General features: G+C 37.0%; 1 pseudogene; it reads right to left on the bottom strand.

The window, feature by feature from the left end:
* Positions 1-38005: 38005 nt before the first annotated feature.
* LOC123937907 lies at positions 38006-38966 on the bottom strand (annotated as a pseudogene).
* Positions 38967-72089: the final 33123 nt, after the last annotated feature.

Here is a 72089-nt window from a genome sequence, read left to right as displayed (position 1 = left end):
TCTGAACTTTTCCTTGTGATTGAATTCCAGTTTCAAAGCATTGTGTTCAGAGAATATGCAGGGAATAATGTGAGTCTTTTGGAATCGGTTGAGTCCTGCTTTGTGACCCAGTATGTGGTCTATTCTCGAGAAGGTTCCATGTGCACTTGAGAAGAATAAGTATTCTGTTGTTTTAGGGTGGAATGTTCTGTATATGTCTATGAGGTCCATCTGGTCCAATGTTTCATTCAATACTCTTATTTCTTTATTAATTTTCTGCTTCCATGATCTGTCTATTTCTGAGAGAGGCTTATTAAGATCTCCTACTTTTATTGTATTCATATCAATATGATTCTTTATCTTGATTAATAGTTTTCTTATGTAATTGGGTGCTCCCATATTGGGGACATAGATATTCACAATTGTTAGATCATCTTGGCGGATAGTCCCTTTAAGAATTATGTAGTGTCCTTCTGTATCTCTGACTGCAGTCTTTAGTTTAAAATCTAATTCATCTGATATGAGAATCACTACCCCGGCTTTCTTTTGAGGCCCATTGGCATGAAAGATGTTTCTCCATCCCTTCACTTTCAGTCTGGGTGTATCCTTAGGTTCAAAATGGGTCTCTTGTAGACAACATATGGATGGGTCCTGTCGTTTTATCCAATCTGCAACCCTGTGTCGTTTTATGGGTGCATTTAGGCCATTCACATTGAGAGTGATTATTGAGAGATAGGTTTTTATTGACATCGTGTTGCCTTTGAAGTCTTTCTGTCTATAGATTGTTTCTGTATTTCTTTTTTTCTTTTTTTTTTTAAAGATTTATTTATTTGACAGAGAGAAATCACAAGAGAGGCAGGCAGAGAGAGAGGAAGGGAAGCAGGCTCTCCGCTGAGCAGAGAGCCCGATGCGGGACTCGATCCCAGGACCCCGAGACCATGACCTGAGCCGAAGGCTGCGGCTTAATCCACTGAGCCACCCAGGCGCCCCTGTTTCTGTATTTCTGTTCAATAATATTCTTAGGACTTTTCCTCTCTTATAGGACCCCCCTTAATATTTCCTGCTGTGTCGGCTTGGTGGTTGCATAGTCTTTTAAGCCTTACCGGTCTTGGAAACTCTTTATCTCTCCATCCATTTTAAATGTCAGTCTTCCTGGATAGAGTATTCTTGGTTGCATGTTCTTCTCATTTAGTACTCTGAATATATTTTGCCAGCCCTTCCTGGCTTTCCAGGTCTCTGTGGACAGGTCTCACGTTATTCTAATGGGTTTTCCTCTGTATGTAAGGAGCCTCTTTGTCCTAGCTGCTTTTAAGAGGGTCTCTCTTGAAACATAATTCCTCATTCTAACTATAAGGTGTCGTGAGGACTTTCGACAATCTAAAATCTTGGGAGGAAATCTTTCTGCCTCTAGTACATGAACATTGTTTCCATTCGTGAGATTGGGAAAATTTTCATAGACATGTTCTTCCACTATATCTTCGAGACTTCTTTGCTTTTCCTCCCCTTCAGGGATTCCAATAATTCTGACGTTGGAACGTATCATGGCATCGTTTATTTCCCTGATTCTGTTTTCGTGGCTTCTGAGCTGTTTGTTCCAGGCTTCCTCCTGATCCTTTCTCTCTATCTGTTTGTCCTCCAGATCACTAATTCTATCTTCTGTCTCAGTTACCCTAGCTTTTAGAGAATTTAGATTGGATTGGAACTCATTGAGAGCATTTTGAACATCATCGCTGGTGGCTTTCAGTTCTGCCCTAACATTGTGAACATCATCCCTGGTGGCTTTCAGTTCTGCCCTAATCAATTCTGTTTGGTCATCCATGGCTTTCTCCAACCTAGCTATTGCCTGGATAATTGTTAGTCTGAATTCCTTTTCTGACATATTGTCTATGTCGATAAGCATTAGCTCTGTTGCAGAAGGCCCATCCTTTGTATTTTTCTTCTGTTGGGTATTCCTCCTCCTAGTCATTTTGGTAAGAGATGACTGAACAGATGCAGCTGGACTTATCGATTATGGTGCAGTCAATGTGCACCCTGGAACACTTCTGTGCAATCAGGATTCCCCACCCAAATGAGAGAAAAAAAAAAGAAAAAGAAATAGAGAAGAAGAAAGAAAAAAGGGGAAAGAAAAAAGGAAAAAAAAAGAGAGAGAGAGATAGGAAAAAAAGGGAAGATAATAGAGAAGGCTCAGCCCAAATGGGTCACAAGGTAAGATTTGTGAAGTATACAAACAAAAACAGACAAATGAAAAGAGTGATAAAGGTATATGACAAGAGAAAAAAAATATGTATATATAAGCAAAAAAAAAAAAAAAAAGGGAAGAACCTCATCAGAAAGAACCCCAAGTATAAGATTTATATAGTATCAGGACAAACACAAATTCACAGAAACAGTGACAGAAGGAAAAATTGGGAGAGTGGTTATAGATTCTCAGTGTGGGTGAGGAAGTTTATTTTGATTCTTCCTGAAGGTATCTTGATGTTTTTGTTAAGGGACTCAACCTTCCTAAGTTACAGGGGGATTAGAAACTGGTTGGCCTATAGGGGTAGCATTGATTGGGGAAAGGGGATTACCTTGAAGTTTAACTCTATATGTATACTAGAAAATAAAAATTAAAAAAGAATAAACTAGACTAAACTAAGTTAAAATTAAAAAAGAATTAAAAAAATAGAAAAGCAAAAGAAAAACACGGGTGTATGTATCAAAAAGTTCAGGTTAGAAGATTATTAAAGAATTTGATGTACTGGACATCTCAGTGTGGTGGTAAATAGGTAAAAAAAATTACCTGTATGTATAAAAAAAAGAACCAGAATATTGGTAAAGAGTTAAAAATAAAAGTTTTATTTATGAAGTAGTGGTGGTTGTTCTCTTGTAGTCTTTTTTTTTTTTTTTCTTCCTTCCTGGTTGGTATTCTGGGGGAGGGGCCTGCCACGTGGGTTTTCAGACAATGATGTTCCCTGAGTTAGGTCCTCCTGCTCCCCTCAAGGGGGTGAGCTCTTTTTTTTTCAGGAAACTGTTTTTTTTAGCCTTTTGTTCTCTGGGGGTTTTTATGTTCTTTCATCTGCTTTCTCTCACCTTGACAGCTTTTGGTGGTTTTTGGAGGTTTAGAGGAGAGCAAACTGCACCCAAACTCCCTCTCAGAGAGAAGCCTCAGAATGTTTTGCAAAAGCTGCTGGCAGAGCCGTTTCTGAGTCACTGTCCCTGGGGATGCAGGAGCTCCTCCTTGTCCCCCAAACCAGGGCAGCGGTGGCTGTCTGGGCAGCTCCAGACCGCCAGAGAGGTTCTGAGCAGAGATTACACACTGAGATTTTCCCGCTGTCCCGGGCTGGGAATGTCAGATTTTTCCAGATGCCAGAGCTCCAGGCTAGCGCCTATGAGCACCTATCCCAAGGGAGGGTGTGGGACGTGAGTGTTACAGGATTGCCATCTGGCCAGGCTCCTATCCCCTCACGGGAGCCAGATCCCACTCGTTCTCGGGCGCGCTGGCGGGTCAGGTGCACTGGCGGCCTAGGGATGGAGACCTGATTTCTCTGCCGCACTCTCTCTGGCTCCGTGCCAGGGGAGGCTGCCCTGGGTTCAGGGACTTAGGTCCCTGACCCTAACCGTCCAGGTTCCCACTATTACCCCCCACGATCATTTGCTCTTTGTTTTTTTTGAGTGCTTTCAACCAGACTCCAAGTTAATGCTGGTCCCCAGACGCAGAGCACTCTCGTGTTGGGGTATTACTTTCCAATGGGTCACCTCTGGTGGCTCCCTCCCTCTTTGGTTTATCTTCAGATATCAGTCCGACGTTCCCAGTCTGCTTTACCTGCCACTGGCATCTTCTGCTCCTGTAGAGATCCAGACATGTATAATTCTGATCTTAGGCTGATTTCATGGGTGGTCGGAGTTCTTTGGTAGGTAATCAGCTCACTTTAGGGTATAGGTTGAAATGGTGCCTCCTCCTACTTCCCTGCCATCTTGACTCCCCCTGACTATGTTTTTCCAGACTCCTTTAAATAGACATATACAAAATAATATATGAGTTAGGTATGACCAACCAAATATATGCAGGTAATATGAAGTTAGTTTAACACTTGAAAAGAAGAGAAATAGAATGCAAATTACCTAATAAATGAAATAAATGTTTAAAATTATATAAAAATCACAAAGAAGTATCACAAGATTTGAAAAATTTATGAGTCTTTAATGTTCTAACAACAACAACCACAAATCAGAAGCAGTCTTAGCAAACTACAACAGAAAAGGAATCCATGGAGTTCCTGTATGGTTCAGTTGGTTAAGGGTCTGCTTTAGCTCAGGTCATGATCTTAAGTTCCTGGGACTGAGTCCCATGTCATGCTCCCTGCTCTGTGAGGTTTTTGCTTCTCCTTCTCTGCTCACTTCTAGCTCCTTCTCTCTTGTTCTCACTCATCTCTCAAATAAATAAGTAAATAAATAAATATATATATTTTTTATAAATAGACTCATGATCCTAATAAAGAGCTTCTGTTTTAAACAGAAACAAACAAACATAAAGCAACAAACATGTACCCAACATCATAATTAATAATGGAAAACAGAGGGGCCCCTGAGTGCCCCAGTTGGTTAGTCAGCTGGCTTGGGCTCAGATCATGTTCCCAGGGTCCTGTGATGGAGCACTGCATTGAGCGCCCTGCTCAGCGGAGACCCTGCTTCTCACTTCCCCTCTGCCTGCTGCTCTGTCTACTTGTGCTCTCTCTACTCTGTGTCATGTAAGAAAATAAAATCTTTTAAAAAATAATGGAAAACAGAATCCCTTTTTTAGGGTTAAGTGTAAAACAATAATGTATAATCTTAGCTGGTAATTAGATGTACTAAAGGTTGGAAAAATAAAGACACTTAAATATAAGCACATTGATTTGAGAGAAAGAATAAAACTCCCTTCGTAAGTGATATTAGCATAAACATAAAACCATAAAAAATGTAAAACTACAAGAACTAACAAATGAATTTATTTGGGACACATATTATAAGAGCATGATATGAAAAATAATTGAATTGCTACATTCAAACAAAACATAGATTGTAATTTTGAAGGCATTATTTTAATAACAAAGAAAGCATTAAATGTACAGGGAAAATTAACTAAATATATGGCAGACTTGTACACTTAAAATTATAAATTACTGTTGGGACACCTGGGTTAAAGCCTCTGCTTTCAGCTCAGGTTATAATTCCAGGTTCCTGGGATTGAGCCCCACATCAGGCTCTCTGCTCCGCAGGGAGCCTACTTCCCCCCATCTCTCTGCCTGCCTCTCTGCCTACTTGTGATCTCTCTCTCTGTCAAATAAATAAATAAATAAACAAATCTTTAAAAAAATATAAATTAGTGTTAACAGAAATTAAGGAAGGCCAAAATAATGGTAAGATACACCATGTTTATGCTTGAGATGACTCAAAACTTCAGAAATTTTGTGTACATAATTTTATAAGCTACTTCTGAAAGTTTCCAAGTCTATAGGTTTAGATTAGGCAAAACTATATTTGAAAAATAAAACAATTGGAAGATTTTACTACCTGATTTTTCAAACTATCTATAAATCTATAATAGTTAAGACTGTGTAAGTTGCATAAGTTAAACAGAACATATATTTCTGAAATAGACCCACAAATTCATGTCAAATAGTATTAAGAAAAAGACTCAAAATAAATTCAAAAGTTTATGTACTTGAAATGATATAGAAAATCTGTTCAGGAGACAAAAAAAAAAAAACTGAAATGTAAGGTTTCCATGCACAAAATATGCTCGAAAACAGAGTCAATGACCTAAATGTAAATTATAAAACTAGAAATATTCTAGAAGAGAACAACAGAAGAAATCAGCATAATTTTAGGGTACTGTAAACTTGACATAAGGCGCATATCAAAAAGCATAAATTCTGCAAGATAAAAATTATAATATTGACTTCATGAAAATTAAAAGCTTTTTACTCCTTAAGAGACATTATTAAGGAAATGGAAAAGCAAATAGAAATATACACATATGCATACCCAACATACACAATTTATATGGAACTGTAACAATGTAATAATATGAGAAAAATAATTCATTTACAAATATGCACAACAGTGCTCACTGTGGCAGCACATATACAAATATGCACATTACAACACTTAACTTGAATTTCATTAAAGTGATCAATGAACATATAAAAAATGCTATTATTATAAGAAAATTTCAAACCCTACACACCCATTAGTACAGCCAAAATAACCTAGGTGCAACACTGAGAGGTGGTGAAGCTGTGCAGCAGAGTCCTCATCACTACTGTTGGGTATGTTAAATGTAATAACTTTGGAAAATTTGTGTCAATTTCTTATTAAGTTAAAGAGTCACTTATCATATAACCTAGCAATTGTACTCCTTGCTATTTATTCAAATAAAAAGAAACACATCTGTGCCAAGGACTTGCACAGGACAATTTGAAGCAGTTTTATTCTTTTTTAGCAGTTTTATTCTTATTAAACCAAAATAAGAATGAACATAAATAAAAATTAAATACATACATCCAAACATGCATATATACATATCTACAACAAGTAAATGGATGATTAAACTTTGGTATATTTATTCAAAGGAATATAACTTGCACTGAAAAGGAATAAGCTTACAAAACACACAGAAGTATGGGGGCACCTGGATGGCTCAGTCAGTTGATAGTCCAACTCTTGTTTTCAACTCAGGTCATGATCTCTACGGGTTGGGAGATCCATCTCTGAGTCAGACCCTACACTCAGCACAGAGTCTGCTTGAAGAATCTCTCCCTTTCTGCCTTCCTCCCATTTACTCTCTCTCTCTCTCTCTCTCAAATAAATAAATCTTTTAAAAGACCTATAAAAGAAAAACATACAGCAGCATGAATTCACTGTCTAATTTATGATGGTAGATGAAATAATCCCAACACCATATGTATATGCTTCATAACTGCATATATGAAAATCTGGAAAAATCAAAGCTAAGTCACAGTGTCAAAAATGGAGTAGTGATTGCTTGACTCTAAAGGGAGAAATTGAGTGCAGAGGCTTGAGAAAGCTTTCTAGGTGGAAAAGAAGGCTATATTCTTGATTGTGGTTGCATTATATATATTATACATATACATATATATATTATACATATAAATATGCATTATATATATATATACATATACATATATATACATATACATATATATACATATACATATATATGTATATATATGTATATACATTTGCCATAATATATTGAACTCTACCCTTATGATATGTGTATTTTATCATATTTCAATTATAGCACCAAAAGATTATTTAAAAATTATCTCATATTCCCTTTTGGGGAATTATTTTCAGTGAAAGACTTGGTGCATTATTTGGCATCCTTAGATAATTAGCATTGTTCATGTCCATATCAGTACATGCTATCAACATCCCATGTCACTGCAGACAAACTGGCTCTACATATTTTCAAGTATCTTTTGGTCATTTACACTTACACATTTTTAACCACTTCTTTACAGTTTCATTCTTAAATAAATAAATAAATGCTTGATTTACTTGGCATTTATGCCTAAGATGTGAGCTTTTATTGTATATATGGGATAACCAGTGTTCACAAAACAACATAGTGAAAAAAATATATTTTTCTTTGAATAATTTAACAAGCTCAAACTCATACTGTAAATTTCCTTAATATGAGACATATGTGGTTATCATCCAGATTAATTTTATTTAATTTTTAGATTACCATATTCGTATCTTCAGATACCAAAGTTTGTCAGATTTTCATATCCTCTGCACATATTGATTATGATTCTGTACTCAAAGCCTTTGAGAAATGGTTCATCCTTTGAATCTACATAGTGGGTAACATAGTTTTTTACACACTTGGATAATGCTTTCTTAGTTATTCTTATAAAATGATGCAAAGCCAGTGTTTTGTTTTGTCTTACTTGTTTTGTACTCTTTTCTTTTAAAAGAAGATTTTTTATGCTGATCTAGTATGTCCTTGATAGCTAGGGTATAGTCTTTCCTGGTCATGTCTATTGTGGCCGAAATATTGAAGGATACAATTCTACACTCATAAGTCAATGGTGAATAACATAAGTAGCAGCTAATGAATCGACTTATGAAGCTATCCTTCAGTTTCTATAAAGACCTTTCCAATATTTCTCATAGTTGTTTTGTTCTTCCTTTAGACCCAGGAGGTGAGCACTTTGACTTTCTCTAAAAGAGAGTCCTCAGGGAATCTACATGGAATCCCCAAGGTAAAGGCAAATTTCTAAGGTTCAGTACAAATGAAATTCTAGTACTTCTCACAAGGGTGATTTCTAGCCATGTTTTTTTTTTTCCTGAATCTTGTCAACTGGGTATAGGAAAGTTGAGGAGAATATGCATACTCACACACACACACACACACACGCACACGTGCACACACAGGGATTTGGTGTTTATTTATAGAATAGATGGTATAAAACAGCAAATAAAATAGCAGGAAAGAGATTACTTAGCTTGTTACCATTATAAGGAAATTAAATGTAGAGTGTTCAAATATATAACTTTCTGAAAGGAAACATTTAAAGAGCATGTAACTAATAACATCTCTTTCCTGGAAAATAACCAAAGAGAATAAGGTCTGTGAGTACAAATGGGGAATATAATATTCACTGTTACATATTTGCTTAGAGAGTATCAAGGTACTTAATAGTACTTTTATAATTTTGGATATTTCTGTCATCTGGGGGAATATTCTTTCTCAGACTTTTGTTTGGCATTCAGGGTAGGCAGATTTTAGAAATTTAAAAAATAGGTTAATTTAAAAAATATATAAATTAAATTTTAAATTTTAATGAATTTTACAGTATATAATTTTGTAAATATATCAATACTGTAAATATGTAAATATATAAATGCATAGATATATAAAACATAAATATATAAAATAATAAATTTTAAATATATATGTTTGCCTTCATATTTAAATATTATTTTATTTTTATAAAAGTGTTAAATGATTTCAAATTGTTTTTTTACATCCAGTTTTGTCCTGTGGTGATATATAGTTGTGTAATGCTTTTTTTAAGATTTAAAAAATTATATTTATTTGAGGGGTGCCTCTGTGGCTCAGTGGGTTAAAGCCTCTGCCTTCGGTTAAGGTCATGGTCTCAAGGTCTTGGGATCAAGCCCCGCATAAGGCTCTCTGCTCTGCGGGGAGCCTGTTCCCCCCGCCTTTGCCTGCCTCTCTGCCTGCTTGTGATCTCTATCTGTCAAATAAATAAATAAAGTTTTTTTTAAAAAAGTATTTATTTGAGAGAGTGTGTACACAAGATTAGAGGAGAGGGGCAGAGGGAGATGGAGAAGCAGATTCCCCACTGAACAGGGAGCCCACACAGGGCTTGATCCCAGGACTCCAAGGCCGTGATCTAAGCCAAAAGCAAATGCCCAAATAACTGAGCCACACATGCATCCCATTTGTAACCCTATTATTAAAAATAGACATAATTAAGAAGAATGAAACTTGACCATTCTCTTACACCATACACAAAGATAAACTCGAAATGGATAAAAGACCTCAACGTGAGACAGGAATCCATCAGAATACTAGAGGAGAACATAGGCAGTAACCTCTTCGATATCAGCCACAGCAACTTCTTTCAAGATATGTCTCCAAAGGCCAAGGAAACAAAAGCCAAAATGAACTTTTGGGACTTCATCAAGATCAAAAGCTTCTGCACAGCCAAGGAAACAGTCAACAAAACAAAAAGGCAACCCACGGAATGGGAGAAGATATTTGCAAATGACAGTACAGACAAAAGGTTGATATCCAGGATCTATAAAGAACTTCTCAAACTCAACACACACAAAACAGATAATCATATCAAAAAAATGCACAGAAGATATGAACAGACACTTCTCCAATGAGGACATACAAATGGCTATCAGACACATGAAAAAATGTTCATCATCACTAGCCATCAGGGAGTTTCAAATTAAAACCTCATTGAAGATATGGTCCATATACACAATGGAGTATTATGCCTCCATCAGAAAGGACAAATATCCAACTTTTGTAGCAACATGGACGGGACTGGAAGAAATTATGCTGAGCGAAATAAGTCAAGCAGAGTGAGTCAAGTATCATATGGTCTCACTTATTTGTGGAGCATAACAAATAACATGGAGGACATGGGGAGATGGAGAGGAGAGGGAGTTGAGGGAAACTGGAAGGGGAGATGAACCATGAGAGACTATGGACTCTGAAAAACAACCAGAGGGTTATGAAGGGGCGGCGGGGGGTGGGGGGTGGGGTGGGAGGTTGAGGAACCAGGTGGTGGGTAATAGGGAGGGCACGTACTGCATGGAGCACTGGGTGTGATGCCAAAACAATGAACACCATTAATGATGTAAATAAACAAATAAAAATAAATAAATAAATAAATTAATTAATTAATTAATTAAAACCTCATTGAGATATCACCTTACACCAGTTAGAATGGCAAAAATTAGCAGGACAGGAAACAACGTGTGTTGGAGAGGTTGTGGAGAAAGGGGAACCCTCTTACACTGTTGGTGGGAATGCAAGTTGGTGTAGCCACTGTGGAGAACAGTGTGGAGATTTCTCAAGAAATGATAAATAGAGTTTCCCTATGACCCTGCAATTGCACTACTGGGTATTTACCCCAAAGATACAGATGAAGTGAAAAGAAGAGCCATCTGTACCCCAATGTTTATTGCAGCAATGGCCTCGGTCGACAAACTGTGGAAAGAACCAAGATGCCGTTCAACGGATGAATACTCAACTTTTGTAGCAACATGGACGGACTGGAAGAGTTTATGCTGAGTGAAATAAGTCAAGCAGAAAGAGTCTAGTATCATATGGTCTCACTTATTTGTGGAGTATAACAAAGAACATGGAGGACATGAGGAGATGGAGAGGAGAAGGGAGTTGAGGGAAACTGGAAGGGGAGATGAACCATGAGAGACTATGGACTCTGAAAAACAACCTGAGTGTTTTGAAGGGGTGGAGGGTGGGAGGTTGGGGGACCAGGTGGTGAGTATTAGGGAGGGCTCGTACTGCATGGAGTACTGGGTGTGGTGCAAAAACAATGAATACTGTTACACTGAAAATAAATAAATAAATAAATAAATAAATAAATAAATAAATAAATGAAAATTTAAACTGTAAAAAAAGGAAAGAAAGGAAATGGCCTGGTTTAATTCCATATAATATTTTAATCAAATTTTTCATAATTTATATCTTAATATTAACCACAAACCAAAAATTGTTCTTGTTAAATGGAGCAATGTTACACCTTCTTGTAGTTGGGCTATTATAAATGTGTATCTTAGCACTTCAAAATAATTCAATCAATAAATATTATTAAAAACATCTAATGAACAAGGCAGTATTCTTAATTATGCTGTTGATTTAATTTTGAATATAACCTTAAATATAAACTTTATTTGGAAAATAGGTAATTATTTTTTGGATAATAGAAATAATGGAAAACTACCAGAATATTAGATTATTTATGGATAACATAACTAGATTTTAAAATATTAATGGAGGTAAAACATTAATAACTGGAAGAAAAAGAGGGAAACCTTAGAACTGGGCAGTCCAATAATGAGATGTCTAATACAGTCAATTGAGTATCAGCTGTCTTAGATTCTTATAAAATACTCAAGCAAACAATTATTTCTGCATAAATTAATTCAATTCTGGGATAGAGGGAGATAAACAAAAGATTAGACAACTTATCTTTCATTACTAAGTTCACTTTTCTATGTAAATTATGAAGTTTAACCTTTTCAGTTATTCCAGTCCAGCATAGTAACTAAAGGGATAAAAGGAATACTGAATAAATAAATCACAATGAAAATTTAGGGTGAGTGTTCTCCACTGGATGACTTCTTAAAATCTCTCTATTCATTGTGGAGTCAGTGGACTCACAACACCAGAGCAATCTGGAAATTTTTAAAAATTCTGAATCTCACCCTTGGCCTCTTAAATAAGACTATAACCTCTTAAATAAGATTATAAGCTTCGTAATTGAATGGTATGCAGATTAAATCGGAAGAATCACTATTTTAGGTAACTTCAGTTTTAAGCAATATTTTTATTATATTTTTAATTTTAATTGAGGTTAAATTAGCCAACATATAATCTTTTTAATGGCAAAAACAGGTAACGGAATGAAAATAGCAAAATGCAAATGTGAGTCAATGTATAATTATCTCTAATAAGAACATGTCAAATTGGAAGTGAAAAATATTTTTGACTATTAAATGAGAAGAGAATTTCAAAAGTATATCAGTGGTTTAAGCCACTGCCTTCGGCTCGGGTCATGATCTCAGGGTCCTGGGATCGAGTCCCACGTCGGGCTCTCTGCTCAGCAGGGAGCCTGCTTCCCTCTCACTCTCTCTGCCTGCCTCTCTGCCTACTTGCGATCTCTCTCTGTCAAATTAAAAAAAAAGAATATAAAAGAAAAATATTTTATACAAATGACATTTACTAATTTTTTGCTAAATCTTGACAACACATTTACAAATACATGTTTTTATAAGATGATATTATATTGTATATAAAGGTAACTTTTATAAGTACTTGAGAAGTCCATTGATTTAAAAATTGTGAAAATCTTATCTGTTTGCCATAACTTTTCCTGTGATGTAAATTTGCTAAAGTAAATGTTTCTTTTAAATTTCTTTTAAATTTCTACCTATGTGTCTTTTTGAAATATTGTTGTGTGAATTTCTATATAAATATTTTTTGCACTTCACTGATTATTTTCTTGCAAAACAGGCTTGAATTATGAAAGTTTCTATGAAGGGAAAATATTCAGAATTTTCCCATTATCCTTAAAGACGCACACACACACACACACACACACACCCCTCCCATTATGCTCCCTTATTATTTAAGCCAGAGATCCTCACACTTAAGAGATTGTCTTCTCCCTTACTCCATCATCATTTATAACTAGTCCATCACCAGTTCTTATTTTTACAACCAAATGCTTCATTAATATATCAACATATTATGATTTGCATCTATGCCACACCTTTAGCACTACTTTTCATCTATGATACCACATTATTCTTTCCAAATGTCTCAGTCTTACATATAGACTTTCCCCACTACAGGTGGCTGGACAACACAAGAGGGGATATTTTACAATGCCAACTGGAGGGAAAAAAAGACACCATATCAAGAATTTATTATTGTAGATAAATAGTTTAGGGGAGAAAGAGATGTCAGGTGATACAAACAGGGGGTGGGAGCCATACTAACAGAGAAAGGTGAAAGAGAGAGAGGAGCACACAGGGGAACACACAAGGAGAAGGTTTCCACAAAGCCATTAGCTTGGAGAAAGAAAGGGGTGAATTTTCATGAGTCCTTGCAAGCAGCAGAGCTTAAAGCATGGAATTTTATTTTTCGTTTTTAAAAGATTTTATCTATTTTACAAAGAGAGAGAGAGAAGCAGCAGAGAGAAAGGGAGAAGCAGACTCCCTACTGAGCAGGGAGCTTGATGCGGGACTTAATCCCAGAACCCAAGGATCATGACCTGAGCTGAAGGCACATGTTTAACTGACAGCCACCCAGGTGCCCAAGAATAGAGTTTTAAAAGTCAGTAGGCTTAGCTGGGATACATCCTTGAATCAAAGTCCTGCACCCGGTGAGAAGGCAGGCCAACAACCCAGAGCAGACAACCTGGAAAGAGCAAACAGAAGAAAGCCAGGGCCATTGCGGGGGGGGAGGGAGTTATTTGCTCTTTTAGAGTGTGTCCCTGAGAAGCATCAATCACCTCTCCATGATACCCCTCCATGAACATAGGAGCAGCTTCGTGCCATTACCCTCTCCTAGCACTCAGATGAACACAGAGCCAATGGTGGGAAACAGCACAACGCAAACACTGGCTGCCTAACTTGCTTATAACAAGCACCACAATGTTACACTCTGGCAGAACTGCTTCTCTCAGTCAAGATTTCCACAGTTCCAATGTTATGGGCCCCTAACACAGAAGACTGGCATAAACCCCTGCTTATACCACACCTCCAGATCATAGAATTCTGTAGGACCTCATTTCTTTTTCTAAGATTATATTTATTTATTTATTCAACAGAGAGAGCTGTATCACAAGTAGGCAGAGAGTCAGGAAGTGAGATAGAGGGAATCAGGCTCCCTGCCAAGCAGAGAGGCCAATGCAAGATTCCATACCAGGACCCTGATATCATGACCTGAGATGAAGGCACATGTTTAGCCCGGAGGCCCCAGGCACTCCAGGACCTCATTTCTGATGGAATTGGTACCAGGTCTCATTTTATAAACAGACCAGAGTACCCCGATTTAAAACTCATCACATTCAGGTGAGGGACAAATCAGTGTTACAGCAGTTAAGAAAAGCCTCTGCAAACCATTGGCCTGAAAAATAAAGCAGCCAAAAATGCAATGGCAGAACACACACAACACACACTGGAGACACTTCTTGAAGTACCAGGCTCTGGCATTACATGACCTATTTCTCATGAGCTCATTACATTGAGGAGTAGGAAACATAACTGGCTTTTGCAATGCAGAAGAAAGCATAGATATAGATAAAATGCTAGAATATAGAAATTTATCCCAAATTATAGAACAAGGTAAGGGCATATCCAGAGATCTAAACAACATAGATGTAACATGCCTGAAGAGAAAACTTAATGCAACAATCATAAGAATATTCACTGGACTTGAGAAAATGAGAGTAGACATCAGTGGACCCTTAAAACTTGGACAATAGTTTTTAAAAAGAATCAATTAAAAAAGAAGAATGTGATAAACAACATTAGAAATAGTCTTCATGAATGAATGAAGAGCAGCCTGGAAGAATCAGAGAAACAAATTAAAGAACTACAAGACAAAATAATGGAAAATAATGAAGCTGCACAAAGGAGAAACAGGAGATTTATAAAAATGAGAATAGACTATGGAAAGTCAGTGATTCCATCAAACATAATAACATCAATATTATCAGTCCTAGAAGAAAAGAGCAAAAAGGGGGATAGTTAATGTATTTCAAGAAATAAGAGCAGAATTTTTCCTAATCTGGGGAAAAAAAGGACATCAAGATGCAGGAGGCATAGATAACTTCCATCAAAACCAACAAAGAGGCCAAAATCAAAACATATTATTATTATATTTGCAAAATATAATGTTAAAGAAAAAAATCTTGAAAGCAGAAAGACAAAAGTAGTCCTTAACTTTCAAGTGGAGACCAATAAGACTGGCTGGATATTTCTCAAAAGAAAATTGGAAAGCCAGAAGAAATTGCCATGATTTATTAAAAAAAAAAGTGCTTATTAGGAAAATAACTGCATGATGAATTCTCTATCCAGTAAGGCTACAATTCAGAATAGAAGGAGAAATAAAGAGTGGCCCAGACCAAAAAAAATTATCTTACAAAGCTGTGGTCATTGAACAATATGATATTGCCACAAAGACAGATACATAGATCAGTGGAACAGAACAGAAAACCCAGAAATGAACCCACAACAATATGGCAAATTAATCTTAGGTAAAGCTGGAAAGAATATCCAGTGGATAAGACAGTATCTTTAAAAAAAATGGTGTTTTGAAAACAGGACAATAACATGCAAAAGAATAAAACTGGATGACTTTCTTACACTGTACACAAAAGTAAATTCAAAATGGATTCAAGTCCTTAATGTGAGAATTGAAACCATAAAAATCCTAGAAGAGAACATAGTCACTTTGACATCGGCCATAATAACTTTTTTTTTAAATATGTCTCCTGAGACAAGGGAAATAAAAGCAAAAGCAAAAATTAGGACTTTATCAAGATGAAAAGCTTCCACACAGTGAAGGAAATAATCAACAAAACTAAAAGGCAACCTACAGAATGGAAGAAGTTATTTGCAAATGACATATCTGAAAGAGTTAGTATCCAAAATATATAAAGAACTTATAAAAGTCAACATCCCAGGGGTCCCTGGGTGGCTCAGTGGGTTAAAGCCTCTGCCTTTGGCTCAGGTCAATATCCCAGAGTCCTGGGATCGAGCCCCACATCAGACACTCTACTCAACAGGAAGCCTGCCTCCTCCTCTCTTTCTGCCTACCTCTCTGCCTACTTGTGATCTATGTCTGTTAAATATTTTTTTTAATTAAAAAAACCTCAACATCCCAAAAATGAACAAATTTTAAAATGTGCACATAGGTGCCTGTGTGAATCAGTTGGTTAAGCAACTGCCTTTGGCTCAGGTCATGATCCTGCAGTTTGGGGATCAAGGCCCACATCAGGGTCCCAGATCCATGGGGAGTCTGATTCTCCCTATGACCTTCTTCCCTCTCAAACTCTTTCTCACTCTCTCTATAAAATACATAATTTTTTTTAATTGGGCAGAAGAGGGAGGAGGAGTCATGATGGCAGAGAAGTAGCAGGCTGAGACTACATCAGGTAGCAGGAGATCAGCTTGATAGCTTATCTAAACATCGCAAACACCTACAAATCCAACGGGACATCGAAGAGAAGAAGAACAGCAATTCTAGAATTAGAAAATCAACCACTTTCTGAAAGGTAGGACGGGTGGAGAAGTGAATCTAAAATGATGGGAAGATAGACCGTGGGATGAGGGGCTGGCTCCAGGCAAGTGGCGGAGCAACGGAGCACAAAATCAGGCTTTTAAAAGTCTGTTCCACTGAGGGACATCGCTCCAGAGGCTGAAACGGGGTGAAGCCCATGTGGGGTCAGCGTGGCCCCAGGTCCCACAGGGTCACAGAAGGATCCAGGTGTCAGACTGGCGCAGAGCTCACAGGTGTTAGAATGGAGAAGCCAGCTACAGAGACAGAGCCGAGAACTGAACTCTCACCTCGGGGTTACCTTGAACTGGTCGCAAGTTGGGTGAGCTCGGAGCACGGCTGGAGGATGGGGATACGGGAGTGATTGGGTGCTGTCCTCTGGGGGTGCACTGAGGAGTGGGGCCCCAGGCTCTCGGCTCCTCCAGGCCAGACACTAGGAGGCTGCCATTTTCGTTCCCATCCTCCGGAATTCTACGGAAAGCATTCAGGGATCAGAAGCTCCCCAAAGCGAACTTGAGTGGATTATTTAGTCCGGCCCCCAGTAAGGGTGGTGCAATTCCATCTCAAGCAAAGACACTTGAGAGTCACTACAACAGGCCCCTCCCCCAGAAGATCAACAAAATATCCAGCCAGGACGAAGTTCATCTATCAAGGAAAGGAGGTTCATTTCCTAAGACAGCAGCAGAATTCCAGAGGAGGAGAAAGCAAACCATGGAACTCATGGCTTCCTCCCCATGATTCTTGAGGTTAATTCAATTTTTTTTCAATTTTTTTTCTTTCTTTCTTCTTCTGCTAAATTTTTTTAAATTTTACCCTTTTCTTTTTTAAAGTTTTTTGACTAGTTTATCTAAAAGATATATTTTTTCATTCTTTTTTATACTTTTTCTTTGTTTTATTTTTTAAGCTTTTTCTTTTTTTTTCTGAACCCTTTTTTTAACACCTTTCTCCCCCCACACAATTTGGAGTCTCTTCTGATTTGGTTACAGCGCATTTTTCTGGGGTCTTTGCCACCCTTTTAGTATTTTATTTGATCCTTCATATCTTCTTATATGGACAAAATGACAAGGCTGAAAAAATCACCACAAACAAAATAACAAGAGGCAGTAACAAAGGCTAGGGACCTAATCAACACAGACATTGGTAATATGTCAGATCAAGAGTACAGAATGATGATTCTGAACCTTCTAGCCGGGCTCGAAAAAGCCATGAAAGATATTAAAGAAACCCTCTCTGGAGATATAAAAGAACTAAAATCTGACCAAGTTGAAATAAAAAAAGCTATTACTGAGGTGCAATCAAAAATGGAGGCTCTCACTGCTAAGATAAATGAGGCAGAAGAAAGAATTAGTGATATAGAAGACCAAATGACAGGGAATAAAGAAGCTGAGCAAAAGAGGGACAAACAGCTACTGGACCACGAGGGGAGAATTCGAAGATAAGTGACACCATAAGACGAAACAACATTAGAATAATTGGGATTCCAGAAGAAGAAGAAAGGGAAAGCAGAGTAGAAAGTCTATTGGAGATAATTATTGGAGAGAATTTTCCTAATATGGCAAAGGGAACAAGCATCAAAATCCAGGAGGTGCAGTGAACACCCCCTCAAAGTCAACAAGAATAGGTCAACACCCCGTCACCTAATAGTAAAATTTACAAGTCTTAGTGACAAAGTGAAAATCCTGAAAGCAGCCTGGGAAAAGATGTCTGTAACATAAAATGGTCAAAATATTAGATTGGCAGCAGACTTATCCACAGAGACCCGGCAGGTCAGAAAGAGCTGGCATGATATATTCAGGGCACTAAACGAGAAAAACATGCAGCCAAGAATACTCTATCCAGCTAGGCTATCATTGAAAATAGAAGGAGAGATGAAAAGCTTCCAGGACAAACAAAAACTGAGAGAATTTGCAAACACCAAACTAGCACTACTGGAAATATTGAAAGGGGTCCTCTAAGCAAAGAGAGAGCCTAAAAGTAGTAGATCAGAAAGGTACAGAGACAATATACAGGAAGAGTCACCTTACAGGCTATTAATGGCACTAAATTTATATCTCTCAATAGTCACCCTGAATGTTAATGGGCTAAATGCCCCAATCAAAAGACACAGGGTATAAGAATGCATAAAAAAACAAAACCCATCAATATGTTTCCTACAAGAAACTCATTTTAGACGCGAAGACACTTCCAGATGTAAAGTGAGGGGGTGGAAAACAATTTACCATGCTAATGGGCATCAGAAGAAAGCTGGGGTGGCAATCCTTATATCAGATCAATTAGATTTTAAGCCAAAGACTATAATAAGAGATGAGGAAGGACACTATATCATCCTCCAAGGGACTGCCCAGCAAGAAGATCTAACAATTTTAAATATCTATTCCCCTAATATGGGAGCAGCCAACTATATAAACCAATTAATAAAAATCAAAAAATCAAAGAAACACATAGATAATAATACAATAATAGTTGGGGATTTTAACACTCCCCTCACTGAAATGGACAGATCATCCAAGCAAAAGATCAACAAGGAAATAAAGGCCTTAAATGACACTCTGGACCAGATGGACATCACAGATATATTCAGAACATTTCATCCCAAAGCAACAGAATACATATTCTTCTCTAGTGCACATGGAACATTCTCCAGAATAGATCGCATCCTGGGACACAAATCAGGTCTCAACCAGTATCAAAAGATTAGGATCATTCCCTGCATATTTTCAGACCACAATGCTCTGAAGCTAGAACTTAATCACAAGAGGAAAGCTGGAAAGAACCCAAATACATGGAGACTAAACAGCATCCTTCTACAGAATGAATGGGTCAACCAGGAAATGAAAGAAGAATTGAAAAAAATTCATGGAAACAAATGATAATGAATACACAATGGTTCAAATTCTGTGGGACACAGCAAAGGCAGTCCTGAGAGGAAAATATATAGCGGTACAAGCCTTTCTCAAGAAACAAGAAAGGTCTCAAGTACACAACCTAACCCTACACGTAAAGGAGCTGGAGAAATAACAAGAAAGAAACCCTAAACCCAGCAGGAGAAGAGAAATCATAAAGATCAGAGAAGAAATCAATGAAACTAGGAGCTGGTTCTTTGAAAGAATCAATAAGATTGATAAACCCCTGGCCAAACTTATCAAAAAGAAAAGAGAAAGGACCCAAATAAATAAAATCATGAATGGAAGAGGAGAGATCACAACTAACACCAAAGAAATACAGACAATTATAAGAACATACTATGAGTAACTGTACGCCAACAAATTTGACAATCTGTAAGAAATGGATGCATTCCTAGAGACATATAAACTACCACAACTGAACCAGGAAGGAATAGAAAACCTGAGCCGGCCCATTACCAGTAAGGAGATTGAAACAGTCATCAAAAATCTCCAGAAATGGGGCGCCTGGGTGGCTCAGTGGATTAAGCCGCTGCCTTTGGCTCAGGTCATGATCTCAGGGTCCTGGGATCGAGCCCCGCATCGGGCTCTCTGCTCTGCAGGGAGCCTGCTTCCTCCTCTCTCTCTTCCTGCCTCTCTGCCTACTTGTGACCTCTCTCTCTGTCAAATAAATAAATAAAATCTTTAAGAAAAAAAAATCTCCAGAAAAAAAAAAAAAAGCCCAATGCCAGGAGGCTTCCCAGGGGAATTCTACCAAACATTTAAAGAAGAACGAATTCCTATTCTCCTGAAACTGTTCCAAAAAATAGAAATGGAAGGAAAACTTCCAAACTCATTTTATGAGGCCAGCATCACCTTGATCCCAAAACCAGGCAAGGATCCCACCAAAAAAGAAATATACAGACCAATATCCTTGATGAACACAGATTCAAAAATTCTCGCCAAAATACTAGCCAATATGATTCAACAGTACATTAAAAGGATTATTCACCATGATCAAGTGGGATTTATTCCATGGCTGCAGGGTTGGTTCAACATCCGCAAATCAATCCATGTAATAGAACACATTAATAAAAGAAAGAACAAGAACCATATGATACTCTCAATAGATGCTGAAAAAGCATTTGACAAAGTACAGCATCCCTTCCTGATCAAAACTCTCCAAAGTTTTGGGATAGAGGGCACATACCTCAATATGATCAAAGCCATCTATGAAAATCCCACCACAAATATCATTCTCAATGGAGAAAAACTGAAAGCTTTTCTGCTAAGGTCAGGAACACAGTAGGGATGTCCATTATCACCACTGCTATTCAACATAGTACTAGAAGTTCTAGCCTCAGCAATCAGACAACAAAAAGAAATTAAAGGCATCCAAATTGGCAAAGAAGAAGTCAATCTATCACTCTTCGCAGATGATATGATACTATATGTGGAAAACCCAAAAGACTCCACTCCAAAACTGCTAGAACTTGTACAGGAATTCAGTAAAGTGTCAGGATATAAAATCAATGCAGAGAAATCAGTTGCATTTCTGTACACCAACAACAAGACAGAAGAAAGAGAAATTAAGGAGTCAATCCCATTTACAATTGTACCCAAAACTATAAGATTCCTAGCAATAAATCTAACCAAAGAGGCTAAGTATCTATATGCAGAAAACTATAAAGTACTTATGAAAGAAATTGAGGAAGACACAAAGAAATGGAAAAATGTTCCATGCTCATGGATTGGAAGAATAAATATCGTGAAAATGTCTATGCTACCTAAAGCAATCTACACATTTAATGCAATCCCTATCAAAATACCATCCATTAAAAAAAAATGGAACAAATAATCCTCAAATTTATATGGAACCAGAAAAGACCTTGAATAGCCAAAGGAATATTGAAAAAGCATGCCAACGTTGGTGACATCACAATTCCGGACTTCAAGCTCTATTAAAAAGCTGTCATCATCAAGACAGTATGGTATTGGCCCAAAAACAAACACATAGATCAATGGAACAGAATGGATAGCCCAGAAATAGACCCTCAACTCTATGGTCAACTAATCTTCAACAAAGCAGGAAAGAATGTCTAATTGAAAAAAAGACAGCCTTTTCAATAAATGGTGCTGGGGAAATTGGACAGCCACATGCAGAAAAATGAAATTGGACCACTTCCTTACACCACACACGAAAATAGACTCCAAATGGATGAAGGACCTCAATGTGAGAAAGAAATCCATCAAAATCCTTGAGGAGAATGCAGGCAGCAACCTCTTCAACCTCAGCCACAGCAACATCTTCCTAGGAACATCGGCAAAGGCAAGGGAAGCAAGGGCAAAAATGAAGTATTGGGATTTCATCAAAGTCAAAAGATTTTGCACAGCAAAGGAAACAGTTAACAAAACCAAAAGAAAACTGATAGAATGGGAGAAGATATTTGCAAGTGACATATCAGATTAAGGGCTAGTATCCAAAATCTATAAGGAACTTAGCAAACTCAACACCCAAAGAACAAACAATGCAATCAAGAAATGGGAGAGGACATGAACAGACATTTCTGCAAAGAAGACATTCGGATGGCCAACAGACACATGAAAAAGTGCTCCACGTCACTCGGCATCAGGGAAATACAAATCAAAACCACAATGAGATATCACCTCACACCAGTTAGAATGGCTAAAATTAACAAGTCAGGAAATGACAGATGCTGGTGAGGATGCAGAGAAAGGGGAACCCTCCTACACTGTTGGTGGGAATGCAAGCTGGTGGAACCACTCTGGAAAACAGCATGGAGGTTCCTCAAAATGTTGAAAATAGAACTACCCTATGACCCAGCAATTGCACTACTGGGTATTTACCCTAAAGATACAACATAGTGATCCGAAGGGGCACGTGTACCCGAATGTTTATAGCAGCAATGTCTACAATAGCCACACTATGGAAAGAACCTAGATATCCATCAACAAATGAATGGATAAAGAAGTGGTATGTATACACCATGGAATACTATGCAGCCATCAAAAAGAAATGAAATATTGCCATTTGTGACAACGTGGATGGAACTAGAGGGTATCACGCTTAGTGAAATAAGTCAATCGGAGAAAGGCAACTATCACATGATCTCCCTGATATGAGGACATGGAGATGCAACATGGGGGTTTAGGGGGATAGGAGAAGAATAAATGAAACAAGATGGGATTGGGAGGGAAACAAACCATAAATGACTCTTAATCTCACAAAAGAAACTGGGGGTTGCTGGGGGAGGTGGGGTTGGGAGAGGGGGAGGGGTTTATGGACATTGGGGAGGGTATGTGCTATCGTGAGTGCTGTAAAGTGTGTAAACCTGGTGATTCACTGACCTGTACCCCTGGGGTAAAAATGCATTATATGTTTATAAAAAAAAAAAGAATGAATGAGTACCCAACTTTTGTAGCAACATGGACGGAACTGGTAGTGATTATGCTGAGTGAAATAAGTCAAGCAGAGAGAATCAAGTATTATATGGTTTCACTTATTTGTGGAGCATAACAAATGACATAGAGGACATTGGGAGATAGAGAGGAGAAGGAAATTGAGGGATATTGGAAAGGGAGGCAAGCTATAAGAGAGTATGGACTCTGAAAAACAACCTGAGGGTTTGAAGGGGCCGGGGTGGGAGGTGGGAGGAACCAGGTGGTGAGTAATAGGGTGGGCACGTATTGCATGGAACACTGGGTGTTGTGCAAAAACAATGAATATTGTTACGCTGAAAAAATAAATAAATAAATGGGAAAAAATGGGCAGAAGACATGAACAAATATTTTCCCAAAGCAGACATACAGTTGAACAACAGATACATGAAATCAAATATGCTTATTGTCACCACCGACGTGACAAATCGACCAGGTACGCGAGGGTAAGAGGATGGTGAAAAGAAATCAAAGAGACAAAGAGATGGGGCAGGAGGAGCACCAGGGATGATTTCCACCAAATGCTGCTTTATTAGTAAAACAAGAGAGTATATAGAAGTCTTACAGTGAAAGAGTGACTTATCTAAGTGTTGCTGCAGGATTAAAGTTTCACACACCAGCTTCATAATATTTTTCACTATAGACATACCAGTACCAGATGGTGGTTGGTAAACATCATCCACTAAAAACACACTTGAAAGATTATCTCATAGCTTCTAACAGGACAGCAAGAACCACTAGAAGATTAATGAGTGCATCTGGGTTGTTTTTGAAGGTCAAATATCTAGAGGAGTCTCCAAAGGCTGGGGAAGAAAAGGGTAAGGAATTTATCAAAATACAATTGTTACATTCAATTTGATATATTGGGAAACGTCCTCTAGTTCTCTTGTATATATGTGAACGAACAGCGCCAGGTCCTACAACTAAGAGGAAAGGGCGAAGAACACAAGCCTTTACAAAAATGTCCTCTTGGGTAGCCCGTTCCAAGGTATGGTCACCCATAAAAACAGAAACCGGAACCAAGGCAGTCACTAGTTTCCATAATTCAGAATGAACCATTTCTTTTGTAGTAAACAGTCCTCCCGGTATTGTCACGCTGTGAGATTGCAAGTGGGGAGAGCGCAGTCCTCCAGGATGCAGGATGCACTTCTTAGAATGATACGAAGGCTTCTTTGACCAGTCGGTAATGACAAATCCCGGGATTGCAGGAGGCGTAATAAGCCATGGCACTTCTTGCGTGCACTCACTCCATATAGGACCTGGAAGAGAGAAATTAAGATTTTTAGGACAGAAAGAATGGACAGGGGGAAACATTCCTAGTCCAGAAAGTGTAGGTGACTCTTCACCAGTGATTTCAAATAGTCTCCATTCCTCAAGTCTTTTAATGATTGCTCCGGTATGAGGCATCCTTCTGAGGTAAGATACTACATGGGGAAACTGTTTGACCACCATGCAGCCATTCATCAAGATTTGTTTCTGACACGGGGCTTGGAAACAAATGGGGACTTGGGCTGATGTCCCAGTCCAGTTCATATAATGCTCAGCATGATCTATTCCTTCTGAGCTAATGCCCCCAAATTGATCAATTATGTTAGTGTGGACTTGAGGAGTTGGATTGTCCCAAGTAATGGGATGCACCATGGGCGGATTGGATAAGTAAGCCCAATAATGCATTGCCTGTATTCCTTGTGGAGAAATTAATGCAAGTAAAGTGGATAGGAGAGAAAGCAGAACAAGATTAGATGGAGTCTGTGCATAAAATTCAAGAGCCTGCTGGATGAGATTCCTCATCTGCTGTTGTCTGAATGGAGGAGGACATCTTCGCCGCTTCCTCTGACTTCTTTGGTTCAGGGTCAGCTTCTCCAGGCATTGTCATACTGGGGAGGAGTTGACACCACCTCTCTGGTAGCCAGTGCGGCGTGTCCTCATCCTGTGGAAAAATACAGACAAAACCTCTCCCTTTACGGAGTACTGCATCTGGGCCTTTCCATATTCTGGTCAGGCTATCCTTCCAGGGAGCGTATGGGAGTGGAGAAATGTCAGGATGCCAAAATCGCTCAGCAGCTGTCTGGCCTATATCATCAACATTCAAAAAAATTAAAACATATAAAGTTAAATTTAAATGCATATGTGGGGAGTATTTCACTTTTCCCTGTAGTATCTTCCCCTCTTTTAATTTTTTAAGATAGGATTTAAGGGTGCTGTTTGCACGTTCCACAATGGCTTCACCTTGAGAATTATATGGAATTCCTGTGGAATGTGCTATTTGAAAAATAGCACAAAAGGTCTGAAAAGCCTGGGATGTATAAGCATTATCTGTTTTAATTGCCTTCGGTGTGCCTAGGGTGGCAAATGCTGAAAGTAAATGATTTTGAACATCAGTGAAAGAGTCCCCAGAATGTGCTGTAGCACGTATAAACCCAGAAAAGGAATCAATAGAAACATTGAGATATTTAAGTTTTCCAAACGGGGAAAAAATAGTTACATCCATTTGCCATAAATGATTAGGCATTTGGCCTCGAGGATTTACAGTGTAATTTAGCTGAGGATGATGAATAGGGCAAGTAGAACAGTTTTTAACTATTTGCCGATCTTCTTCCCTGGTCAGCTGAAATTGTATGTGCAAGGCGGCTGCATTTTGGTGAAATCGGGCATGACTTTGTGTAGCCTGATCAATTTTAGTTGTCATTGCCAATTGTATATGGGTTAAAGCATCCACAATAGCATTGCCTTCAGCTAAAGGCCCGGGCAGATTAGTATGTGCCCTGATGTGTGAAATGTATATGGGATTAATTCTCTTATTTAATAATTGTTGAATATTTGTGAAGAGGTAAAAAAAAAAGCTCTTCATCATTAGTAAGGATATAAGCTGTAGGCAATATTGGAACAGCGCGTGCCACGTAATGACTGTCAGTATATAAATTACATGGTTCAGGAAATTTTTCTACAGCCAACAGTACTGCCTTTAATTCAGCTCTTGAACTGACTTAGTGGCATAAAATGCCTGAAAAGATTCCTGACCCGAGCAGGAAGATTTATGAATGTCAATATGCCCTCTCTTGTCTGCATTTATGAAAACATTAATAGCAGAAGCGAGAGGCAGTGTTTGAACAGGATTATTCATCATAGTAGGGGTAGTGGAAAGAAACTGTAATAATTTATCTGCTGGCAAGTGATATTTAAGCTGTCCTGGATAATTAGAAAGAGCTATTTGCCAGTCAGGATTAAAATTAAATAACGTTTGCACACGCTCACTTGTTAACATAGGCAGGACCAAAAATGCAGGTTCCTTACTTGTAATAAGAATAATCCTCTGGGGCGCCTGAGTGGCTCAGTGGGTTAAAGCCTCTGCCTTTCACTCAGGTCATGATCCCAGGGTCCTGGGATCGAGCCCCGCATTGGGCTCTCTGCTTGGCAGGGAGCCTGCTTCCTCCTCTCTCTCTCTCTGCCTGCCTCTCTCCCTACTTGTGATCTCTATCTGCCAAATAAATAAACAAATCTTAAAAAAAAAAAGAATGATCCTCTGGCGAACTTTGTTAATCAGTTGTGTTAATAACTCTATTTGCCCAGTGATGACATGTAGTTGGTGCAAAGCTAAGTGAATCCATTACAAAGACCCGTGAACTTGACATATAACTGCTAAAGGTAACTTGGATGGCATTAACAGTATTAGATATATTGGTGTGGTAGGGTCATACTGACAGAGCTGCATCTGTGACAATTTATCATTAACTAAATGTAACGCAGCTTTAGAGTCTTCGGTTAAAGTTTGAGGAGAGGCGGGAGGAGTCAAGATGGCGGAGAAGTAGCAGCCAGAGACTACATCAGGTAGCAGGAGATCAGCTCGATAGCTTATCTAAACATTGCAAACACCTACAAATCCAACAGGAGAGCGAAGAGAAGAAGAACAGCAACTCTAGAAACAGAAAATCAACCACTTTCTGAAAGGTAGGACTGGCGGAGAAGTGAATCTAAAACGACGGGAAGATAGACCGCGGGGGGAGGGTCTGGCTCCCGGCAAGCGGCGGAGCAACAGAGCACAAAATCAGGACTTTTAAAAGTCTGATCCACTGAGGGACATTGCTCCAGAGGCTAAACCAGGGTGAAGCCCATGCGGGGTCAGCGTGGCCCCAGGCCCCACAGGGACACAGAAGGATCGGGGGTGTCAGAGTGTCGGAGAGCTCACAGGTATTAGAACGGAGAAGCTGGCTGCAGAGACAGAGCCGAGGACTGAACTCTCAGCTCGGGGTTACCTTGAACTGGTCGCGGGCTGGGTGAGCTCGGAGCGAGATGGAGGCTGGGGATACGGGAGTGATAGGGTGCTGTCCTCTGGGGGCACACTGAGGAGTGGGGCCCCAGGATCCGGCTCCTCCGGACTGGAGACTAGGAGGCCGCCATTTTCATTCCCGTCCTCCAGAACTCTACGGAAAGCGTTCAGGGAACAGAAGCTCCCAAAAGCGAACCCAAGCCGATTACTTAGTCCGGCCCCCGGTAAGGGCGGTGCAATCCCGCCTCGGGCAAAGACACTTGAGAGTCACTACAACAGGCCCCTCCACCAGAAGATCAACAAAATATCCAGCCAGGACGAAGTTCATCTATCAAGGAGAAAGCAGGTTCAATTCCTAAGACAGCAGAGCAATTCCAGAGGAGGAGAAAGCAAAGCACGGAACTCATGGCTTTCTCCCCATGATTCTTTAGTCTTGCGGCTTATTCCATTTTTTTTTTTCCTTTTTCAATTTTTTTTCTTTTTTCTTTTTTCTTCTTCTGCTAAATTTTTTAAAACTTTTACCCTTTTCTTTTTTAACGTTTTCTGACTAGTTCATCTAAATATATATATATTTTTTTCTTTTTTATATTTTTTAATTTGTTTTATTTTTTAAATTTTTTCTTTTTTTTTTCTTTTTTTTTTCAGAACCTGTTCTAATCCCCGTTCTCCCCCCCCAAATTAGGGGTCTCTTCTGATTTGGTTACAGCGCATTTTTCTGGGGTCTTTGCCACCCTTTTAGTAGTTTATTTGCTCCTTCATATCCTCTTATCTGGACAAAATGACAAGGCGGAAAAAATCACCACAAACAAAAGAACAAGAGACAGTACCGAAGGCTAGGGACCTAATCAACACAGACGTTGGTAATATGTCAGATCAAGAGTTCAGAATGATGATTCTGAACATGCTAGCCGGGCTCGAAAAAGGCATGGAAGATATTAGAGAAACCCTCTCTGGAGATATTAAAGCCCTTTCTGGAGAAATTAAAGAACTAAAATCTAACCAAGTTGAAATCAAAAAAGCTATTAATGAGGTGCAATCAAAAATGGAGGCTCTCACTGCTAGGATCAATGAGGCAGAAGAAAGAATTAGTGATATAGAAGACCAAATGAAAGAGAATAAAGAAGCCGAGCAAAAGAGGGACAAACAGCTACTGGACCATGAGGGGAGAATTCGAGAGATAAGTGACACCATAAGACGAAACAACATTAGAATAATTGGTATTCCAGAAGAAGAAGAAACAAAGAGGGGAGCAGAAGGTCTATTGGAGAGAAACATTGGAGAGAATTTCCCTAATATGGCAAAGGGAACAAGCATCAAAATCCAGGAGATGCAGAGAATCCCCCTCAAAGTCAACAAGAATAGGTCCACACCCCGTCACCTAATAGTAAAATTTACAAGTCTTAGTGACAAAGTGAAAATCCTGAAAGCAGCCCGAGAAAAGAAGTCTGTAACATACAATGGTAAAAATATTAGATTGGCAGCAGACTTATCCACAGAGACCTGGCAGGAAAGAAAGAGCTGGCATGATATATTCAGAGCACTAAACGAGAAAAACATGCAGCCAAGAATACTCTATCCAGCTAGGCTATCATTGAAAATAGAAGGAGAGATAAAAAGCTTCCAGGACAAACAAAAACTGAAAGAATTTGCAAACACCAAACCAGCTCTACAGGAAATATTGAAAGGGGTCCTCTAAGCAAAGAGAGAGCCTAAAAGTAGTAGATCAGAAAGGTACAGAGACAATAAACAGGAACAGTAACCTTACAGGCTAATAATGGCACTAAATTCATATCTCTCAATAGTTACCCTGAATGTTAATGGGCTAAATGCCCCAATCAAAAGACACAGGGTATCAGAATGGATAAAAAACCAAAACCCATCAGTATGTTGCCTGCAAGAAACCCATTTTAGACGCGAAGACACCTCCAGATTTAAAGTGAGGGGGTGGAAAACAATTTACCATGCTAATGGGCATCAGAAGAAACCTGGGGTGGCAATCCTTATATCAGATCAATTAGATTTTAAGCCAAAGACTATAATAAGAGATGAGGAAGGACACTATATCCTACTCAAAGGGTCTGTCCAACAAGAAGATCTAACAATTTTAAATATCTATGCCCCAAACGTGGGAGCAGCCAACTATATCAACCAATTAATAACAAAATCAAAGAAACACATCAATAATAATACAATAATAGTAGGGGACTTCAACACTCCCCTCACTGAAATGGACAGATCATCCAAGCCAAAGATCAACCAGGAAATAAAGGCCTTAAATGACACACTGGACCAGATGGACATCACAGATCTATTCAGAACATTTCATCCCAAAGCAACAGAATACACATTCTTCTCTAGTGCACATGGAACCTTCTCCAGAATAGATCACATCCTGGGTCACAAATCAGGTCTCAACAGGTATCAAAAGATTAGGATCATTCCCTGCATATTTTCAGACCACAATGCTCTGAAGCTAGAACTCAATCACAAGAGGAAAGCTGGAAAGAACCCAAATACATGGAGACTGAACAACATCGTTCTAAAGAATGAATGGGTCAACCAGGAAATGAAAGAATAATTGAAAAAAATTCATGGAAACAAGTGATAATGAATACACAACGGTTCAAATTCTGTGGGACACAGCAAAGGCAGTCCTGAGAGGAAAATATATAGCGGTACAAGCCTTTCTCAAGAAACAAGAAAGGTCTCAAGTACACAACATAACCCTACACATAAAGGAGCTGGAGAAAGAACAAGAAAGAAACCCTAAACCCAGCAGGAGAAGAGAAATCATAAAGATCAGAGCAGAAATCAATGAAATAGAAACCAAAAAAACAATAGAAAAAAATCAATGAAACTAGGAACTGGTTCTTTGAAAGAATCAATAAGATTGATAAACCCCTGGCCAGACTTATCAAAAAGAAAAGAGAAAGGACCCAAATAAATAAAATCATGAATGAAAGAGGAGAGATCACAACTAACACCAAAGAAATACAGACAATTATAAGAACATAATATGAGCAACTCTACGCCAACAAATTTGACAATCTGGAAGAAATGGATGCATTCCTAGAGACATATAAACTCCCACAGGTGAATCAGGAAGAAATAGAAAATCTGAACAGGCCCATAACCAGTAAGGAGATTGAAACAGTCATCAAAAATCTCCAAACAAACAAAAGCCCAGGGCCAGATGGCTTTCCAGGGGAATTATACCAAACATTTAAAGAAGAACGATTTCCTATTCTCCTGAAACTGTTCCAAAAAATAGAAAGGGAAGGAAAACTTCCAAACTCATTTTATGAGGCCAGCGTCACCTTGATCCCAAAACCAGACAAGGATCCCACCAAAAAAGAGAACTATAGACCAATATCCTTGATGAACACAGACGCAAAAATTCTCGCCAAAATACTATCCAATAGGATTCAACAGTACATTAAAAGGATTATTCACCACGATCAAGTGGGATTTATTCCAGGGCTGCAGGGTTGATTCAACATCCGCAAATCAATCCATGTGATAGAACACATTAATAAAAGAAAGAACAAGAACCATATGATACTCTCAATAGATGCTGAAAAACATTTGACAAAGTACAGCATCCCTTCCTGATCAAAACTCTTCAAAGTGTAGGGAAAGAGGGCACATACCTCAATATGATCAAAGCCATCTATGAAAAACCCACCGCAAATATCATTCTCAATGGAGAAAAACTGAAAGCTTTTCCGTTAAGGTCAGGATCACGGCAGGGATGTCCATTATCACCACTGCTATTCAACATAGTACTAGAAGTCCTAGTCTCAGCAATCAGACAACAAAAAGAAATTAAAGTCATCCAAATCGCAAAGAAGTAGTCAAACTATCACTCTTCACAGATGATATGATACTATATGTGGATAACCCAAAACACTCCACTTCAAAATTACTAGAACTTGTACAGGAATTCAGTAAGTGTCAGGATATAAAATCAATGAACAGAAATCAGTAGCATTTCTGTACACCAACAACAAGACAGAAGAAAGAGAAATTAAGGAGTCTATCCCATTTACAATTGCACCCAAAACAGTAAGATACCTAGTATTAAACCTTACCAAAGAGGCTAAGAATCTATATGCAGAAAACTATAAAGTACTTATGAAAGAAATTGAGGAAGACACAAAGAAATGGAAAAATGTTTCATGCTCCTGTATTGGAAGAATAAATATCATGAAAATGTCTATGCTACCTAAAGCAATCAACACATTTAATGTAATCCCTATCAAAATACCATCCATTTTTTTCAATGAAATGGAACAAATAATCCTCAAATTTATATGGAAAGAGAAAAGACCTCGAATATTCAAAGGAATATTGAAAAAGAAAGCCAAAGTGGGTGGCATCACAATTCCGGACTTCAAGCTCTATTACAAAGCTGTCATGATCAAGACAGCATGGTACTGGCACAAAAACAGACACATAGAAAATGGAACAGAATAGAGAGCCCAGAAATAGACCCTCAACTCTATGGTCAACTAATCTTCAACAAAGCAGGATAGAATGTCCAATGGAAACAAGACAGCCTCTTCAATAAATGGTGCTGGGAAAACTGGACAGCCACATGCAGAAAAAATGAAATTGGACCACTTCCTTATACCACACACGAAAATAGACTCCAAATGGATGAAGGACCTCAATGTGAGAAAGGAATCCATCAAAATCCTTGAGGAGAATGCAGGCAGCAACGTCTTTGACCTCATCCACAGCAACATCTTCCTAGGAACATCGGCAAAGGCAAGGGAAGCAAGGGCAAAAATGAACTATTGGGATTTCATCAAGATCAAAAGCTTTTGCACAGCAAAGGAAACAGTTAACAAAACCAAAAGACAACTGACAGAATGGGAGAAGATATTTGCAAACGACATATCTGATAAAGGGCTAGTATCCAAAATCTATAAGGAACTTAACAACTCTACACCCAAAGAACAAACAATCCAATCAAGAAATGGGCAGAGTATATTAACAGGCATTTCTGCAAATAAGACATCAAGATGGCCAACAGACACATGAAAAAGTGCTCCACATCACTCAGCATCAGGGAAATACAAATCAAAACCACAATGAGATATCACCTCACACCAGTCAGTATGGCTAAAATTAACAAGTCAGGAAATGACAGATGCTGGCGAGGATGTGGAGAAAGGGGAATCCTCCTACACTGTTGGTGGGAATGCAAGCTGGTGCAACCACTCTGGAAAACAGCATGGAGGTTCCTCAAACTGTTGAAAATAGAACTACCCTATGACCCAGCAATTGCACTACTGGGTATTTACCCTGAAGATACAAACACAGTGATCCGAAGGGGCACGTGCACCCGAATGTTTATAGCAGCAATGTCTACAATAGCCAAACTTTGAAAAAAACCTAGATGTCCATCAACAAATGAATGGATAAAGAAGAAGTGGTATATATACACAATGGAATACTATGAAGCCATCAAAAGAAATGAAATCTTGCCATTTGTGACGATGTGGATGGGACTAGAGGGTATCATGCTTAGTGAAATAAGTCAATCGGAGAAAGACAACTATCACATGATCTCCCTGATATGAGGACATGGAGATGCAACATGGGAGGTTAGGATGATAGAAGAAGAATAAATGAAATAAGATGGGATTGGAAGGGAGACAAACCATAAATGACTCTTAATCTCACAAAACAAACTGGAGGTTGCTGGTGGGAGGTGGGGTTGTGAGAGTGGGAGGGTTTATGGACATTGGGGAGTGTATGTCTATCGTGAGTGCTGTGAAGTGTGTAAACCTGATGATTCACAGACCTGTACCTCTGGGGATAAAGATACATTATATGTTTATAAAAAAAAAAAAAAAGAAAGGATGGATACCCAACTTTTGTAGCAACATGAATGGGATGGGAAGAGATTATGCTGAGTGAAATAAGTCAAGCCGAGAGAGTCAAATATCATATGGTCTCACTTATTTGTGGAGCAAAACAAAGAACATGGAGGACATGGGGAGATGGAGAGAAGAAGGGAGTTGAGGGAAAGTGGAAGTGGAGATGAACCATGAGAGACTATGTATCTGAAAAACAACTTGAGGGTTTTGAAGGGTCAGGTGTTGGCAGGTTGGGGAACCAGGTAGTTGGTAATAGGGAGGGCATGTATTGCATGGAGCACTGGGTATTTTGCAAAAACAATTACTACTGTTACCCTGAAAATAAAATAATTAATTAATTAAAAAAATTATTAACTAAGGGTCACCTGGGTGGCTTAGTTGTTTAAGTGTTCAACTCTTGATTTCAATTCAGGACATGATCTCGGGGTCACGAGTTTTATTCCCACTTTGGTCTCTGCTCTCAGCACTGAGTATGCTTGAGATCTTTCTCTCCCTTCTTCCTTGCCTCCTACTGCGTATGTCCTTTCACTCTCTCTCCCCCTCTCTCTCTCTTTCGAACAATAAATAAATAAATAAACAAAATATTTTGTCAAAAAATTTAAATTTTTACAGTGTGTTGCAGTGATTCAATGGAGTTAAAATACATCTCTATGTATTATTTATCTACCTATCAACTATCTATCTATCATCTATGAATCTATCATATCTATATATATTAATCAAATAAATCTAGTTTCATTAGAACTAAAAGTAAAAAAGGTCTCAGAATAAAAATACTATCATTTTAATTGATTTATATGAAGCACTGTTATATATAAGTACTTATATGGTTCATATAATTATTGCTCTAAAATTGTATGAATACCAGAATTACCTGGAAAGCCCAGTGGATTGAGCATCTAACTTCGACTTGGGTCATCACCCCAAGGTCCTGGGATTGAAACCCTTTTTGGGATCCTTGCTTCATGCAAGTTTTCTTCTCCCTCTCCCTTTGGCCATCCCCCTCATTCTCTTTTTCTCAAATAAATAAATAAAATCTTTAAAAATATAAAAGTCTACATATACCAAATGTTGAATATTATCAACTTTCATTTCAGCATTAAAGCAAATACTTAGTTTCAAAAGAAATATTGTAAACATGAGAATGGAAAATAAATAACTGGGAAAACAGAAATAACATAAAGAGAATTTAAAAAGATAATGAGCACTGGTCTTATATGCAATAACATAAAAAATAAAAATAAATAAACAAAAAACAAATGTTTTGAAAACAGTAAAAAATAAAATAAAATTTTGGCAAAACTAGTCAAGATTATAAATGAGAGCCACAGAGGCACCTGGGTGGCTCAGTGGGTTAAGCCTCTGACTTCAGCTCAGGTCATGATCTTAGTAGGGTCTTGGGATCGGGCCCTGCATTGGGCTCTATGCTCAGCGGGGATCCTGCTTCCCCTTCTCTTTCTGCCTGCCTCTGCCTACTTTCGATCCTTCTCTCTCTGTCAAATAAATATTTTTTTTTTAAATGAGAGCAACATATAAGAGTTTTCTTATTCTGATTTTAAGATAGTGCATTGCTGTTACATCTTGATTCCTATATATAGGGGTACACATTGCTCTCCTTTTTAATATTTATGAGATTTGTGGAATTTGTTGAAATTAAAAAATATTTTATGATGAGAATTGGGAGTTATATGCAACTAATGAATTGTGGAACACTACATCAAAAACTAATGATGGGGGGTGCCTGTGTGGCTCAGTGGGTTAGGCCTCTGCCTTCAGCTCAGGTCATGATCTCAGGGTACTGGGATCAAGCCCCACATCGGGCTCTCTGCTCAGCAGGGAGCCTGCTTCCCCCTCTCTCTCTGCCTGCCTCTCTGCCTACTTGTGATCCCTGTCTGTCAAATAAATAAATAAAATCTTAAAAAAAAAAAAAACTAATGACGGGGCACCTGGCTGGCTCAGTGGGTTAAAGCCTCTGCCTTCAGCTCAGGTCACGATCCCAGGGTCCTGGGATTGAGACCCTCATAGGGCTCTCTGCTAAGCAGGGAGCCTGTTCCCCCCTACCTCTACCTGCTTGTGATCTCTGTCAAATAAACAGATAAAATATTAAAAGAAAAGAACAACTAATGATGTACTATATACTGGCTAACTGAACATAGATTTAAAAAATGAAAGAAAAGAAAGAAAGAAAGAGGAAGTAAGAGAGAAAGAAAGAAAGTAATGTGTTACCACTATGATGGAAAAAAATCAATTTTGTAACTATACCATTTATTTACTGTTATGCTATGTTATGCTATGTTATGTTATGTGTTATGTTATGTTATGTTTATGTTATGCTACGATATGTTGTTATGTTATGTTTTTATAAATCTGAGAACACAAGAAAGAGAATTTTACAATATTATTAGTAAATAAGCTTGTCAAGGTAAAGAAGTAAGTCTGACCTCTCTAAAAAATGACATAAATATTAAGACATAGGAAATTTAGGTTGTGATACAACTTTTAATTAAGCAGAAATCATAGGTTATATACTTTATATATGTATTAAAGTCCAACAAATTGCCATAAACTAATGGCTAACACCACAAATTTATAAAATCATAAGTAAAAGTTTTCCATGTGTTTAAAGTGTGCCCACAACTTAGTTGGATCCTATGCCTTAGGTTTCACAAGGCTGAATTCAATTTTGGCTAGTCTGAGTTCCAATCTGTGGCATGGAATCCTCTTCCAAAACTATGTGGCTGTTAGCAGATTTATTTCCATGCAGGTGTAGAATGCATGTTGGCTTACTTCTTCAGGGCCAGCACCAGAATTTCTCTATTTTCAAAAATAATGCCAATTCATAAGTTCTAACCAATATTGTAGTTTAATAAGCTATGAAGTAAGGCAAACAGAAAAGACATAACTGGAAATTAAAAGAAGAGATTTTTATTTCTGCGAAATATTTTTGAATGTGGAAATTATATACTTATGGATAAAATATGTTTTATAAGGTTGTCAATAAATAATAATTTACTTAATATGAAAAAGTATGACATCGAATATGGCAAATATCTGACAATAGATGTGCATATGTCTTTGAGAGTTCTGTATATAGCACCATTAAAGTAATATAATGTTGTCTAGAAGATAATAGGTAAATACCTATTGCTCATCTTAATATGATAAAATATCATTTTTTCTACTTTGTCTTTTGCACATTTTACTATCAAATTACAGATAAGTATTTAGTATGCTGTGCTCTCTTGATCCGAAAATGAGGCAAAGACTCCAACAAAAAGGAGACTTTCAGACATAGCAATATCTCTGTGTTCCCAATGTCTATTAATTTTAATATTGTTTCAGTTTTTTATAACTTTTCAGTCCAGATTATATTTGAGGATATTAATTTTTTGCATGGTTGTAACACATTAATTGAATCATTCTGCAGAATTTATCAAATAAATATTCCTTTGCTACTGATTTGAAAATCTATGTCAATTGGATTCTAAATTGTAACCATACAATTAAAGGTGATTTTTTTATTTTACTTTTTATTTTATTTATTTTTTAAAAATTTTTATTTATTTATTTGTCAGAGAGAGAAAGGGAGAGAGAGCGAGTAAGCACAGGCGGACAGAGTGGCAGGCAGGGGCAGAGTGAGAAACAGGCTCACTGCCGAGTGAGGAACCTGATGTGGGACTCGATCCCGGGACACTGGGATCATGACCTGAGCCGAAGGCAGCTGCTTAACCAGCTGAGCCACCCAGGCGTCCCAAAGGTGATTTTTTAACTGTGATTATTCACTTGACAATCTAATATTCAAATTCAGATGATGTTTATAAACAATATTAAGATCACAAGGAGCTGCTAATAAAATCTTAATTAGAGTTTTATTAAAATGTTTAGTTTAGAATTAATAGAAAATTAGAAAAGTATCTACTTTTACTATGAGGTAACAAGACAACAGTTCCAAAATATTCCTTTACTAAAGTTTACATATTTTTTATAATTATAGTATAGTCTTTTTAATAATCATTTTCTGATCAAAAGAATATGCATCCTGGGGCACCTGGGTGGCTCAGTGGGTTTAAGCCTCTGCCTTCAGCTCAGGTCATGATCTCAGGGTCCTGGGATCGAGCCCCCCATCAGGCTCTCTGCTAACCAGGGAGCCTGCTTCTTCCTCTCTATCTGCCTGCCTCTCTGACTACTTGAGATCTCTGTCAAATAAATAAATAAAATCTTTAAAAAAAAGAATATGCATCCCTTTTTGCAATTTCTATTTCTTCATCTATTTTCTTCAACAAGAAAGACACACTATCAGAAGAAGTTACTACTATTACCTGACCTCTAGCACAGAAGCAACATTAGTAAAGTTCATCTTGTATCTTTGTGGACCAATACTTGAAATGTCTATACATTATGCATTGCTCTCCACAAATGTAGCTATCATCTATCAGCATAGACCATGATTATGATACCACTGATTACAGGCTCTATTTTGTTCATTTGCCCACATGATTCATTTATTCTTTAGCAGGAAGCCTGTATCTCCTAATCCTCTTCACCAATTTTTACCATCCCCCCACCAGTCTCCTCTCTGGAAACCATCAGTTTGCTCTCATATATAAAGGTCTGATTCTGCTTTTTGTTTGGTTATTTAATTGATTTTTTTGGATTGCATGTATATGTGAATTCATATCGTATTTGTCTTTAATTTATTTCACTTAGCATCATACACTCTAGGTTCACCAATGTTGAACAAATGACAAGATCATATTTATTTTTGCCTCAGTACAGTATACTTTATTGATGGTACACTACATGTTAGGGCTCCCCAAACTCTTTCCCTTCTTCAGGGGGTTTGGGATGGAAATGGTGAAGGTTGGGAGATTCTCTGTCTTAAGTTAGGGCAGGGACTCCCCTGAAGTTGAGAGCCTCTCTTTTCCTCTTGCTCGCACTGGGGCTAGTAGTCCAGGGGCTCTTACTCCTTGGAGGACACATGGACCATAAAGTCTACCACCCAGTTGTAGTCAATTTATTGTCATACCAGGAAATGGGCTTGACAGTGTGATCATTGAGAGCAAAGCCAGCCCTGGCATCAAAGGTGGAAGAGTGGGTGTCACTATGAAAGTCATAGGAAACAACGTGGTCTTCAGTGTACCCGAGGATTCCCTTGAGGGGGCCCTCTAATGTCTGCTTCACGACCTTCTTGATGCCATCATATTTGACAGCTTTGTCTAGGTGGCAGGTCAGATCCAAGAAGGACATTTTGGGCCATGCCAGTGAGCTTCCCATTCTGCTCAGGAATGAACTTATCTACAGCCTTGGCCATGTCAGTGGAAGCAGGGATGATGTTCTGGGCAGCCCCTCAGCCATCATTCCACAGCTTCCCAGAGGGGTCATTCATGGTCTTGTAGGTGGCAGTGATGACATGGATGGTGGTCATGATTTCCTCCATGATGCCAAATTTGTTATAGATGTTCTTGGTCAGAGGATACAAGTGGTTGGTGGTGCAGGAGACATTACTGACAATCTTAAGTGAGTTGTCATACTTATGGTTCACACCCATCATGAACATGTGGGCATCAGAAGAGATGATGACCCTCTTGGTCCTGCCCTTCAAGTTAACCCCAGAATTCTCCATGGTGGTGAAGAGCCCAGTGAACTCCACAACATATTCATCACCAGCATCATCCTATTTAATGCTGGTGGGATCTCACTTCTGGAAGATGGGTTCCATTGAAGACAAGTTTCCTGTTCTCAGCCTTGACAGTGCCGTGGAATTTGCCATGGGTAGACTCATACTGGAAGATGTAGACCATGTAGTAGAGGTCAATGAAAGGGTCACTGATGGCAACAATATCCATTTTGCCATAATTAAAAGCAAATCTGGTGACCAGGTGCCAAATATAGCCAAATCTGTTCACTCTGACCTTCACCATTGTGTCTCAGGGACATGGCTGACACTTCATGAGAAGAAGTGGCTGTTTGATAAATGAGGAGGAGCAGAGAGCCAACATCACATTCAAATTTTATGGATAAGAATATTTCATGATATGCATATACTGCATTTTTACAATTTATTAATGAATATTTGGGCTGTGTACACACCTTGGCTATTGTAAACTATGCTGCAATAAACATATGGGGGCATGTATATTTTAAAATTTTGTTAAAATTTCAGTTAGCAAACATACACTGTAATACTAGTCTCAGATGTACAATAAAGTGATTCAACACATCCATATAACATGTAGTGCTCATAAGAACATGTGCCTGCTTAATACCCATCACCTCTCCTCTGGTAACCCTCAGTTTGCTCTCTGTAGTTAAAAGATTGTTTTGTGGCTTGCCTCTCTCTCTCTCTCTCTCACTTTTTTCTCCATTTGCTGATTTGTTTAGATTCTTAACTGCATGTATGAGTGAAGTCATATGGTATTTGTCTTTCTCTGACTGTTTTCTTTTTTCACTTAGCATAGTACTCTCTACATCCTTTCACCTATTTGAAAATAACAAGATTTTGGGGGGCATCTGGGTGGCTCAATCCTTAAATGTCTGCCTTCAGCTTAGGTCATGATCCCAGGGTCCTGGGGTCAAGACCCATATTGGGCTCCCTGCTCCATGGAGAGTGTGTTCCTCCTTCTCCCACTCCCCCTGCTTGCGTTCTGTCTCTTGCTGTCTCTCTCACTCTGTGTCAAAAAAGTAAATAAAATATTAAAAAATGAAAATAACAAGGTTTCCTTATTTTACATATACATATATGTATCTCACATCTTCTTTATCCATTTATCAGCCAATGGACCCTTGTGGAAACACAAATAGTTTCCATAAATTGACTGTTCATAATGTGGTTATAAACATCAGGGTGCATGTATCCCTTTTATTTAGTGTTTATGCATTCTAAGATTTATTACCTTGCAGTGCAATTTCTGGATCATAGGGTAGTTCTATTTCTGTGCCTAACTTTTTGCATATACAAATACTTTCTTAATTTTATCTCAAAATAGTATTTAAATACATGTATTAACCACAGTCTTCCTTTTCCATCCATTAGTCATTGAAGAATGATATTTTAAACAAAAAGACAACAGAAGTGATCAGTTACATATTTATTACAGGAATGAGATAATAGTTTCACATTTATACATAAATTTAAAAAAAACTTGCAAAAATTATTCGATGGTGTGAAATTAATATCCATATATGTTTTTAGTTAATACAGAATAGCATCCTTATTAAGATTCAATGGTTATAGTGTTAATTATTAGCTAACTGACTTAGGATTCATTTCTTAACATTTATTGACTCCAGTTATTCATATAAAAATCAATACTAGCTATGTTGTAGAATTCTGTTCAGAGACATGGGAAATAATGGGGAAAATCACTTGAAGCACTTAGACCTGTATTCAGGCATGTCATAATCATCATTATCATCATTAAGGTTACTGATCCAAGAGTAGAGTGAACTAGCATCACATCACTTCCAATTATCAGAAACATGAAAATCAAAGAACATTAGGGTTATGGACTAATGAGTTGAAAGAGAAATATAAGCACTCAAATGATAGACAAATTATGCTATCATTTATTTTAAATCTGGGAAACAAAAATTTTTAAGAGAGAAGGAAAATAAACATGATGCAGATGAGATGGGAAGAAAGAAGGCGGACTGCAAGAATTTTAAGAATGTAATGATATTGGTAAAATTTGAAGGGAAAGTTAATGGAATAAAAGCCAAGATGACTTAAAAGAAAGTGGATTTCCATGCAAATGTATTTATGTACAGCAGTAAACCAGAAGTACATTTACATTAATAAAAAAAGAAATTTAATGATAAAAGTAAGAATAAAGAGAAATAAATTTAGAAAGAAATTTAAAAGGGCATATTAAAATTTAGAAAGTAAATTAAAATTTACATTCAGTTTCTTGGAACATTAATTAAATTTACATCAGTTTTTGTGAAACAAAATTTACAAATAGTAAGTGTAGGGGCAAAATATGGTGTCTTCTCTTAGTTATCCTGTTCCTGGATATGTGAGAATAACATTGTTTTCTGTTGGGATTTCATAAAAATGGTCTCCTTCACAAACTTATCTCATTACTTTTTAAAATGTCACCATTTGATTGCCAATGACTTCAGTTAACAATATACTGTGTCTATATAACCTAAAGATTGTTATAATTGGAATATTTATAAGTCAAATATTGTGGGATTAATTTAGAAATCAATTAAAATGAGCTTCTAGAATATTATTGCCAATACAAACAAATTTAAGAAAAAAAAAAGATTGCTCAGGTAGCTTAGTTGGTGTAGCATCTGAATCTTGGTTTCAGATTAGGTTTTATTCTCAGAACCATGAGATTAAAATCCCCATCAGGCTTCACACTCAGCAGGGATTCTGCTTAAGAATGATCCCTTGCCCTCTCCCTCTGTCCCACTTCCTACTCACAGCCTGTCTCTCTCAAAATAAATTAATAAATTGAAAGAAATAATAAAAATAAAGAGAAAGGAAGAGAAAGAAAGAAAAAAAGTGAAAAAAGTAGCAAATTTGGAATCAATTACTCATTTTAAATAACTACTGCATGACCAAATTAAAAACAAAAACAAAAACAAAACACAATCTGGAATTATAATAAAACATGTAAAATTTGAATCTATTATAAAATCTTTCCCAGTGAGGATTAAGCCAAACATTACATTATATCAGTGGCCAATTGATGTGAAGATAATTATTGGAATATTTCCATTGATTTGGAAAGAACCAAGACACTGAACTGACATTCAGGCCCACCTAGCCCTACAAAAATAACATCCTGTGTAGCAGCACCAAAGATACAATAGATATGTAACAACTTAGCAACCTTTTTAAAAAACAAAAAAATGTGAAATTATTTGTAATTGTATTTGAAAATGTTTTTTTGATTATCAACTTAATTGTATAAACCAATAATTTGATACAAATTAGTGGGTGTCAGAATTATTGGTATCTTGAATATTTATATACTCGGTGTCACTTTTTCACCAAAAAAATTTCCAAAGGGACACTTTCATGTCTCTATTTCTCAGGCTGTAAATGACAGGATTCAGGCTGGGAGGTAATAGGAAATATAGCACAGACATAAAGAGGTTCAGTGATGATGGGGAGTTTGAGTTTAAACCTAAATATGCAATATATACCGAAGAGAGGAACATGCTTACCACTGTTAGATGGGGCATGCAGGTTGAAAACGTTCTAAATATGCCTTGTGGAGAAGGAATTCTTAGGACAGTGGACACAATAAAAACATAGGAAGCAACCATGAAAGTAAAACATACAAAAATAAAACAAAAACTAACAATAATAAACACATATTCTACAATTTGCTCCCCAGAACAAGCAAGTGTAAGCAGTGATGGAATGTCACAGAAAAACTTATGCACTATATTTAGCCCACAGAAATGGGCAGAAAATGTGCCTGCAACATGAATGGATCCATAGACACACCCATTGAACCATGATGCTGTCACCATTTGCATACAGACACCTCTATTCATGATGGCCTCATAGTGCAGAGAACAGCAGTTGGCAGCATAATGGTCATAGGACATCACCAGAGGGAGGGCAAACTCTGTGCTAGCAAAGGAAACAACAAGGAAAACCTGTGAGGCGCATCCCATGAAGGAGATGGAATGGCTGTTGGTCAGAGGGTTCATGATGGATTTGGGGACAGTGACAGAGATGTAACAGATATCAAAGACAAAATTTTCAGGAAGAAGTACATGTGAGTTTGGAGATGCTGGTCAATGGTTGTGAGGGTGATAATGAGGAGGTGCTTCATCAGTGCTGCCAGGTAAACAAAGGGAAAAGAATGCAGCATAAAATCTCTGTAGCACCTGATCATCAGGGCATCCCATGAGCAAAAATCTTGTTATTAGGGTCACATTGGTTAATTTATCAGGCATGATGATTTTTTTTTTTGAAAAATGTTCTTGAATCTTCAGAATCTGACTTTCTTCATTGGTTCTGTTATTCATAGATTGCAAAGTTATTCCTGGGGCAAAATATATCTTGCAAACTTCAATTTCTTCAATGCATGTAGAAAAAAATATGTTAAGATCATCCTTAAAGCAGATTGGAATAGTTTTTCTCATGTGAAAGCCTAAACTTATGCATAAAATAGACTATTATTATGTTACATATTTATTTTACTTTGCTGGAATAGGTTAAAAAGTAGCAGGGAAATTTCGAATAAAATAGAATAATTTGTTTAAATATTATCAGAAATTCGCTTTATTTAAATGTGAATTGTGTTCTTGGTATATTAGTTTTTTCACTGTTTCACGTTTTTATTTAAATTCTAGTTAGTTAATACAGAGTGTCATATTAGTTTCAGGAGTAGAATTTTTCACTTTCATACAATGCCCATTTCTTATCCTAACAAGTGCCCTCCTTAATACTCATCACCCATTGAGACTCTGTCCTCACCCACCTCCTCTCCAGCAACACTCAGTTTGTTTTCCATAGTTGAAAGTCTCTCTTATGGTTTGAAGACTCAGTATGAATATTTGGGAGACTCTTTCTCTTTAGCGCAGGTAAATGGGAGGGAAGAGATGGGTAGAACTAAAAATTTTGTTTGTATTTTTTCTTATAACAATATGAGAATGATATACAAATTCAATGTACTCAAGGTTACAATACAATCACTAGCATTCATATAAAGCCTTTAAGAAGATAATATGTGAACTTTATTTTAAAAGTCAATAAAATCCTAGAAACACTTGTGCATTATTTATTATGATTTAGTTATTTTCCTTAGATAAGGACACATATGTACTATGAAACTAGTAATCAAAATTAAAATGACTATTTTAAAATTAATCAAAATTAAAATACCTTATTTTCCTAAAGGAAGGTGGAATGCAAGAAGGTAAAGTAAATTTACGTACTTAAACATGTCAGGAGAGATGGAATAATATAGGGAAGCTTTTAGTAGATGCACAGAAGTTTGAAAGAAATTCATTTGCCTAATACAAATCGTTTCCGTAATTTTAGGAAGGAGTTACTTAAAACACTGTGAAACTTAACAATAAAAATGAGACTAATAAAGGACACATTATCGCATAGGAAGAAAATTTGAAAGTGTTGAGCTTTTGTCAAACAGGATAAATATTCCTCTCTAAACATTGCTATTGGTCTGGTTTCCAGTGTGTTGCTGAATAAGTCTTCTCTCCACTGGCAAGCAGTTTGAAAGAGTAATTATATGGGTCTTGAATTTTTTTGTGCATGTTTACAATTGACTAATTAGAATGAGAGCTAATCAACTGCATTAACCGAGTCATGATCCTATATCATGAGCTAATCAACTGCATTAACCATGAATTCTGATGCTATCTCATGGTGTCATCACAGATGACAAAAAATTTGAAGTGTGAAGAATTATATATATATATATATATGTACATGTACATATGCATATGCATATATATAGATAGATAGATAAATGTATATATATGTATATATGTATACACATGTGTATATACATATATATACACATTTTTCTATCTATCTATATATGATTTTCCCCAGTGTATACATATATATATATATATATGTGTATACATATATATGTACACATATATATGTGTGTGTACATATATACCCTACTGGGTAAAATCATATAGATAGATAGATAGATAGATAGATAGATAGATAGATAGATGTATATACACATATATATATACATCTATCTATCTATCTATCTATCTGATTTTACCCAGTAGGGTTACCTGCCATGAGACCTAATTAATAACAAAGCTGTTAAAAGACTTTTGTGAAACTTTACATTACCAGTTAATGAGTTGATTTTAATGTATAACCTTATATCTGAACAAAAGTGACTAGCTGTGTTTTTTTTTATTTTTCTACTTACTTTTATTTAAAAAATACTTTTTATTTTTTTTAATTTAAATTAAATTAGCCAACATTTGGTATATCATTGGTTTCTGATGTTGGGTTCAATGATTCATCAGTTGCATATAACCTCTATTTGCATATAACCTCCAGTGCTCACATGCCTACTTATTTTTGATTTTATAAAAATATTTGTCATAAGCAGGATACAATTCGTTACACTATATAAAGTAATTAAGATATAAGATAATGGAGAAACCTATATTTCTTTATTCATCTCCACTGCTGTTTTCTATCCCTTAGGGAAAATATCATATTTTATCCTACATTTATTTTTTTATATTCCCTGTTTATTTATAACATACAAATGTAAAAGGTGTATACATCAACATAAATTAGATCTTACTATGCTTTTTCACATACTTATTTTTAATCATATATTCCAAATTCACATACAATATTGTCACAATTTAAAATGATTAGTTGTGTAACTAAACTCATGATTCTTCATAAAAGTCTTGATTTGGGTTCAGATCATGATCTCAGGGTTGTGAGTGGAGCTCCATGTCAGGCTCTGTATTGGGCAGAGCTTCTCTCTTTCCCTTCCTCTCTGTCCTCCTCCTCAATAAAAATGAACTGGAACTATATATGAAGCCTGATAGACCTACAAACATATCAGAGGGTTTCATCCAACAATAGGAGAATAAACATTTTTCTCAAGCACACATGAAATTCACCCAGATAGATCATATGTTAGGCCACAGTAAATCTCTTATAAATTTAAGAAGACTGAAATTATACAATATTAGTTTTTGAATTATGATGGTGTAAGACTAAAAGTGAACAATAACCATAAAACTTTAAAATTCATATTTTTGTGAAAAACACCACAATCCTGAATGGCAAATAAGTCAAGGAGTAAATCAAAAGGGAAATAGCAAATATCCTGAGTTCAACTAAAATGGAAACATAATGTACTAAAACTTATGCAGTGAGGCAAAAGTAGGTAAAAATGGAAGGCTTATGGCAATAAACGCATATATTAATAAGGATGGCTAAACATCCACAAATTAAGGAAATGTGATAAATCACATTAACAAAATCAAGGAAAAAATCATATGATCATCCCAATAGATGAAGAAAAATATGTGACATAATTAAATACTCAATTGTGATATAAGATATTAAAAATGTGAATATGCCTCAACATAATAAAGGCCATAATGACAACCCCACAACTAATACCATATTCAACAGTGTAAAATTGAAAGCTGTTCTTTTTTTATGTATATATTTTTAAGAAATATTTGGGGGCGCCTGGGGGGCACAGTGGGTTAAAGCCTCTGCCTTTGGCACAAGTCATGATCCCAGGGTCCTGGGATCGAGCCCCACATTGGGATCTCTGCTAGGCAGGGAGCCTGCTTCCCTTCCTCTCCTCTGTGTGTGCCTCACTGTCTACTTTTGATCACTCTCTATCAAAGAAATAAATAAAATATTAGAAAAGAAATATTTTGAAGGTTTATTTATTTATTTTGCTCAGAGGGAGAAAGAGAATATTGAGCAGAACCCAATGAGCTCAGAGCCTGATTCAAGGCTTATCTCATGCCCCTGATGTCATGGCCTGAGCCTAAACCAAGAGTAGGACACCCAAGTGACTGAGCCACCCACGTGTGTCATGAAAGCCATTCTTTTAAGATCAGAAATAAGACAGGGCACTGGCTGGCTCAGTCAGTTTGGTGTCCTACTCTTGTTTTTTGACTCAGGTTATGATTTCATGGGTGGTAGCATTGAGTCTTGCTTTGGATTCCTGAACTCATTGGAGAGTCTGCTTGAAGTTTCTCTTCCTTTGCCATTCCCCCTACTTGCTCTCTCTCTCAAAAATAAATCTTAAAAGATAAGAAACAAGACAAGGATGCACACTTATGACTCTTTTATTTTTTTTGAATTTTATTTATTTTCAGTGTTCCAGAATTCATTGTTTATGCACCTCACCAAGTGCTCCATGCAATACATGCCCTCCATAATACCCACCACCAGACTCACCCAACTGCCAATCCCCTCTCCAAAAACTTGAGTCTTTTTTCTCAGAGTCCACAGTCTCTCATGGTTTGTCTCTCCTTCCAATTTCCCCCAACTCACTTATCTCCATCTCCCCATGTCCTCTGTGCTATTCCTTACGCTACACAAGTAAGTGAAACCATATGATAATTGACTTTCTCTGCTTGACTTATTTCACTTAGCATAATCTCTCCCAGTCCCATCCATGTTGATACTTATAACTCTCATTCAAAAGAGTATTATAAGACCTAGTCACAAAAATTTGGCAAGAGGGGCACCTGGGTGGCTCAGTGGGTTAAGCCACTGCCTTCAGCTCAGGTCATGATCTCAGGGTCCTGGGATCGAGTCCCGAATCAGGCTCTCTGCTCAGCAGCGAGCCTGCTTCTCTCTCTCTCTCTCTCTGCCTGCCTCTCTATCTACTTGTGATCTCTCTCTGTCAAATAAATAAATAAAATCTTTAAAAAATTTTGGCAAGAAAAATAAATAAAAGTTAACCATATTAGAAAGAAAAAAGTAAAACTGTCATTATTTAGAGAAGGCATGCTATTATATATAGAATTATAGAGAACACTAAGGACTCTACTAAAAGAAGATCTTTAGAACTAATTAATACAGTAGATTTGCAAGATATGAAATTAATATAAGAAAATATTTATTGCATTTGTTTTTCTATACAACAACAAACTAACTATCAGAGAAATCAGGGAAACCATCCACTTTATACATGTATCAGAAAGAACAAATTCCCAAGAATAAATTTAAAGAAGAAGTTAAATGGTTTATATGATAAAAAGTATAAGGCATTCAAAAAAGAAATTAAAGAAGGTACAAGAAATGGAAAAATAATCTGTGCTTATGGATTTGAGAAAGTAATGTTGTTAAAATATCCATACTTCTGAAAATAATCTACAGATTCAATGCATTATTATCAAATATCCAATGACATTTTTCACAGAAATAAAGAAATACATCCTAAAAATGAATCTCTTACATATATCTAATTATTCTTTTTTATTTTTTAAGTTTTTAATTTCAGTATAGTTAAAATACAATAAATAAATAAGAATCATCTTAAAGTATGTGCTGAACTGGAAACAAAATCACATATCCAAAGTAATCTTGAGAAAGAAGAACAAAACTGGAGATATCGTTAAGATTTCAAACTATATTGCAAATCTATAGATTTCAAAACTTAATATTAACATAAAAACAGACATACAGATCACTGGAAAAATATATGGAGTGAAAAATAACCCCATTCAAAATATTTTCATGTGTCTATTGGCTATCTGGATGTCTTTGGGGAAATATCTGCTCAAGGCTTCTGCTGATTTTTAATTGGATTATTTGTGTTTTTTATTGGGAGTATCGAGTTTTGTAAGTTCTTTATATATTTTGGATATTAGTCTTTTATCACATATGTCATTGGCAATTATCTTCTATTCTGTAGGTTGCTTTTTAGTTTTGTTGTGTGTTTCCTTTGCTGTGCAGAATTTTTTTTTTCTATTTTGAAAAGTTTTTTTTTTAAGATTTTATTTATTCATTTGAGAGTAAGAGCACAAGCAAGGGGAGAGGCAGAGGAAGAGGGAGAAAAAGAGTCCCCGCTGTGTTGGGAGCCTGACATGGGACTCAATCCTACCACAGGATCAGGACCTGAGCCAAATGAAGCCACTTAACTGACTGAGCCACCGAGATAACCCTATTTTGAAAACTTTTTATTCAGACTCCAGTTAATTGACATAGAGTGTAATAGTACTTTCAGGTGTACAGTTTAGTTATTCAGCACTTACATACAATACCTGGTGCTCATCACAAGTGAAATCTTAAGCTTTTTATTTAGTCCCAATAGTTTGTTTTTGGTTTTGTTTTCCTTTCATCCGGAGACATAACTAGTAAGAAATTACTACAGTTAATTTCAAAGAAGTTATTGTCTGTATTCTCTTCTAGTGATTTTATAGTTTATAGTTTTAGGTCTCACATTTAGGTCTTTAATCTGTTTTGAATTTATTTTTGTGTATGGTGTAAGTTAAGTGTCCAGTTTCTTTCTTTTACCATTTAAAAAAATATTGTTTGAATTTGGTGGGCTTGTATTTTGTTGAAGATTTTTAAAACTATGTTCATCAGAAATACTGGCCTGTAGTTTTCTGCTTTGGTGTCGTCTTTAGATGGTTTGGTGTCAGTGTGAATGGTTGCCCCATTATATGAATTGGAAATTTACTTCCTCTTCATTTTTTTGAATCATTTGAGAAAAATACATATTAACTTTTCATTTCATGATTTGTAGAATTCACCTGTGAATACTTTGGTCCTAGAATTTTGTTGGGTGATTTTTTTATTGCTGATCATATTTCCTCGCTAGTAATGGGTTTGCTAAAATATTCTGTTTCTTTCTACTTCTGTGATGTTAGGGTATATATGTCTAGGAATTAACCCGTATTTCTATTTATCCATCTTTCCTGTAGTCCAATCTGTTGGCATATAGTGCTCATAAAATTGTCTTATGATTATATTTCTGTGGTATCATTGCTATTTATCCTCTCCCATTTCTGATTTTGCTTATTTGAGTCATTTTTCTCTCCTCCTCCTCCTGGTCCCCTCCCCCTTCCAATGCCTTCTCCTCCTCTCCACCCCATCTTTCTTCCTCTTCTTCCCCTCCTCCTTCTTCCCATTCTTCTTCTTCCCTTCTTCCCATTCTCCTCCTCCTCCTCCTTCTTTTTCTACTTCTCCTTCTCCTCCTACTTCTTCTTCTGTGAAACAGGCTAGCAGTTTATCAATTTTCTTATTTTTTTCAAAGAACAATTCCTGGTTTCATTAGTCTGTTCTAGTGTGTGTGTGTGTGTGTGTGTGTGTGTGTGTGTGTTAAGATATATGTATGTATTAATTTGAGAGGAAGAGAATCTTAAGGTTGGCTCCCTGGGAGCCCAATACAGGGATGGATCTCATGACCTATGAGATCATGACTTGAACTGAAGCCAAGAGTCAAATACTTAATCAACTCATTGTTTTGTTTTTTGCTTGTTTGTGGGATTTTTTGTTGTTGTTTTTAGTACTTATATCACTAATTTCTACTTAAATCTTTGTTATTTCTTTCCTTCTGCAGATTTGGGTTTTGTTATTTCTCCTTTTTCTATCTCTTTTGGGTGTGAGATAAGGTGTTCATCTGAGATTTTTTTTTTTGCTTCTTTATTTCTATTTTAAATTTAATTTTCAATTCTACTTCCAGTATATTTAGAATACACTGGTATGATATTAGTCCCAGCTACACAATACAGTGATTCTGTAATTCTATACATCAGTATTCAGTGCCCCTTATGTGTATTCTTAATCCTCTTCACCTATTTCAACAACCCACATCCACCTTCCTTCTGATAAGATTTAGTTTATGTTATTTTTAATATAAATTTTGCTCATTAGCATATAATCAATATTGATTTCTGGAGTAAAGTTCAGTGGTTCACCACATATATAAAACACCCAGTGCTCATCAAAAATAGTGCGCTCTTCAATGATTGCCATACATCTAGGCCATGCCCCACCAACTACTTCCATTAACCCTCAGTTGTTTTTTTTTCCTATCATTAAGAGATGCTTATGATTTGTTTCCTTCTTTCCTTTGCCCCCCTTCACATATATTAATCTGATTTCTTTCTTAAATTTCACAGACGAGTGAAATCATGTGGTATTTCTCTTTCTTTGATAAAATTATTTCACTTAGTATAATTCACTCCAGATCAATCCAAATTGCTGTAAATGGCAATATTTCATTCTTTTTGATGGCTAAGTAATGTCCCATTGTATGTGTGTGTTTACAAACACACACACACACATATGTATGTGTATATATATATATATATATATATATATATATATATATTTGAGAACTTTATATACATACAGGGAGGAAATGCATATATTTTGATATTTATTTATATATTTATATAGATTCATATTGCATTTATTTATTTATTTTTGTACCACATGTTCTTTATCCATTCATCAGTTAATGGATATTTGGGTATCTCCATAGTTTGGATATTGTTGATAATACTGTTATTAACATTAGGATGCATGCATCCCTTTAAATCAATACTTTTGTGGCAGCTGGGTGGCTCAGTTGATTGTCTGCATTTGGCTTAGGTCACGATGTCCTGGGATCAAGTTCTACTTCAGGCTCTCTGAAGTTCTACTTCAAACTCTACTTCAGGTTCAGTGGGGAGTCCACTTGTGTGTACGTGTGTGTGTGAAATAAATAAAAATACAATCTTTAAAAATAAATAAAAATAAATAAATCTATAGTATTTTATCTTTTGTGTAAATACCTGGTACTGTAATGGCTGGATCTAGGGTCGTTCTATTTTTAACACTGTAAGGAACCTCCATATTGTTCTCCAGAGTGGCTGCAACAGTTTGCATTCTTGCCAACATTGCAAGAGGGTTCCCCTTTCCACACATCCTCAGCAAAACTTGTTTCTTATGTTGTTAATTTTCCCCATTCTGACAGGTGTCAGGTGCTATATCATCATGGTTTTGATTTTTATTTCCCTGATGATGAATGATGTTAACAATCTTTTCATGAGTCTGTTAGCCACATGTTTGTCTTCTTTGGAAAATGTGTATTTGTGTCTTCTGCCCATTCCTCAAATGGGTTATTTGTTTATGAATGTTCAGGTTGATAAGTTCTTTAAATATTTTGCTAAGTCTTCAACAGATTCATCAATTTCAATACCTTCTCCCGTTCTGCAGGATGTCTTTTAAATTTGTTAATTGTTTTCTTCCCTATGCAGATTTTTATATTGATGAAGCACCAGTAGTTACTTTTTGTTTTTGCTTTCCTTGACTCCAGGGATGTGTCTAGTGAGAAGTTGCTATGACTGATGTCAAAGTGGTTTCTTCCTGTGCTCTCCTCTAAGATTTTGAAGTTTATCTCTCTCACATTTCAGTCTTTCATCCATTTTGAATTTAGTTTTGTGTAATGTGTAAGAAAGTGGTCAAGCTTCATTCTTCTACATGTGGCTGTTCAATTATTCCAACAACATTTTCTGAAGCGACTGTCTTTTTTCCATTAGATATTCTTTCCTACTTTTTTGAAGATTAGTTGACCATATATTTCTGGGTCCATTACTGGGTTCTCTAGTCTCTTCCATTGATCTATGCACCTGTTTTTCTGCCAGTACCATGCCATTTTGATGACTACAGCTTTGTAGTAAAGCTTGAAATCTGGAATTGTGATTTGTTCAGGTTTTCTTTTCTTTTTCATGATTATTTTGGACATCTAGAATCTTTAGTGTTTCCGTACAAATTTTATGATTACTTGTTCTAGCTCTGTAAAGAATATTGGTGGTGTGTTTATACGGATTGCATTAAATATATAGACTGCTTTGTATAGTATAGGCATTTTAAAAATGGTCTTCCAATCCATGAGCATGGAATTCTTTTCTGCCTCTATGTTCTTTAATTTCTTTCATAAATGTTCTATAGATTTCAGAATACAGATTTTTTACTTTTTCTTTTTTATTTTTCTTTTTTCTTTTTTAATTTTTATTTATTGTTTAAGTTTCTTTTCAGTGGTCCAGAATTCATTGTTTTTCCACCACACCAGTGCTCCATGCAATACGTGCCCTCCATAATACCCACCACCAGGCTCACCCAACTTCCCACCCCCTCCTCTCCAAAATCCTCAGTTTGTTTCTCAGAACCCAGTCTCTCATCTTTCATCTCCCCCTCCAATTTCCTCCAACTCACATCTCCTCTCCATCTCCTCATGCCCTCTATGTTATTCCTTATGCTCCACAAATTAGCAAAATCATATAATAACTGACTCTCTCTTCTTGACTTATTTCACTTAGCAAAATCTCTTCCAGTCCTGTCCTTGTTGATACAGATGTTGGATATTCATCCTTTCTGATGGAGGCATAATACTCCATAGTATATATGGACCATATCTTTATCCATTCATCCACTGAAGGGCTTCTTGGTTCTTTCCACAGTTTGGCGACTGTACCTCTTATCTTTTCAATTAGGTTTATTTGTTTGTTTTTTTTTTTTTTTTTTGTGCAACTGCAAATGGGATCCATTCCTTGATTTATTGGTCTATAGAAATGCAACGTATTTGTGTACATTGATTTTATATCATGTGACATCACTGAATTCATGAATTGCTTCCAGATTTTGTGTGTGTGTGTGTGTGTGTGTGTGTGTGTGAAGTTTCTGGTTTCTGTAAATAGAGTATTTTGTTGTCTGCAAAAAGTAAAATATTGACTTTTTCCTTGCTGATTTTGATGCATTTTACTTATTTTTTTAGTCTGATTGCTGAGGCTAGGACTTCCTGTATTATGTTAAATACTAATGGTGAGAGTGGAAATTCCTGTCATGTTCCTGATCATAGGGGAACACCTTTAGTGTTTCCCCATTGAGGATGATATTAGCTGTCAGTCTTTCATATACAGCATTCTTTTTTTTTTAAGATTTTATTTATTTATTTGACAGAGAGAGAGATCACAAGTAGGCAGAGAGGCAGGCAGAGAGAGAGGAGAAAGCAGGCTCCCTGCGGAGCAGAGAGCCCGATGCGGGGCTCGATGCCAGGACCCTGAGATCATGACCTGAGCCGAAGGCAGCGGCTTAATCCACTGAGCCACCCAGGCGCCCCCATATACAGCATTCTTGATGTTAAGATATGTTCAATCTATCCCTAATTTATTGAGGTTTCTTTTTATCAATAATATATGCTTTATTTTGTCAAATGATTTTCCTGCATCTACTGAGAGGATCATAAAAATATTATATTATACAGTATCACATGGATCGATTTGAAAATATTAATCTACACTTACAGCCCATGAGTAAATCTCACTTGACGGCGGTGAATAATTTTTATCATACTTTTGAATTCAGTTTGCTGGTATTTCATTGAGTGTTTTTATTTACCCATTGTGCATTAGGAATATTGACCTATAGTTCTCCTTTTTACTGGACTGTTTGTCCGGTTTTAAAATCTAGGTAATTCTGTCCTTTTAGGAGTTTGGAAGTTTCCTTCAATTTCTAATTTCTGGAGCAGTTTAAAAAGAATAGGTATTGAAGGAGGGCAAAATGGCAGGGAAGTAGGAGACCCTGTTTCAACCAGTTCCCTAAAGTGAGCTAAATATCTACCAGAATACTCTGAACATCCGTAAAATCAGCCTGAGATGTAAGATTATACACTTTTGAACTCTATGGGGTCAGAAGACATGTTGGAGAGGTAAAACAGAGTGGAATGCTTAGACTGATATCAGAAGACAAACAGAAAGGGGAGGGAGCCACTGGAAGTGACCCATTGGAAAGTATACCCAAATATGAAAGTGTCCTCTGATTGGGGACCAGCATTAACTTAGAGACTCGTTAAAAGCATTCAAAAAGAGCCAACAATCTTATGGGGTAACTGGTGGAATCGGGCGGTCATGGGCATGGGCCTAATCCCAAGGTCTCAGAATGGTTACTACATGTGACCACCCATGCAAGAGCCTGGCAAGGACTCCATTCCATAGTCCCTGAACCCCTGGCTTTCTTCTGCTTGCACCACCACTTGGGCTGGGTACACAACCACCTGCACCTGAGAGAGCTTGGTATCTGAGTTGGCCAGGGGTCTCTAGGTCCACAACTTTCCTCGAACAGCCACCAAACCGGCACCTGAGAAAACACAGCATGGTCTCTACTTTGAGTCCCTCAGGCCATAGCCATCTGCAACCTGCACTTTTGCCAGGTGTGAGCATGCCCAGCTTGGGTTTGGACAGTCCAGCAATGGCAGTCACCTGGGTTTGGGCTCACCTGAATGAATATCACTCACAGTTTTAGTGGCATGGAGGTGCATAGAAAAGAGAGGGGCTTGAGGGACCAATTAGATAGTGGCTGGGGGTCTGCACCACCTGTGGAAGTTTACAGTGTTCATCTGAGTTTGCAGAGGGGGAGTCTGTGTGTTCTGGACCACCCATAGGGGAGCAGACTGAGGCTTTTTTCTGAGACAGAGGTCTGGGTAAGGACAGTTTACTTTCCACTAAACCTCTGAAAATGTGGAAAAATTCACCTAGGGACAAAAACCTCCAGAGAACAAAAGCGTGAAAAACCAGTTTCCACAGAGCCAAGCCCCTTGATAGGAGGTAAGGTGACTTAGCCCAAGCAGGACTGACTGAAAAACAATGTGGCAGGACCCTCCCTTAGAAGACAAGCCAAGGGATGCCTGGGTGGCTCAGTTGGTTAAGCAGCTGCCTTCAGCTCAGGTCATGATCCCAGCGTCCTGGGATCGAGTCCCACATCGGGCTCCTTGCTCAGCGGGGAGCCTGCTTCTTCCTCTGACTCTGCCTGCCACTCTGTCTGCCTGTGATCCCTCTCTCCCTCTCTCTCTGACAAATAAAAAAATAAAATCGTTTTTAAAAAAAGAAGACAAGCCAAAAGAACAGAAGAGAAAGCACCTCAGGGTCCCCATAAAACTATAAAACCACAACATCAGGGGAAAACAATATATTAAACTCCTGGTATTGCCCCCAAATCTGTATATTTCATAGCTACGACTTTTCTTTATTTCTTTTTTTTTTTACTTCATTCTCATGATTCTTGTTCTTTTAAATCTTTAACCAACTTATCATTACATATAGAGGTTCAATGCAGCATATTCATAATAACTTTTTAACTTGAAAACTTTTCATACATAACCTGTTTCCTTTTCTTTTCTATTTTTAATACATATAGATATAAGCTTCAAAGTAAGCCTTTTTTCCCCTATTCATTACTACCCCTATATATAAACCATTTTAATTTTGCTGTATATCTGGAAACGTGATTCCTTTAAAAATATAACAAGATACACCCAGGAAGAACTGAAATATCCTTCCTCACACACATTAAGGGTCACCTTCCTATCTTCTTCTGTTAGTGTTTCTATGTATTCGTTTTGTTTTTGTATTATACAAATATTATTCGTGGGGTTATTTTTGGCTGAGTTTTTCTTTTTTTTCTTGTCTTTTAGTTTTGTTGTTATTTCTGTTTGTTCATTATTGTTTATGTAACTTATAAATTTTAATTTGGGGGCTAGTTTTGGCTCGGTTTTCTATTCTTTTCTATCTTTTTTTCTTTTGTAATTTCTTTTTGGTGGTGACATCTGATTGCTCCAAAACATTCTAGGGTGCACCTTGCCCTGATCGTGGTTGATACATTCAGCTATATATCCCCTCAACCACTTCTCACCAAAATGATGAGGACTATGAACACCAAACAGAGGAAAAATTCAGAGACTATGCCTTCTCCCACAGAACTATTGGATATGGAAATAAACAGTATGTCAGAAAGGGAATTTAGGGTAATAATTATCCAGGCAATGGCTAGGTTGGAGGAGACCATTCATTAGTGGCAACATAGAAACTCTAATAGCGGAAGTGAGGGCTGATGTGACAACACTAAAAAATGCTATCAATGACATCCAATCTAATCTAAATACTCTGACAAGCTAGGGTAACTGAGGTATAAGACAGAATTAGTGATATAAAGGAAAAAATGATAGAGGAAAAAGGATCAGGAGGAAGCAAGGAGCAAACAGCTTAGGAACCATAAAAACAGAATTAGGGAAATACATGATGCCATGATACATTCCAACATCAGAGTTATTGGGATCCTTGAGGGGATGGAGAGGGACAGAAGACTAGAAGATATGGCTGAACAAATTCAGGTAAAAATTTTCCTTGTTTGGGGAATGTAACAAGCATTTGTGTCCTAGAGGCAGAAAGGACAAACTCAAGATCAACAAGTCTAGAAAAACCTCCAGACACTTAACTGTAAAATCCACAAATCATAATATTAGACAAAAGGTCTTAAGGGCCGCTAAGGGAAAGAGATTCCTTACATACAGAGAAAGGGCTATCTGAATAACATCAGACCAGGACATCTATCTAAACCTATGGAATATGACAAAAGCCGTCCTAAGGGGAAAATACATAGCCATCCAAGCCTCCCTCAAAAAATTTTTGAAAAATCCACATGACATCAACTCTCTTTACACCTTAAAGAACTGGAAAATCAACAAAAAAAAATTAAGCCAAACCCACACATAAGAAGGGAAATACTTAAGATTAGAGCAGAGGTCAATGAATTAGAAACTAGAGGTACAGTAGAATGCATCAATTAAACTAGAAACTAGTTCCTTCAAAGAATTAATAAGATCAATAAACCACTGGCCAAAGTAATCCAAAACAAAAAAGAGGGGCCCTAGATTAATAAAATTATGAATGAAAAGTGAGAGATCATGACCAACACCAAGGATATAGAAGCAATCAACAGAAATTATCAACAGGTATATGCCAATAAGTTAAGGACCTAGAAGAAATGGGTGCATTTCTGGAAACCTCTAAGCTTCCATCTACTGACACAGGAAGAAATTGATAAATGGAATAGACCAATATCTAGTAACGAGATTGAGACAGTGATCAAAAACCTCCAAAACAAAACAAAACAAAACAACCCCAAACAAGAGCCAAATACTGATGTATTCCCTGGGGAATTCTACCAACCTTTCAAACAAATAACCCCTGTTCTCCTGAAGCTATTTCAAAAAATAGAAACAGAAGGAAAACTTCTACACTCTTTCTATGAAGCCAGCATTATCCTGATCCCCAAACCAGGCAAAGAATCCATCAGAAAGGAGAATTTCAGACCAGTATCTTTGATGTATATGCATAATATTCTCAAAAAGATTCTAACAAATAGGATCCAAAACTGCATTTAAATGATTATCCACCATGACCCGGTGGTATTTATCCCTGGGATGAAAAAGTGGTTCAACATTTACAAATCAATCAATGTGATAGAACAAATCAATAAGAGAAGAGACAAGAACTACTTAGTCCTCTCAAAAGATGCAGAGAAAGCATTTGACAAAATACAGCACCGGTTCCTGAATAAAACTCTTCAAAGTACAGAGATAGAAGGAATATCCCTCATTTTCATGAAATTAATGTAGAAAAACCTGCAGCTAATATCATTCTCAATGGGTAAAGATGACATCCTTTCCTTTGAAATCAGGAACACAACAAGATACCAATTATTCTCACTGTTGTTCAACAAAGTACTAGGTCTCCTAGCAACAGCAACCAGAGAACAAAATGAAATAAAGGTATTCAAATTAGCAAAGAAGAAGTCACACTCTTTCTTTACAGATGGCATGATACTTTAACAGGAAAACCCAGAAGACTCCACCCTCATACTACTAGAACTCATACAGCAATTCAGTAATATTTCAGGATACAAAATGAATGTACAGAAATCAGTTGGTTTTTTATACACTAACAATGAAACTATAGAAAGGGAAATTATAGATTCGATTCCATTTAGTATTGCACCAAGAACAATAAAATACCTAGGAAAAAACTTAACTAAAGAGGTAAAGTATCTGCACTCGAGGAAGTAGAGAACACCCATGAAAGAAATTGAAGAAGAGACAAAAAGATGGAAGAGGATTCCAAGCTCATGGATCAGAAGAATAAACATTGCTAAAATGCCTATATTGCCCAGAGCAATCTAAATGTTCAATGCCATCCTGATCAAAATTCCACTGCCATTTTTCACTGTGCTGGAACAAACAATCCTAAAATTTGTATGGAATCAGAAAAGATCCCAAGTTACTAAAATTATTAAGGAAATGGTGAAAAAGAATGTCAAATATGGGAGCATCCCATTGCCCAATTTCAAGCTTTACTACATAGCTGTGATCACCAAGACAGCATGGTACTTTCACAGCAACAGATATATAGACCCATGGAACAGAGCAGAGAACCCAGATATGGACCCACTACTTTATTGTAAAATAATATTAAAAAAAAAACAGGAATAAATATCCAGTGGAAAAATGTCAAACTCTTCGATAAATTGTACTGGGGAAAATGGACAGCTATTTATAGAATAATGAAACTTGACCATTCTCTTACACCATGCACAGAAATAAACTCGAAATGGATAAAAGACTTCAATGTGAGGCAGGAATCTATCAAAATCCTAGAGGAGAACATAGAGAGTAACGTCTCGACAAAAGCCACAGCAAAGCTCTTTCAAGACATGTCTCCAAAGGCAAAGGAAACAAAAGCAAAAATGAACTTTTGGGATTTCATCAAAAGCTTCTGCACAGCAAAAGAAACAGTCAACAAAACAAAAAGGCAACTCACGGAATGGGAGAAGATATTCACAAATGACACTACAGCAAAGGGCTGACATTCAAGATCTATTAATAATTCCTCAAACTCAACACCCCCGCAAAAAAGATAATCATGTCAAAAAAATTGGCCAAAGATACCTCTCCAAAGATGTACAAATGGATAGCATACACATGAAAAAAATATTCATCATCTTTAGCCATCAGGGAAATTCCAGTCAGAATGTCATTGAGATACTACCTTATACCAGTTAGAATGGCCAAAATTAATAAGACTATAAACAACAAATGTTGTTATTATGTATTATATATAAATAGTATATATATTATATAATTAAAAATTTATATTATATAATTAAATTTAAAATTAAGTATTTAAATATTTAAATAATTAAACAATCAATATATTTATATGGATAAATAGTAATTAATAATAAATAATGATATTATTGATGATTAATTATTAACCGATTAATAATTAATTATAAATAATTAATGTATTATGTAAATGTAATGTATTTATATATAATAAATAATTAAAATTTAAAATTTAAAAATATGTTATATAATTAAAAATGGAGCTATTTACAATTTCTCTCGGCAATCACACTACTGGTTACTTAGCCCAAAGATACGGATGCAGTGAAAAGAAGGACCATATGTACCCCAATGTTCATACTAACAATGGCCACAATTGCCAAACTCTGGAAAGACCCAAGATGTCCTTCAACAGACGAATGGATAAATAAAGTTTGGTTCATATATACAATGGAGTACTATGCCTCCATCAGAAATCTTGAATACCCAATTTCTGTATCAGCATGGGTGGGACAGGAGGAGATTATGTTGTGTGAAATAAGTCAAGCAGAGAGAGTCGATTATCATATGGTTTCCATTACTTAAAGGAATAACATTGAGGACATTAGATGAAGGAAAGGAAAAATGAATTGGGGGCAAATCAGAGGGGGAGATGAACCATGAGAGACTGTGGATTCTGAGAAACAGAGTTTCTGAAGGGAGAGGGTGGGGAATTGGGTGAACCTGGTGGTGAGTATTAAGTAGAGCACGTGTAGATTGGAGCACTGGGTGTAGTGCCTAAAAAATGAATCTTGGAACACTGGAAAAGCAATAAATAAATAAATAAATAAATAAATAAATAAATAAATAAATAAGTATAAGTTCTAACTCTTCTTTAAATGTCTTCTACAATTTCCCTGGGAACCCATCTAATTCAGGATTTTAGTGTGTTGGGAAATTTTGATTACTGATACAGTTTCTTTGTGTGTTGTGTGTCTGTTTAAATTTTCTATTTCTTCTTGTTTCAGTTTTGGTAGTTTGTATGTTTCTCTTAATTTGTCTATATCTTCCAGACTTACCAGTTTGTTGTCACATAATTTTTCATAGTATTCTCTTAGAATTGTTTTGATTTCTACTCTGTCAGTTGTGATCTCTCCTCTTTCATCTTGATGATATTTGCAACTTTTCTCCTTTTTAAAAAATCTGTCCTGGGTTTATGAGCATTATTATTTCTTATAAAGAACAAGCTCTTAATTTCATTAATCTGTTCTACTGCTTTTGTTTGTTTGTCTGTATTATTTATTTCTACTCCAATCTTCATTATTCCCATTCTTCTACCTACCTTAGGCTTTATTTCCAGTTCATTTTCTAGTTACTTTAGGTGTAAAGTTAGGTTGTGTTTGTTTTTCTTTCTTTTAAAGATTTTTGCTTATGTATTTGACAGACAGAGATCACAAGTAGGCAGAGATGCAGGCAGAAAGAGAAAACAGGTCCCTGCAGAGCAGAGAGCCCGATTCGGCACTCAATCCCAGGAACCTAGGATCATGACCTGGGCTGTAGGCAGAGGCTTTAACCCACTGAGCCACCCAGGCACACCTAGGTAGTGTTTTTGAGACTTTTCTTCCTTTTTGACATTGGCCTGTATTACAGTATCCTTAACTCTTAGAACTGCCTTTACTACACCCCATGATCTTGGACTGTCATATTTTCATTTTCATATGTTTCCATGTACTATTTTTTCTTCTTTAATGCCACATAAACCCATTCAGTTTTTAGTAGGATTTTCCTTAACCCCATGTATTCATGTTTTTTCCATATTTTTTCTTGTGGTTGAATTCAAGTTTCATAGTGTTGTGATCTAAAAATATCCATGGTGTGATATATATATATATATATATATATATATATATATATATATATATGATTTTATTGTTATCGCAATATTTTTTGTATTGGTTGATGGCTGATTTGTGAGCTCTTTTATGAACTATTCTAGAGAATGCTCCACATGCTTTCAAAAATAATGTGTATTCTGCTGCTTTAGGATGAAATGTTCTAAATATATTTGCTAAGTCCACCTAGTTTAGTGTGTCTTTCAAAGCCATTGTTTCCTTGATTGTTTTTTGTTATTTTGTTATTTTTGTTTTTTGTTTTGTTTTGTTTTGCTTAGATGCTCTGTTCATGCCTGAAAATAGGGTGCTAATATCCTGTACTAATATTGCATTGTTATCAGTGATTTTCTTTGTGTTTATTGTTAAATGATTTATATATTTAGGTTCTCCCAAGTTGGGGGCATACGTATTTACAATTATTAGAGTTATTGATGGATTGACCCTTTAATTATGTTTTAATGCCTTTCTCATCTCTTGTTATAGTCTTTGTTTTAATATATGATTTGTCTAATATAAGTATGGATTCTCCAGATTCCTTTTGATATTCATTACCAAAGTGGATGATTTTCCATCTCTTTACTTTCAATCTGCAAGTGTCTTTAGTTCTAATATGAGTCTCTTGTGGGCAGCATATAGATGGATTTTTTTTTTCTTTTATCCGTTTTGATCCCTATGTCTTTTTATTGAATTATTTAGTCCATTTACATTAAGAGTGATTTTTGATAGATATAAATGTGGTGTTATCTACAGAGTTGATGTAACCAGTTATGTTTTCTGATCCTTTCTAGTCTTTGTTAGTTTTGTTATTTTTCACCCAATGGAAGAGTCCCCCTTAATATTTCTTACAGGGCTGGTTTAGTGGTCAAAAACTCCTTTAGTTTTTGTTTGTTTGGAAAGCTCTTAATCTCTTCTTCTACTCTGAATGAAAGCCTTATTGGGTGAAATGTTTTTGGCTGCCTGTTTTTTCCCCGCATTTGGCATGTTGCATGTATCTTCTCAGTTTCTTCTGGCCTGCCAACTTTCAGTGGACAGATCTGTTGTGAACTTGATCTGTCTTCCCTTTTAAGGACTTTTCCCCTTGCTCTTTTCAGGATTCTTTTCTTGTCTGTATTTTGTGAATTTAACTATCACATGCTTTGGAAATGATCAACTTTTGTTGAACTGTTTGGGAGATCTCTACTTTCTGCATTTTGATATCTGTGTCTCTCCCGAGATTAGGGAAGTTTTCAGCTATAGTTTGCTCAAATAAATCCCTTTTCTTTCTCTTCAACTACTGGGACTCTTCTGATACAAATGATACTTTTTTTTTTTAAGATTTTATTTATTTATTTGACCGACAGAGATCACAAGTAGGCAGAGAGGGAGGCAGGCAGAGAGAGAGGAGGAAGCAGGCTCCCTGCAGAGCAGAGAGCCCGATATGGGGCTTGATTCTAGGACCCTGGGATCTTGACCTGAGACAAAGGCAGAGGCTTTAACCAACTGACCCACCCAGGCACCCCCAAATGTAACTGTTTTAATAAGTTGTTGAGTTCCCTAAATCTACCTTCATGATATACCATCTTTGATTCCCTCTTCTTTTTAATCTCATTATTTTCCCTAATTTTATCATCTATGTCACTTATTCATTCCTCTGATACATCCAGCCTCATTTTCATGGCATCCATTCAGGTTTGAATCTTGGTTTTAGCATTTTTAATTTCAGCCTGACAAGATTTTAGTTATTTTATCTCTGCAGTATGGATTTCTCTGGTGTCTTGTATATTTTTTTCAAGCCTACCTAGTATCCCTATAATTGTTTTTTTTAATTTTTTAAATTTATATTTTAAAAGACTTTATTTATTTATTTGACAGAGAGAGAGAGAGACAGTGAGAAAGAGAACACAAGTAGGGGGAGTAGGAGAGGAAGAAATAGGCTTCCCGCTGAGAAGGGAGACCAATGCAGGGCTTGATCCTAGGACCTAGGGATCATGATCTGAGCCAAAGGCAGATGTTCAACAACTGAGCCACCCAGGTGCCCCTAATTGTTTTGTTTTGTTTTAAACTTGAATTCAGACGTCTTACTTATATCTGTATTAATTAAATTTCTGGCTGTCATTTGTCCCCATACTTTTGGAGTAAATTCTTCCATCTTGCCATTTTTGGGGGAAAAGAAAAAAGAAATCAAAATGAAACAAAATCTTTTAAAAAATTGAAGTAGAAATAGTAATAATAATAAGTTAAAATAAATAAAGAAGCTACAAACTAGGTGTGTTTTGGTCTCCTTGTGTAAGAACCTTGGTAGAAAAAGGGAGAAAGAAAAGAAAAAATATATATATATAGTCAGCCTGACCAGATTTTTGTTCATATGTATATGAACTAAAATATATATAATGAACAAAATATAATATGTGTATTAATATGTATAATGAACCAAAATATATATTTACTCCATATATATGTTATGTATATAACATATATTAGTTCTATATATATATATATATATAATTTTAAAAAATTTAAAAATGCTCTTACTATATCCAACCCTCCCCAAAAAACCCAAAAAGACAAAACAAAAAATAAAACAATCAAACAAACAAACAAACAAACAAAACCCCACAGACAACAAAACAAAAGGAAGCTAGATACTGCTTCCCTCAGAGATGAACCTTTGCAGCACTCTGTGATCAGAAAACTTGGTTTGGGCTTGTGGTTTGTGCTGGACTTCTGGGGAATGGTGCTTCTGTGGTGATTCTCAGGTGAATGTCCCTGCATCTTGAAACTTGATTCAAGGCGCAGAGGGGCAGGCTTGGTGTAGGGTTCTCTTTTGCACTTGTTGGTGCTGTTTTTCTCACTGAGGTGGTTTTAAACTGGTAGGCATGGAGATAAAATGGCTTTGCCAATTCTCCTGTCTCCAGAGTGGGAAACGGGTGTCACCCCTTGTCAAAAAGCCCTCACAGATGTGCAAATAATGATCTCTTCTGTGTCTTTTGTTCCAGTTATATTGCTGCCTCAACCTGTGTCTGAGTTGTCCCTCTGGCTAGAACCACAGCCCTCTTGTGTTTTATCTCAGGCATGGCTGTGTTTCAAAGCCTGATTCTCTGGGGAGGATCTCAACCTGTGGCTCATGCTGGCTTGTCCCAGAAGACAACTTCATGACTGCACAGCAGTTCGGAGTTCATGGTGAATCACAACACACAGCTGGAGCTAGGGTTTCCTGCCTCCAACTGGCATCTTTGTTCCTATACTGGTGAGTGGGGCATTTCAGTGACTCCCCCAGAGACCCTTGTCCACCAAAAGGCCATATCACCTGTACCAAATGCACTCCAAGGAGGGGAACTAATTCTCCTGATGCAACTCTGGAGATTTTCAGACTGCATGTTACTATGACCACACCTTGCTTCCCTACCCAAACACTGATTAGCTCTTTAGGCACACATGGCTTTGATGTTGTTGCAGACCTCCAGAACTTCAGATTATGTGCCCTATCATTTAGTTAAAAAAAAGTTAGTTTTGTAATCATCTCCTTTTCCCCACTCGATCACTTCAAGGAATAATTTTCTTGTGCAGCCACCTCTAAGTGTTTTCACTTCCCTGCCCATGCTTTCTTTCTCTTCCTTCTCTCTTATTACATCCTCCATGATATTTGCCCCCTCTTCTAAGAAGCAACAAAACATCTTTTATACCATGGATCAAGTCACTGCCGTTCCTACCTTCCATGGGTTATTTTTCTGAGTCTGTAGATTTGTAACATTGTTATCTAAGAATTCTGATTAATTTCATGGGTGTTCAGAATTATTTCATATTCATATAGCTGTGTTCGGGGGAGGAGGAAAGGTGAGGGTCAACCTACCCCTCTGTGTCTTTTACTTCCTATTCCCTGATATACTTTATTTTAAACAAATACCCTCAGTTACTTTTTCAGCAAGAATATATAAAATATATATATTATATATATATATATACAAAAATATACAAAAAGCATGCATTAAGTAAAATATATATATATAAAATATATATATAAAATATATATATATATTTTGCTTAATACATGCTTTTTGTATATTTTTGTATATAGCATGCATTAAGTAAAATATATATATATAAAATATATATAAATATATATATTATATATATAAAATATATATATATTTTACTTAATGCATGCTTTTTGTAGTACCCCAATATTGCTATGAACTTGATTACTAGTCAACCTTTGCTGCATTCCAAAGTGTTTTATTCGATATTTGTGTTTTCATTTTCATTTGTTTCTGTGTAATTTTTGAATTTTACTTTGATTCTTGGTTGGCCCATTTATTAATAATATGTTATTTAGATCTGACTTAGGGGAGTCAAGATGGCAGGAAGTAGGAGGAGGTGCCGTTTCAACCTGTACCCTAAAGTGAGCTGATTACCTACCAAAGAACGCCAATAACCCGTGAAATCAGCCTGAAATCAGAATTATACACATCTGGATCTCTACAGGAGCAGAAGACACCAGTGGGCAGGTAGAGTGGAGTGGGAACGTTGGGCTGATATTGGAAGATAAACAAAAGGGGGAGAGAGGCACCAGAGCAACTGATTGGAAAATAATACCCCAATATGAGAGTGCCCTGTGACTGGGAACCAGCATTAGCTTGGAGTCTGGTTGAAAGCACTCAAAAAAAAAAAAAAGGAGCAAAGGATTGTGGGGGGAAATTGTGGGAATTGGGCGGTTAGGGAAAGGGGCCTAAGTCCAGGACCCAGGACAGCCTTCCATGGCGCTGAGCCAGAGACAGTGTGGCAGAGAAAACAGGTCTTGGTCCCTGAGCCACCAGCACGCCTGAGTCGCCAGCGCGCCCGAGACCTCATGGAGTCTGGCACTCATGAGGGGCTGGGAGCCTTGCCAGATGGTGTTCCTGAAATGGGCATGTCCCACACCCTCCCTGAGAGAGGTGCAGGCAGGCATTAGTCTGGGGCACTTAGACTCCCACAGAGGGATCGAAGCCTGAGGCATGTGCGCCCCACACCCTCCCCTGGGAGAGGTGCTCACAGGTTTTTCATGGAGCTCTGGGACAGAAAAACCAGGTACTCCCAGCCCGGAACACTGGAAAAATCTCAGTGTGTGATCACTGCTTGGAACCTCTCTGGTGGTCTGGAGCTATCCAGATAGAACCGCTGCTGTGGTTTTGGGTACAAATAGGAGATCCTGCATCCCTAGGGACCGTGACTCAGAATCTACACTGCCAGCAGCTCTGCAGAGCATTCTGAGGCTTCTCTCTGAAAGGGAGGTCTGGGTGTAGTTTTCTCTCCTCTAAACCTCCAAAAACCATCAAAAGCTGTCAAGGCGATAGAAAACAGATGAACAAACATAAAAACCTCCAGAGAACAAAAGCCTGAAAAAAAAAATGGTTTCCTCAGTGCCCACCCTCTTGAAGGGTGCATGAGGACCTGTCTCAGGGAACATCATTGACTGGAAACCCACGTGCTAGGCCCCTCCCCCAGAAAACCAATCAGGAAGGAAGAAAAAAAAAGATGACAAGAGAACAACCACCACTACTTCATAAATACAACTTTTATTTTTAAAACTTTACCGCTATTCTGGATCTTTTTTTTATAAATATAGATACTTTTTAAACCTATTTACCATCACAGTGAGATGGACAGTACATCAAATTATGTAATAACCTTCTAACCTGAAGTTTTTGATAAATACACGCATGTTTTTCTTTTGATTTTCTATTTTTTTAATTTTTTAAAAAAAATAATTTACTTTAGTCTAGTTTATTATTTTTTAATTTTTATTTTCTAATATACATATAGAGTTAAACTGCAAGGTAATCCCCTTTCCCCAATCAATACTACCCCTATAGAAAAACTAACTTTTAAACCCCCTTTATCTTAGGAAAGTTGAGTCCCTTAACAAAGACATCAAGATACATCCAGGAAGAATTGAAATAACCTTCCTCGCACACACTGAGAATTTACAACCACTCTCCCATCTTTCCTTCTGCCAGTGTTTCTGTGTATTTGTGTTTGTACTGATAGTATATAAATCTTATACATTGGGTTCTTTTTGATGAGGTTCTTCCTTTTTTTAAATTTTATATATATATATATATATATATATATATATATATATATATCTTGTCGTATAATTTTATCAATCCTTTTGTTTGTCTGCTTTTGTCTGTATACTTCATAAATTTTACCTTGGGGCCCATTTGGGCTGAGCCTTCTCTTTTATCTTCCCTTTTCTTCCTGTCTCTCTCTCTCTTTTTTTCATTTTTTTCTCTATTTCTTTTTCTTTTCTTTTTTCTCTCATTTGGGTGGGGAATCCTGATTGCACAGAAGCATTCCAGGGTGCATCTTGACTACACCACAGTTGAAACATCCAGCTGCATCCGTTCAGTCATCCCTTACCAAAATGACTAGGAGGAGTAATGCCCAACAGAAGAAAAACACAGAGGATGGACTTTCTGCAACAGAGCTAATGGCTATCAACATAGACAATATGTTGGAAAAGGAATTCAGGATAACAATTCTCCAGGCAATAGTTAGGTTGGAGAAAGTCATGGATGACCAAATGGAATTGATTAGGGAAGAACTGAAAGCCACTAGGGATGATGTTCACATCGTTAGGGCATAACTGAAAGCCACCAGGGATGATGTTCAAAATGCTCTCAGTGAGTTCCAATCTAATCTAAATTCTCTAAAAGCTAAGGCAACAGACAGAATTAGTGATCTGGAGGACAAACAGATAGAGAGAAAGGATCAGGAGAAAGCATGGAATAAACAGCTCAGAAGCCATGGAAACAGAATCAGGGAAATAAATGATGTCATGAAAGTTTCCAACATCAGAATTATTGGAATCCCTGAAGAGGAGGAAAAAGAATGAAGTCTAGAAGATACAGTGGAACAAGTTGTCTATGAAAATTTTCCAATCTCACGAATGGAAACAACGTTCATGTACTAGAGGCAGAATGGTTTCCCACGAAGATTTTAGACTCTCAAAAGTCCTCGTGAGACCTGATAGTTAGAATGAAGAATACAATTCTAGACAGACCCTATTAAAAGCAGCTAGGAAAAAAAGCTCCTTACATACAGAGGAAAGCCCATTAGAATAACTTCAGACCTGTCCACAGAGACCTGGCAAGTCAGAAAGGGCTGGCAAAATATATTCAGAGTACTAAATGAGAAGAACTTGCAGCCAAGAATACTTTATCCAGCAAGACTCACATTCAAAATGGATGGAGAGATAAAGAGTTTCCATGACCTGCAAGGCTTAAAAGACTATGCAACCACCAAGCTGACCCTGCAGAAAATATTAAGGGACATTCTATAAAAGAGAAAACATCCTAAGAATATCATTGAACAGAAATATAGAAACAATCTACAGACAGAAAAACTTCAAAAATAACAGGATGTCAATAAAAACGTATTTATGAATAATCACTCTCTATGTGAATGGCCTAAATGCGCTCATAAAATGACACAGGGTTGCAGATTGGATAAAACGACAGGACCATCCATATGTTGTCTGCAAGAGACCCATGTTGAACCTAAAGATATATCCAGACTGAAAGTGAAGGGATGGGGAAGCAACTTTCATGCCAATGGGCCTCTAAAAGAAGGCCGGGGTAGCGATTCTCATATCAGATAAATTAGATTTTAAATTGAAGCCTGTAGTCAGAGATATAGAAGGACAATACATAATTCTTACAGGGACTATATACCAAGATGACCTAACAATTGTAAATATCCACACCCCCAATATGGGAGCAGGCAATTACATAAGAAAACGATTAATCAAGATAAAGAGTCATATTGATATGAATACATTAATAGTAGGAGATATTAACACACATCAGTCAATAAGAAAATCAGAAAGAAAGGAAGCAGAAAATCAATAAAGAAATAAGAGCATTGAATGAAACATTGGACCAGATGTACTTCATAGACATAAACAGAACATTCCACCCTAAAACAACAGAATACTCATTCTTCTCAAGTGCACATGGAACCGTCTCCAGAATAGACCACATACTGGGTCACAAAGCAGGACTCAACCGATACCAAAAGACTGACATTATTCCCTACATATTCTCCGATCACAATGCTTTGAAACTGGAGCTCAATCACAAGGAAAAGTTCAGAAGGAACTCAATCACCTGAAAGCTAAAGACCACCTTGCTTAAGAATGCTTGGATCAACCAGGATATCAAAGAAGAACTTAAACAATTCATGGAAACCAATGAGAATGAAGACACTTTGGTCCCCAACCTATAGGATACAGCAAAGGGAGTTCTAAGGAGGAAATACATAGCCATCCAAGCCTCCCTCAAAAAAAATTGAAAAATACAGAATACACCAGCTGTCTCTACACCTTAAAGAACTGGAGAATCAACAACAAATCAAACCAAATCCACACGCAAGAAGGGAAATAATCAAGATTAGAGCAGAGATCAATGAGGTAGAAACCAGAGATAAAGTAGAAGGTATTGATGAAACTAGAAGCTGGTTTTTTGAAAGAATCATTGGATCGATAAACCACTGGCCACACTAATCAAAAAGAAAGAGAGAAAGTCCAAATTATTAAAATTATGAATGAAAAAGGAGAGATCACAACGAACACCAAATAAATAGAAACAATAATCAGAAATTATTACCAACAGTTATATGCCAATAAGTTAAGCATCCTGGATGAAATGGATGCATTCCTGGAAAACTATAAACTCCAAAAATTGAACTAGGAAGAAATCGACAACCTGAAGAGATTGATATCTAATAACGAGATTGAAGCAGTGATCAAAAAACTCCCTAAAAACAAGAGCGTAGGACCTGACAGATTCTCTTGGGAATTCTACCAAACTCTCAAAGAAGAAATGACACTAATTCTCCTGAAGCTGTTTCAAAAAATTGAAGCAGAAGGAAAACTTCCAGACTCTTTTTATGAAGCCAGCATTACCCTGATCCCCAAACCAGGCAAAGACCCTACCCAAAAGGAGAATTTCAGACCAATATCACTGATGACTATGGATGCTAAGATTCTCAGCGGATTCTAGCAAGCAGGATCCAACAGCACATTAAAAAGAATCAGGGATTCATAAAATAAATCACCATGACCAGGTGGGATATATCCCTGAGTTACAAGGATGGTTCAACATTCGCAAATCAATGAATGTGATAGAACAAATCAATAAGAGAAGAGAAAAGAACAACATGGTCCTCTCAATCGATGGAGAAAAACATTTGACAAAATCCAGCATCGGGTCCTGATTAAAATGTTTTAAAGTATAGGGATAGAGGGAACATTCGTGAACTTCAGAAAATCTATCTATGAAAGACCCACAGCCAATATCATCCTCAATAGGAAAAAAGTTTGCAGCCTTCCCGTTGAGATCAGGAACAGGACAAGGATGCCCACTCTCACCACTCTTGTTATACATGGTATTAGAAGTCCTAGCAACAGCAATCAGACAACAAAGAGAAATAAAAGTTATCCAAATTTACAATGAATAAGTCAAACTCTCTCTCTTCACAGATTACATGATTCTTTATATGGAAAACCCCAAAGACTCCACCCCCAAACTACTAGAACTCATACAGCAATTCAGTAACGTGGCAGGATACAAAGTCAATGTCCAGAAATCAGTGGCTTTCTTATACACTAACAATGAAAATACAGAAAGGGAAATTAGAGAATCGATTCCATTTACTATAGCACCAAGAACCATAAGATACCTGGGAATAAACCTAACCAAAGAGGTAAAGGATCTGTACCCGAGGAACTACAGAACACTCATGAAAGAAATTGAAGAAGACACAAAAAGATAGAAGACCATTCCATGCTCTTGGATTGGAAGAATAAACATTGTTAAAATGTCTATACTTCCTAGAGCAATCTATACTTTTAATGCCATTCCGATCAAAATTCCACGTGTATTTTTCAAAGAGCTGGAGCAAAGAATCCTAAAATTTGTATGGAATCAGAATAGACCCCGAATTGCTAAGGAAATGTTGAAAAAAAAAAACAAAAAACAAAAAACAAAACTGGATGTCTCACGTTATCTCATTTCAAGATTTACTACAAAGCTGTGATCACCAAGACAGCATGGTACTAGCATAAAAACAGACACATAGACCAGTGGAACAGAGTGGAGAGCCCAGATATGGACCCTCAACTCTATGGTCAAATAATCTTCAACAAAACTGGAAAAAAATATACAATGGAAAAAAGACAGTCTCTTCAATCAATGGTGCTGGGAAAACTGGACAGCTATATGTAGAAGAATGAAACTCGACCATTCTCTTACACCATTCACCAAGATAAACTCAAAATGGATAAAAGATCTCAATGTGAGACAGGAATCCATCAGAATCCTACAGGAGAACATAGGCAGTAACCTCTTCGATATCAGCCACAGCAACTTCTTTCAAGATATGTCTCCAAAAGGCAAAGGAAACAAAAGCAAAAATGAACTTTTGGGACTTCATCAAGATCAAAAGCTTCTGCACAGCAAAGGAAACAGTCAACAAAACAAAGAGGCAACCCACGGAATGGGAGAAGATATTTGCAAATGACAGTACAGACAAAAGGTTGATATCCAGGATCTAGAAAGAACTTCTCAAACTCAACACACACAAAACAGATAATCATATCAAAAAATGGGCAGAAGATATGAACAGACACTTCTCCAATGAAGACATACAAATGGCTATCAGACACATGAAAAAATATTCATCATCACTAGCCATCAGGGAGATTCAAATTAAAACAACATTGAGATACCACCTGACACCAGTT

Source organism: Meles meles, chromosome 3 (assembly GCF_922984935.1).
Source record: "Meles meles chromosome 3, mMelMel3.1 paternal haplotype, whole genome shotgun sequence".
NCBI classification, from domain to species: Eukaryota; Metazoa; Chordata; class Mammalia; order Carnivora; family Mustelidae; genus Meles; species Meles meles.
The sequence above is the reverse complement of the archived record's forward strand: the minus strand, read 5'-3'. Positions and strand labels throughout refer to the sequence as shown.